The sequence below is a fragment of the Triticum aestivum genome, chromosome 1B, assembly GCF_018294505.1.
Source record: "Triticum aestivum cultivar Chinese Spring chromosome 1B, IWGSC CS RefSeq v2.1, whole genome shotgun sequence".
Classification (NCBI taxonomy): Eukaryota; Viridiplantae; Streptophyta; class Magnoliopsida; order Poales; family Poaceae; genus Triticum; species Triticum aestivum.
In genome coordinates this window covers 147431269-147503357 of record NC_057795.1, presented here as the reverse complement: position 1 = coordinate 147503357, position 72089 = coordinate 147431269, and the positions used below count along the sequence as shown (strand labels likewise).

General features: G+C 45.1%; 2 protein-coding genes across 3 annotated transcripts; one reads left to right on the top strand and one right to left on the bottom strand.

Annotated features, from left to right (window-relative positions):
* Positions 1–39471: 39471 nt before the first annotated feature.
* On the top strand, positions 39472–53261 carry LOC123112731 (ATP-dependent DNA helicase Q-like SIM). 2 transcript variants are annotated; one of them, XM_044533813.1, is made up of 16 exons: positions 39472–39687; positions 39886–40590; positions 40683–40902; positions 40978–41088; positions 41291–41480; positions 41850–42123; positions 42426–42619; positions 42759–42815; positions 46857–46937; positions 47454–47517; positions 48003–48102; positions 48203–48286; positions 48857–48944; positions 50084–50191; positions 50387–50479; positions 52500–53261. In XM_044533813.1, the coding sequence occupies exons 2-16, from the start codon at positions 40032–40034 to the stop codon at positions 52809–52811; spliced, it is 2535 nt and encodes an 844-aa protein (XP_044389748.1). In that variant the 5' UTR covers positions 39472–39687; positions 39886–40031; the 3' UTR covers positions 52812–53261. The 2 variants fall into 2 exon arrangements, with proteins under 2 accessions (XP_044389748.1, XP_044389741.1); XM_044533806.1 differs by having other exon boundaries at positions 50078–50191.
* Positions 45172–46375, bottom strand: LOC123112745 (uncharacterized). Its single transcript, XM_044533824.1, has 2 exons — positions 45880–46375; positions 45172–45700 (listed from the first exon to the last, which is right to left on the bottom strand). The coding sequence occupies exons 1-2, from the start codon at positions 46315–46317 to the stop codon at positions 45350–45352; spliced, it is 789 nt and encodes a 262-aa protein (XP_044389759.1). The 5' UTR covers positions 46318–46375; the 3' UTR covers positions 45172–45349.
* Positions 53262–72089: the final 18828 nt, after the last annotated feature.

Genomic DNA, 72089 nt, shown 5'->3' with positions numbered 1-72089 from the left:
AATAAATTCTAGTTCCAAGTGTATTCATCTTTTCTTTTCCGGAGTTCATATTTCCTCGGTCTTTTCGTCGGTACCTCCATATAATCATCGCAAGGCTCATCTTATTCTTTCATCCTTCATTCTATCTCATCATCCTTTTGTTACCGGAGTTCTTCATGGTGGTTCTTCATGATTTAATTCATTCTTCAAGAGTTCATCGAGATTCTTGTTCAATGAGTTCTGGTATCTTTTGTTCTTGCATCTCGAGGTGCAAGTAAATCTCCGTATTCTTTTGAAGTGGAGTTTTGCATTTTCTTCGTTCCTCTCAAGCTCGTGTTTTATTCCTCCATGTTTTTAGCCGGAGTGCTACCTAAATCCTTTCAGTCTTATCCGCTTGTTTTCTCATTCTAACCACTCCGGTTAGAACGAGTGGTTTCAGAGTCTATCTTGTTTGCGTGAGCTTTCGATTCTCGTCATCCTCGTCGTTCCTCTCTTTTCTCGAGTGCTCTCGATTCTTTGCTTCTTCTCTTGAGTTCTTGTTCCACCTCATTCCTTTTTCCCTACCATCTCGGTCCTAAGATCTCGGGATGAGATCTCTTGTTAGTGGAGGAGTGTTGTAATGCCCCGGATTCGATGCGCCAGGTGTCCGCCAGTTATTCGCCGTCGTTGCCATGTCATTTGCTTGTGTGTTGCACTTTGCCATGTCATCATATGCATTTCATATCATGTCATCATGTGCATTTCATTTTGCATACGTGTTCATCTCATGCATCCGAGCATTTTCCCCGTTGTCCATTTCGCAATCCGGCACTCCTATGTCCTCCGGCGTTCCCCTTTTGTCTCTTGTTGTGAGTGGGTGTCAAACTTTCTCGGAATGGACCGAACCTTGCCAAGTGGCCTTGGTATAGCACCAATAGACCGCATGTCAAGTTTCGTGCCATTTGGAGGTCGTTTGATACTCCAACGGTTAACCGGGTATCCGTAAAAGCCTCTTTTGTGTGGCAGCCCAACACCCCTTCCAAAGTGGCCCAAAACCTAGCAAACTCCCCTCCATGCTCTCGGTCGTTCGATCACGATCGCGTGGCCGAAAACCTCTCCTCATTTGGACTCTCCTAGCTCCCTCTACCTATATAAACACACCCTCCCCCGAAATTCGCGGATGATTTCCACCCTAACCCTAGCCTTCTTCCTCCTCTCGCAGCCAGACATGTCCGTCCAGCCGCCGGACGCGTCCACCGCCGCCGCCCGACGTATCCCAGGGTGCCACGTGGCTCGCGCCGCCGCCCCGCGCCGCCGGCCTGCCGCGGCCCGCAGTGGGCCCTCCCGGCCCATCCGGCCGCGCCGCTGCCTCGCGGCCTCCCGCTCGCCCGCGCCCCGCCTCCGCCGCCGGCGACCCGACCCGCCGGTGCGCCTTGCCGCCCCGCTGCCGCACCTGTTCGCCGCCGCGCCCTCCGGCCCTGTCGCGTCGCGCCGCCTCCCGTGCCCGGCCGCCGGATCCGCTCGGAGCTCGCCGGCCTCTACCCAAGCTCGCCGGCCCCGCCGCCGCCCATCCATTCGCCGCCTCTGGTCGCCGCACCTTGCGCCGGTGCTGGCTGCTCCTCGCCGGAGTTCCCCGCCACCCGAATTTGGTCAGGTGGACCAGATCCACCACTCCCTCGAACCAAACGGTGCCCCGCGCCCCTGGATCCCTCCGTCCCAGATCCCTCCGTCCCGCGTTGACTTTCGCGGAGGTAAAATTCGACTAAGTCCCTGATAATTTTGCATTATCATGCCATGTTCATCATGATGTATCTCTGCATCCGTAGCTCCGTTTCGTGCGTGTAATAATGTCAAATTGTTTGCTTCGACGTGTACTTCATTTCATTTCATTGCATCATTTTCATTTGAGCTCATCTTGATGCCCGAAATGCTGTTGGAAGAGTGCATGTTGATGTTAATCTGCTGAAACTGTTATAACTTGTTGTTTTGTCATTTTTGCCATGATTGATGTGTGCATCCTATGAGGTTGATGTCTACATGTGTTTTGATCTATGCCATGCCGTCTTTCCAGAGGTGCAATCCTTGTATTTTTGTGAGTTGTGTACTGAGTGCATCAAGCTTGTTAAGGAGGGTACTTGCTGTTGCTGTTTTCCTGACAGATTCTGTTATATTTTGTTGCTATGTTAACCTGCTGCTACAAGTCATTTCGTGCATAATCTGGAGATGTTCTATAACATGTTTTGATCTACATGTCTTGCTCTATACATTCATGCCCTTGGTTGCAATTATAGCCTGCTGGAACATGTTCATATCTTGCTCCAAAGTTGCTAAATGATGTTGCTGTCAACCTGTTAACATTAAGTTCAATATTTCCAGGATGGTTTACTAGTGATCCATGCATCCTATGAACTTGTTCTTGCCATTATTAGCTTCATAAACATGCCTTCTTACTGTTGGTTGCCTTGCCATGCCATGTATTGCTCTGTGGTGAGTGGTTCAAGCTCACCAACATGCCTACTTATTGTTGTTCCTGCCATGTTTGAATCTGTAATATAACTTGCCATGTTTACATGGGTGCCATCATATTTTCTATGCCTTTTTTGGCTCATGGTCAGTAAGGGACTGTTGTTCTATGCATTTAGTAGTATCATGCCATGCCTTTGTTTGCCATGATAAGTTTCCTGTAACATGTTGTTTGATAGCTCTAAACATTGCAACCTGATGTTATTTCTGCTAAAGTCTGAAACTGTTATTATTTGCAATCTTTCCATGTCATTTTGAGCATGTTCTAGTTGTTTCTGGAGGTAGCTCAGTGTTCATGTTTTGTATGCTTTACCTGTACTTCATGCTCATGCCTTTTGTTCTTATGTTGGGGCGCTGTAGCATGTTGTTTTGATGCTTGTAAGATGCCTAGTTGCTGTTTTGGACAGATTGTTGTTATAACTTGTATAGAGTGTATGTGTTACACCGTTGCTCCGTTTTGAGTGTGTTCTATATGGAACTTGCTTGATTTTGCATGTAGTTCCATATTATCATGTTGCATCCTTGTTTTGAGGTGTTTGCTTGATGTTTGTATGCATTTTGCATGAATGCCATGCTTAACTTGTTTTGCTCATATCTTCTAGCCCGTAGCTCCGAATCTAATGAACTTTATATGTAACTTGACTAGAATTTCGTGTAGATCATATTGGTGCATCTTAACTTGCTGTTTAACAACTTGAACATAAGGTTTATTCAGATCTGGACCAATTTCGAAATATGCATATGAGGACTTACCGGAATTGTTATATGTTGTTCCCGGCCTCATTTAAACTTGCTTTGATGTGTTGTTCTTGTTTGCATCATCTCTTGCCATGAGTAGCTTCATGTAGCCTTGTCATGCATCATGCTTGTTGTGCATCATGTCTTGTCTATGTGTGGTGTGTTTACCATGTTGTGTGCTTCTTCTCGATAGTTCCCGTTTCGTTGCGATCGTGAGGATGCGTTCGTCTACGCTTGGTTCGTCTTCGTGGCTTCATCTTCTTCATGGACTCGTTCTGCTTCCTTGCGGGATTTCAGGCAAGATGACCGCTACCCTGGATCTCACTACTATCATTGCTATGCTAGTTGTTTCGTTCTATCGCTATGATGCGCTTCCTATCACTTGTTCATGAAGCCTCCCAAATTGCCATGAACCTCTAACCTTTGACACCCTTCCCAGCAAACCGTTGTTTGGCTATGTTACCGCTTTCCTCAGCCCCTCTTATAGCGTTGTTAGTTGCAGGTGAAGTTGAAGATTGCTCCAGGGTGGACAGGATTATGGTTGGGATATCACAATATCTCTTATTTAATTAATGCATCTATATACTTGGTAAAGGGTAGAAGACTCGGCCTTATGCCTGGTGTTTTGTTCCACTCTTGCCGCCCTAGTTTCCATCATACCGGTGTTATGTTCCCGAATTTTGCGTTCCTTACACGGTCGGGTGATTTATGGGACCCCCCTGACAGTTCGCTTTGAATAAAACTCCTCCAGCAAGGCCCAACCTTGGTTTTACCATTTGCCTCACCTAGCCCTTTTTTCCCTTGGGTTTCCAGAGCCCGAGGGTCATCTTTATTTTACCCCCCCCCCCCGGGCCAGTGCTCCTTCGAGTGTTGGTCCAACCTGAGCGATGTCCGGCGCCCCCTGGGCAACCAGGGTCTATGCCAACCATCGTCTTGCTCATCCGGTGTGCCCTGAGAACGAGATATGTGCAGCTCCTATCGGGATTTGTCGGCACATCGGGCGGCTTTGCTGGTCTTGTTTTACCATTGTTGAAATGTCTTGTAAACCGGGATTCCAAGACTGATCGGGTCTTCCTGGGAGAAGGAATATCCTTCGTTGATCGCGAGAGCTTATCATGGGCTAAGTTGGGACACCCCTGCAGGGTATTAAACTTTCGAGAGCCGTGCCCGCGGTTATGTGGCAGATGGGAATTTGTTAATGTCCGGTTGTAGATAACTTGACACCAATCCGAATTAAAACGCATCAACCGTGTGTGTAGCTGTGATGGTCTCTTCTCGGCGGAGTCCGGGAAGTGAACACGGTCTTTGGGTTATGTTTGACGTAAGTAGGAGTTCAGGATCACCTCTTGATCATTACTAGTTGACGACTGTTCCTTTGCTTCTCTTCTCGCTCTCATTTGCGTATGTTAGCCACCCTACTTGCTTAGCCGCTGCTGCAACCTCACCACTTTACCCCTTCCTTTCCCATTAAGCTTTGCTAGTCTTGATACCCATGGTAATGGGATTGCTGTGTCCTCGTGGCTCACAGATTACTACAACAACAGTTGCAGGTACAGGTTATGCGATGATCATGATGTGAGAGCGATGTTTGTTTTGGAGTTCTTCTTCTGCTTCTTCGATCAGGGGATAGGTTCCAGGTCGGTAGCCTGGGCTAGCAGGGTGGATGTCGTTTGAGTTTCTGTTTATGTTTCATCCGTAGTCGGATGTTGTTCTGGTATATGATGTTGATGTATTCTTGGGGCATTTGTGCCTTATGTATGTATCCCTATCTATTATGTAATGTTGATGTAATGATATCCACCTTGCAAAAGCGTCTTCAAGATGCGCTTCTATCCTTGGTGGGACCTTCGAGTTCCTTTAGGATAGGGTCGCATCTTGGGCGTGACATTCACCTAAGCACCGCAACGATATGACCGAGGTGGAATATGGTGGAGGGGGGCACCGCACACGGCTAAGGAACGATCACGAAGATCAACTTGTGTGTCTAGAGGTGCCCCCTGCCCCCGTATATAAAGGAGCCAAGGTGGAGGGGCGGCCAGCCAAGGAGGGCGCGCCAAGGGGGAGTCCTACTCCCACCGGGAGTAGGACTCCCTTCTTTCCTAGTTGGAGAAGGAGAAGGGGGAAGGGGGAGGAAGAGGGGAAGAAAAGGGGGGCACCGACCCCTCTCCTTGTCCTATCCGGACTAGGGAGGGGAGGGGTGCAGCCCACCTCTTGCCTCCTCTCCTCTTCTCCCTTAGGGCCCATGAAGGCCCAATAACCCCGGGAGGGTTCCGGTAACCCCCGGTGCTCCGGTAAAATCCCTATTTCACCCTGAACCATTCCGATATCCAAATATAGGCTTCCAATATATCAATCTTTATGTCTCGACCATTTCGAGACTCTTCGTCATGTCCGTGATCACATCCGGGACTCTGAACAACCTTCGGTACATCAAAACTTATAAACTCATAATAAAACTGTCATCGTAACGTTAAGCGTGCGGACCCTACGGGTTCGAGAACTATGTAGACATGACCTAGAACTATTCTCGGTCAATAACCAATAGCAGAACCTGGATGCTCATATTGGCTCCTACATATTCTACGAAGATCTTTATCAGTCAAACCGCATAACAACATACTTTGTTCCCTTTGTCATCGGTATGTTACTTGTCCGAGATTTGATCGTCGGTATCCAATACCTAGTTCAATCTCGTTACCGGCAAGTCTCTTTACTCGTTACATAATGCATCATTCCGTAACTAACTCATTAGCTACATTGCTTGCAAGGCTTATAGTGATGTGCATTACCGAGAGGGCCCAGAGATACCTCCCCGACAATCGGAGTGACAAAACCTAATCTCAAAATACGCCAACCCAACATGTACCTTCGGAGACACCTGTAGAGCTCCTTTATAATCACCCAGTTACGTTGTGACGTTTGGTAGCACACAAAGTGTTCCTCCGGTAAACGGGAGTTGCATAATCTCATAGTTACAGGAACATGTATAAGTCATGAAAAAAGCAATAGCAACATACTAAATGATCAAGTGCTAGGCTAACGGAATGGGTCATGTCAATCACATCATTCTCCTAATGATGTGATCCCGTTATTCAAATGACAACACATGTCTATGGTTAGGAAACATAACCATCTTTGATTAATGAGCTAGTCAAGTAGAGGCATACTAGTGACGTTATGTTTGTCTATGTATTCACACATGTATCATGTTTCCGGTTAATACAATTCTAGCATGAATAATAAACATTTATCATGATATGAGGAAATAAATAATAACTTTATTATTGCCTCTAGGTCATATTTCCTTCAGTCTCCCACTTGCACTAGAGTCAATAATCTAGATTACACAGTAATGATTTTAACACCCATGGAGTCTTGGTGCTGATCATGTTTTGCTCGTGGAAGAGGCTTAGTCAACGGGTCTGCAACATTCAGATCCGTATGTATCTTGCAAATCTCTATGTCTCCCACCTGGACTTGGTCCCGGATGGAATTGAAGCGTCTCTTGATGTGCTTGGTCCTCTTGTGAAATCTGGATTCCTTTGCCAAGGCAATTGCACCAGTATTGTCACAGAAGATCTTCATTGGTCCCGATGCACTAGGTATGACACCTAGATCGGAAATGAACTCCTTCATCTAGACTCCTTCATTTGCTGCTTCCAAAGCAGCTATGTACTCCGCTTCACATGTAGATCCCGCCACGATGCTTTGTTTAGAACTGCACCAACTTACAGCTCCACCGTTTAATAAAAACACGTATCCGGTTTGCGATTTAGAATCGTCCGGATCAGTGTCAAAGCTTGCATCAACGTAACCATTTACGACTAGCTCTTTGTCACCTCCATATACGAGAAACATATCCTTAGTCCTTTTTAGGTATTTCAGGATGTTCTTGACCATTGTCCAGTGATCCACTCCTGGATTACTTTGGTACCTCCCTGCCAAGCTTATTTCTAAGCATATGTCAGGTCTGGTACACAGCATTGCATACATGATAGAGCCTATGGCTGAAGCATAGGGAACATCTTTCATTTTCTCTCTATCTTCTGCTGTGGTCGGGCATTGAGTCTGACTCAACTTCACACCTTGTAATACAGGCAAGAACCCTTTCTTTGCCTGATCCATTTTGAACTTTTTCAAAACTTTATCAAGGTATGTGCTTTGTGAAAGTCCAATTAAGCGTCTTGATCTATCTCTATAGATCTTGATGCCCAATATGTAAGCAGCTTCACCGAGGTCTTTCATTGAAAAACTTTTATTCAAGTATCCCTTTATGCTATCCAGAAATTCTATATCATTTCCAATTAATAATATGTCATCTACATATAATATCAGAAATGCTACAGAGCTCCCACTCACTTTCTTGTAAATACAGGCTTCTCCAAAAGTCTGTATAAAACCATATGCTTTGATCACACTATCAAAGCGTTTATTCCAACTCCGAGATGCTTGCACCAGTCCATAAATGGATCGCTGGAGCTTGCACACTTTGTTAGCACCTTTTGGATCGACAAAACCTTCTGGTTGCATCATATACAACTCTTCTTCCAGAAATCCATTCAAGAATGCAGTTTTGACATCCATTTGCCAAATTTCATAATCATAAAATGCAGCAATTGCTAACATGATTCGGACAGACTTAAGCATCGCTACGGGTGAGAAAGTCTCATCGTAGTCAACCCCTTGAACTTGTCGAAAACCTTTTGCAACAAGTCGAGCTTTATAGACAGTTACATTACCATCAGCGTCAGTCTTCTTCTTAAAGATCCATTTATTCTCAATGGCTTGCCGATCATCGGGCAAGTCAACCAAAGTCCATACTTTGTTCTCATACATGGATCCCATCTCAGATTTCATGGCTTCTAGCCATTTTGCGGAATCTGGGCTCATCATCGCTTCCTCATAGTTCGTAGGTTCGCCATGGTCAAGTAACATGACTTCCAGAATAGGATTACCGTACCACTCTGGTGCGGATCTTACTCTGGTAGACCTACGAGGTTCAGTAGAAACTTGATCTGAAGTTTCATGATCAATATCATTAGCTTCCTCACTAATTGGTGTAGTTGTCACAGGAACCGGTTCTTGTGATGGACTACTTTCCAATAAGGGAGCAGGTACAGTTACCTCATCAAGTTCTACTTTCCTCCCACTCACTTCTTTCGAGAGAAACTCCTTCTCTAGAAAGGATCCGAATTTAGCAACGAAAATCTTGCCCTCAGATCTGTGATAGAAGGTGTACCCAATAGTCTCTTTTGGGTATCCTATGAAGACACATTTCTCCGATTTGGGTTCGAGCTTATCTGGTTGAAGTTTCTTCACATAAGCATCGCAACCCCAAACTTTAAGAAACGACAACTTTGGTTTCTTGCCAAACCACAGTTCATGAGGCGTCGTCTCAACGGATTTTGATGGTGCCCTATTTAACGTGAATGCGGCCGTCTCTAAAGCATAACCCCAAAACGATAGCGGTAAATCGGTAAGAGACATCATAGATCGCACCATATCTAGTAAAGTACGATTACGACGTTCGGACACACCATTTCGTTGTGGTGTTCCGGGTGGCGTGAGTTGTGAAACTATTCCGCATTATTTCAAATGTAAGCCAAACTCGTAACTCAAATATTCTCCTGCACGATCAAATTGTAGAAATTTTATTTTCTTGTTACGATGATTTTCCACTTCACTCTGAAATTCTTTGAACTTTTCAAATGTTTCAGACTTGTGTTTCATTAAGTAGATATACCCATATCTGCTCAAATCATCTGTGAAGGTGAGAAAATAACGATACCCGCCGCGAGCCTCAATATTCATTGGACCACAAACATCAGTATGTATGATTTCCAACAAATCAGTTGCTCGCTCCATAGTTCCGGAGAACGGCGTTTTAGTCATCTTGCCCATGAGGCACGGTTCGCAAGTACCAAGTGATTCATAATCAAGTGATTCCAAAAGTCCATCAGTATGGAGTTTCTTCATGCGCTTTATACCGATATGACCTAAACGGCAGTGCCACAAATAAGTTGCACTATCATTATCAACTCTGCATCTTTTGGTTTCAACACTATGAATATGTGTATCACTACTATCGAGATTCAATAAAAATAGACCACTCTTCAAGGGTGCATGACCATAAAAGATATTACTCATATAAATAGAACAACCATTATTCTCTGATTTAAATGAATAACCGTCTCGCATCAAACAAGATCCAGATATAATGTTCATGCTCAACGCTGGCACCAAATAACAATTATTTAGGTCTAAAACTAATCCCGATGGTAGATGTAGAGGTAGCGTGCCGACCGCGATCACATCGACTTTGGAACCATTTCCCACGCGCATCGTCACCTCGTCCTTAGCCAATCTTCGCTTAATCCGTAGTCCCTGTTTCGAGTTGCAAATATTAGCAACAGAACCAGTATCAAATACCCAGGTACTACTGCGAGCATTAGTAAGGTACACATCAATAACATGTATATCACATATACCTTTGTTCACTTTGCCATCCTTCTTATCCGCCAAATACTTGGGGCAGTTCCGCTTCCAGTGTCCAGTCTGCTTGCAGTAGAAGCACTCAGTCTCAGGCTTAGGTCCAGACTTGGGTTTCTTCTCTTGAGCAGCAACTTGTTTGCTGTTCTTCTTGAAGTTCCCCTTCTTCTTCCCTTTGCCCTTTTTCTTGAAACTGGTGGTCTTGTTGACCATCAACACTTGATGCTCCTTTCTTGATTTCTACCTCCGCGGCTTTTAGCATTGCGAAGAGCTCGGGAATAGTCTTGTCCATCCCTTGCATATTATAGTTCATCACGAAGCTCTTGTAGCTTGGTGGCAGTGATTGAAGAATTCTGTCAATGACACTATCATCAGGAAGATTAACTCCCAGTTGAATCAAGTGATTATTATACCCAGACATTTTGAGTATGTGTTCACTGACAGAACTATTCTCCTCCATCTTGCAGCTATAGAACTTATTGGAGACTTCATATCTCTCAATCCAGGCATTTGCTTGAAATATTAACTTCAACTCTTGGAACATCTCATATGCTCCATGATGTTCAAAACGTCATTGAAGACCCGGTTCTAAGCCGTAAAGCATGGCACACTGAACTATCGAGTAGTCATCAGCTTTGCTCTGCCAGACGTTCTTAACGTCGTCAGTTGCATCAGCAGCAGGCCTGGCACCCAGCGGTGCTTCCAGGACGTAATTCTTCTGTGCAGCAATGAGGATAATCCTCAGGTTACGGACCCAGTCCGTGTAATTGCTACCATCATCTTTCAACTTTGCTTTCTCACGGAACGCATTAAAATTCAACGGAACAACAGCACGAGCCATCTATCTACAACAAACATAGACAAGCAAAATACTATCAGGTACTAAGTTCATGATAAATTTAAGTTCAATTAATCATATTACTTAAGAACTCCCACTTAGACAGACATCTCTCTAGTCATCTAAGTGATCACGTGATCCAAATCAACTAAACCATGTCCGATCATCACGTGAGATGGAGTAGTTTCAATGGTGAACATCACTATGTTGATCATATCTACTATATGATTCACGTTCGACCTTTCGGTCTCCGTGTTCCGAGGCCATATCTGTTATATGCTAGGCTCGTCAAGTTTAACCTGAGTATTCCGCGTGTGCAACTGTTTTGCACCCGTTGTATTTGAACGTAGATCCTATCACACTCGATCATCACGTGGTGTCTCAACACGAAGAACTTTCACAACGGTGCATACTCAGGGAGAACACTTCTTGATAATTTTTAGTGAGAGATCATCTTAAAATGCTACCGTCAATCAAAGCAAGATAAGATGCATAAAGGATAAACATCACATGCAATCAATATAAGTGATATGATATGGCCATCATCATCTTGTGCTTGTGATCTCCATCTCCGAAGCACCGTTGTGATCACCATCGTCACTGGCTCGACACCTTGATCTCCATCGTAGCATCATTGTCGTTACGCCATCTATTGCTTCTACGACTATCGTTGCCGCTTAGTGATAAAGTAAAGCAATTACAGGGCGTTTGCATTTCATACAATAAAGCGACAACCATATGGCTCCTGCCAATTGCCGATAACTTTGGTTACAAAACATGATCATCTCATACAATAAAATATAGCATCACGTCTTGACCATATCACATCACAACATGCCGTGCAAAAACAAGTTAGACGTCCTCTACTTTGTTGTTGCAAATTTTACGTGGCTGCTACAGGCTGAGCAAGAACCGTTCTTACCTACGCATCAAAACCACAATGATAGTTTGTCAAGTTAGTGCTGTTTTAACCTTCGCAAGGACCAGGCGTAGCCACACTCGGTTCAACTAAAGTTGGAGAAACAGACACCCGCTAGTCACCTGTGTGCAAAGCACGGCGGTAAAACTAGTCTTGCTTAAGCGTACGCGTAATGTCGGTCCAGGCCGCTTCATCCAACAATACCGCTTAACCAAAGTATGACATGCTGGTAAGCAGTATGACTTGTATCGCCCACAACTCACTTGTGTTCTACTCGTGCATATAACATCAACGCATAAAACCTAGGCTCGGATGCTACTGTTGGGGAACGTAGTAATTTCAAAAAAACTCCTATGCACACGCAAGATCATGGTGATGTATAGCAACGAGAGGGGAGAGTGTTGTCCACGTACCCTCATAGACCGTAAGCGGAAGCGTTATGACAACGCGGTTGATGTAGTCGTACGTCTTCACGATCCGACTGATCCAAGCACCGAACGTACGGCACCTCCGAGTTCAGCACACGTTCAGCTCGATGACGATCCCCGGACTCCGATCCAGCAGGGTTTCGGGGAAGAGTTCCGTCAGCACGACGGCGTGGTGACGATGATGATGTTCTACCAACGCAGGGCTTCACGTAAGCACCGCAACGATATGACCGAGGTGGAATATGGTGGAGGGGGGCACTGCACATGGCTAAGGAACGATCATGAAGATCAACTTGTGTGTCTAGAGGTGCCCCCCTGCCCCGTATATAAAGGAGCCAAGGGGGAGGGGGTGGCCGGCCAAGGAGGGCGCGCCAAGGGGGAGTCCTACTCCTACCGGGAGTAGCACTCCCTTCTTTCCTAGTTGGAGAAGGAGAAGGGGAAGGAGGAGGAAGAGGGGAAGGAAAGGGGGGCGCCGCCCCCCTCTCCTTGTCCTATTCGGACTAGGGGGGGAGGGGGCGCAGCCCACCTCTTGCCTCCTCTCCTCTTCTCCCTTAGGGCCCATGAAGGCCCGATAACCCCCGGGAGGGTTCCGGTAACCCCCGGTGCTCCGGTAAAATCCCTATTTCACCTGGAACCATTCCGATATCCAAATATAGGCTTCCAATATATCAATCTTTATGTCTCGGCCATTTCGAGACTCTTCGTCATGTCCGTGATCACATCCGGGATTCCGAACAACCTTCGGTACATCAAAACTTATAAACTCATAATAAAACTGTCATCGTAACGTTAAGCGTGTGGACCCTACGGGTTCGAGAACTATGTAGACATGACCTAGAACTATTCTCGGTCAATAACCAATAGCAGAACCTGGATGCTCATATTGGCTCCTACATATTCTACGAAGATCTTTATCAGTCAAACCGCATAACAACATACTTTGTTCCCTTTGTCATCGGTATGTTACTTGTCTGAGATTTGATCGTCGGTATCCAATACCTAGTTCAATCTTGTTACCGGCAAGTCTCTTTACTCGTTACGTAATGCATCATTCCGTAACTAACTCATTAGCTACATTGCTGCAAGGCTTATAGTGATGTGCATTACTGAGAGGGCCCAGAGATACCTCCCCGACAATCGGAGTGACAAAACCTAATCTCGAAATACGCCAACCCAACATCTACCTTCGGAGACACCTGTAGAGCTCCTTTATAATCACCCAGTTACGTTGTGACGTTTGGTAGCACACAAAGTGTTCCTCCGGTAAACGGGAGTTGCATAATCTCATAGTTACAGGAACATGTATAAGTCATGAAGAAAGCAATAGCAACATACTAAACGATCAAGTGCTAGGCTAACGGAATGGGTCATGTCAATCACATCATTCTCCTAATGATGTGATCCCGTTAATCAAATGACAACACATGTCTATGCTTAGGAAACATAACCATCTTTGATTAATGAGCTAGTCAAGTAGAGGCATACTAGTGACGTTATGTTTGTCTATGTATTCACACATGTATCATGTTTCCGGTTAATACAATTCTAGCATGAATAATAAACATTTATCATGATATGAGGAAATAAATAATAACTTTATTATTGCCTCTAGGGCATATTTCCTTCACCATTGCATATAAATTGGTCGAAAAATCAAATGTGTGTCCTTGGGTGCATGCTTAGGTCCCATGCAAGAAATGGGAATGGATTTCAAACACCAGGGCATCGTTGATTGCCGGAAAAACATTGAGATACCTGGTTTTTAAATTCTAGTAAATCATAAACTCGTCTGAAATTCATGAAACTTGGCATGCTATCATGGAGCGGCATCAAAATTTCGTGGTACAAATTTTGTTCCATTTGGGGCGGGTTTGGGTATATGCTTATCACAAACCAGAGCTTGTCACAACAAGCATGATGGTTTTCGATAGGGAACGTCCCACCTTTGGGGATGAAACGATATCCATTGCCTCTTATTGCTTTCAAATTTTTTCTCGTGTCAACATAGAACAACAGGAGTGTTCTGTGAATTTTTCTGATTTTTCGGGGTTCGTTTGGAATTTTTTATGCATTAACTGTGTTTTCCAGGCATTTTATGTGCATAATTCAAATTTGTACTACATGTACGTGCTCCAGTGCATATAAACTGGTTGAAAAATCAAATCTGTGTCCTTGGGTGCATGCTTAGGTCCCATGCAAGAAATGAGAATGAATTTCAAACACCAGGGCACTGTTGATTGCCAGCAAAACATTGAGATGCCTGGTTTTTAAATTCTAGTAAATCCAAAACACGTCTAAAATTCATGAAACTTGGCTTGCTATCATGGAGCGGCATCAACATGCCATGGTACAAATTTTGTCCCATTTGGGGCGGGTTTGAGTATATGCTTCTCACAAACCGAAGCTTCTCACAACAGGCATGATGGTTTTCGGTAGGGAATGTCCCACCTTTGGGGACGAAATGATATCCATTGCCTCTTATTGCTTTCAAATTTTTTTCTCGTGTCAACATAAAACAACAGGAGTGTTGTGTGAATTTTTGTGATTTTTCGAGGTTCGTTTGGACATTTTTATGCATTAACTGAGTTTTCAATGCATTAATGTGCATAATTCGATTTTGAACTACATGCACATGCTCCATTGCATATAAATTGGTGAAAAAATCAAATATGTGTCCTTGGGTGCATCATTTGGTCCCATGCAAGAAATGGCAATGGATTTCAAACACCAGGGCGCCGTTGATTGCCGGCAAAACATTGAGATGCCTGGTTTTTAAATTCTAGTAAATCAAAAACTCGTCTGAGATTCATGAAACTTGGCATGCTATCATGGAGCGACATCAACATGCCGTGCTACAAATTTTGTTCCATTTGGGGCAGGTTTTGGTATATGCTTCTCACAAACCGGAGCTTCTCACAACAAGCATGATGGTTTTCGATAGGGAACGTCCCACCTTTGGGGACGAAACGATATTCATTACTTTTTATTGCTTTCAATTTTTTTTCTCGTGCCAACATAGAACAATAGGAGTGTTGTGTTAATTTTTGTGATTTTCGGGGTTCATTTGGACATTTTTATGCATTAACTATGTTTTCCAGGCATTTTATGTGCATAATTCAAATTTGTACTACATGCACATGCTCCAGTGCATATAAACTGGTTGAAAAATCAAATATGTGTCCTTGGGTGCATGCTTAGGTCCCTTGCAAGAAATGGGAATGAATTTCAAACACCAGGGCATCGTTGATTGCCGGCAAAACATTGAGATGCCTGGTTTTTAAATTCTAGTAAATCCAAAACTCGTCTGAAATTCATAAAACTTGGCATGCTATCATGGGGTGGCATCAACATGCTGTGGTACAAATTTTGTCCCATTTCGGGCAGGTTTGGGTATATGCTTCTCACAAACCGGAGCTTCTCAAAACAAGCATGATGGTTTTCGGTAGGGAACGTCCCACCTTTGGGGATGAAACGATATCCATTGCCTCTTATTGCTTCCAATTTTTTTCTCGTGTCAACATAGAACAACAGAAGTGTTGTGTGAATTTTTGTGATTTTTTGGGGTTCGTTTGGACATTTTTATGCATTAACTGAGTTTTCATTGCATTTGTGTGCATAATTCAAAATTGAACTACAGGCACATACTCCGGTGCATATAAATTGGTTGAAAAATCTATGTCCTTGGGTGCATGCTTAGGTCCCATGCAATAAATGGGAATGAATTTCAAACACGAGGGCACCGTTGATTGCCGACAAAACATTGAGATGTCTGGTTTTTAAATTCTAGTAAATCCAAAACTCGTCTGAAATTCATGAAACTTGGCATGCTATCATGGAGCGGCATCAACATGTCGTGGTACAAATTTTGTCCCATTTGGGGCAGGTTTGGGTATATGCTTCTCACAAACCGGAGCTTCTCACAACAAGCACGATGGTTTTCGGTAGGGAATGTCCCACCTTTGGGGACGAAATGATATCCATTGCCTCTTATTACTTTCAATTTTTTTTCGTGTCAACATAGAATAACAGGAGTGTTGTGTGAATTTTTGTGATTTTTTGGGGTTCGTTTGGACATTTTTATGCATTAACTGAGTTTTCAATGCATTTATGTGCATAATTCAAATTTGAACTACATGCACATGCTCTAGTGCATATAAATTGGTTGAAAAATCAAATATGTGTCCTTGGGTGCATGCTTAGGTCCCATGCAAGAAATGGGAAAAATTTCAAACACCAGGGCACCATTGATTGCCGGCAAAACATTTAGATGCCTGGTTTTTAAATTCTAGTAAATCCAAAATTCTGTTAACCATTCACGTGACGCCACGTGTCTTGGTTTTAATGGCTGTAGGAGGTGCCGTGCGGACAGCTGCTTGACCTTTCCTGAATGGGAGGCGTGCGAGCATCGTCCGGTGCGCAGGCTCACCGAGAGGCGTGCAAGCTGTCCTCGAGTGCGTAGGCTCACCGGGAAGCATGCGAGCTGTACGCTATGCAGGCTCACTGGGAAGCGAGCCCTTTGACTTCCATGGCCGCCCGCCTTGCTCGCATCCTGTCCATTAATGGCGCCCAAGCTGCAGTTTAATTTGCTTTTTACTATAAAACACTCATCGCAAACGTTTTAGTTAGAACACCCGTATGCAAACCGACAGCTTCCCCATGAAGCCTAGAGAAAATGTGCCGAGCAGGATTTCTGCAGCTCTTGATCGCAAACGTTTTAGATAGAATACTCGTATGCAAAGTGAGAGCATCGCATGATTTGTGCATCCCTTCAACTCAAACGGTTGTTTTGGATGACCCATGTGCAACCACGTACAAACAATTTGGTAAGATTTGTCAATCCTTGTAACACTGCTATTTGTCAAAATATGAACCTAAAAATCACTAGCAGTATCTAATTTTTGCAACTAAAATTCAGTAATTAAGCATAGATTTCATTCATAGATTAAGTAGTCATTCTTAATTTATACAAATAGTTCAACTCGACAGTTGAACCGACCAAACTTTTCCCCTATTGTTGCCAACCACGTACTGAAATAGCTAGTTCAACTATATATACTAGCTAATTTTAAGTACGTTGTACAGTTCCACCACATCTATAGTCAGATGAACTGAATAAAATGGCCCCTAAATACTACTACTACTGCGGAGGGGCTTTGTACTACTTCCGGCTGCCTCTCCTCTGCCGAACATGCTCAGTAAGAGGCGGCGGAGGAGGAGCCTACCGACGAGCTGGGCAACCGCAATGCGGTGCCTATCGATAATGCAGCTTCAGCGATGCTCACCCTGAACGCCCTCTACCGCTCCAGACGACCCATCTCGAAGCGGTGGTTCTCCTCGTAGATCTCCTGATTCCTCGCCTCTGAGGTGGCATTTGTCGTGGCCACGACGGCGGCAAGGCTCTTTGCGTGCTCGACGAGACGCTCCTCGTCCTCCCGCAGGAACTCGGTGTAGCGCACAAGATTGCTGATGTATGTGCGGGCATCCACCTCCGCCTCCCGCCTTCGGGCGGTGGTGGCAGAGCGGGTGATGACCTCGGTGGTCGACGGTGGGCTAGCGACCACGACAGCCAACGACAGGGTGGCGGCCACGACCACAACCTCCCACCATCGGGCCGCTTTGGTGGAGCGGGGTGATGGCCACAGTGGTCGGCTGTGGGGTGGCGGCCACGACGGCCCCCTCCCGCCTTCGGGCCGCGGCGGTGGAGCGGGTGATGGCCCTGGATTTCGATGGTGGTGTGGCGGCAACAGCGGCCGACAACAGCTGCCTACGCGCACTGGCGGCGGAGCGTGTGGTGGGTGTTCCGCGCACACCCAACAGGGACGCCACGCGCACTACACTACGCCGGGACTGCGTCGCCGCCGCGGTGTAGCCTCCCAACTGGAGCTGTCCTCTGATGACGGTGGAGTGGCAAGCGACAACGACGGACCGGTGCCATTGACGATTGTGGGAGAAGCAAACGAGATAAGCTATAGGGATGGAGGGGAAAATGTGACGCAGGACTCACCGGCCGTGAGGGTTTTTATAGCAGGCCGGTAAGCATTGGGATTTTGGGGGATTTCACCGAGTCGGGCGGGAAGCTTGCGCCGGAACCTGCGAGGTTGCGCGGGAACGGGCTCACCGACGATTCATTGGCGCCACCATTTGGCAAAAAAAAAGCCCCCGCGCGCTGCGCAAGCTTGCGATGTAAGCCGTCTGCGGCGGCGGGGTGACAAGACGTGCGAGAGGAGGACGAAAGGCCACGTACACATACGGTTAATAAAAAAACATTTGTGATTTAATTACCTACTGCTAGATCATGGATGGTGCGCGTTGTTGCGCCCGTCTATTTGTACAAATAAATGATAAGAATATTTGTATATTTATTACCAGATGGAACATATTAAATTTACATAACCATAACCATAAATTAGTCCGTGATATGAGGAAATCTCATATACACATGGTAAAAGCAAGGTTCACGTATGAAAACTTGATTGGTATAACAACATATACATTAGTCCATACAACAATTTTGATAGTAAATACAACTAATCAGTACTACCAAGACATAATAAGCAATAAGCCGTACTCCTAAAATAAAAATGTTCAGACCAATAAGTAGATTGTTTACATGGTGCATTACCCGAATCTTCAAACATGTACTAAAGGGCGACCATGTTCGGAAACAAATAAGACTTACGCGGGCCTAATGCACCTAGCTATTTCTCATGGAGTTCATCACATTCATGTGATACGAGTGCTAACAAGGATAATTAGTTAGAATATCAAATAACAATATCCTACATAATACAGATATGTACTAATCATATAGTAATTCAGTTTTGAAGAGAACCCAGGTGTAGGAAAGTGATACACCAGCAATCCCATTCAATAATGAAAAGTCTCACGAAAAACAGCAAAAAGAGAGGGTTGGTGTTCTAAACACCCAGATTGCGGTGGCAAAGGAGATCATCTGGCGTCTGGACGTCGCCGAGGAAGGGCGGCCGCTGTCAGAACCTAAGAGGGTTTTGAGGAGACAACTCAAGGCTTCCTACCTTGGCCTTCTCGCCATCCAGAAGGTCAAGATGAGACAAGCTCGCGTCTTAACTGGATCCGTTTGGGGGATGCCACCACCAAGCTTTTCCATGCCCGAGCCAATGGAAGAAGGCGCAAGAATTTCATTCAGACCATCAGGACCGACGTCGGGCTGGCAATTACAACTGAATACAAGGAGCGGGCCCTCCTCGACCACTTCCAAGAACACCTCGGAAGGCCGACGCGGCGATCCAAACGCCTGGGCTGGGAGAACATCGGTATGCAGCGCCACGACCTACCCCAGCTGGATGCCCCGTTTGATGAAGAAGAGATCAAGGAGGCAGTTTCCTCTATGCCTTCGGTCAAGGCGCCAGGACTGGACGGGTTCATTGGCGCCTTCTTCAAGTCCTATTGGGAGATTATCAAGACCGACGTCGTGGCCGCAATCCTACAACTGGCAGATATACAGGGTGATTGCGCTGGGCTAATTAACTCGGCGAACATAATTCTGCTGCCAAAGAAGGCAGACGCCACCAGGATTGGGGACTACTGCCCAATGCCTCATCCACAACATCTCAAAGATTTTCTCGAAGTTGTTAGCAAACCGGCTCGCCCCTCTGCTCCCCACGCTAGTCTCCAAGAGCCAGAGCGCCTTCGTGAAGAAACAGTGCATCCATGATAACTTCCTACATGTGCAGAACTTGGTAAAGGAGTTGCATCGCACGTCAACGCCTGGCCTCGTCCTCAAGCTGGACATCTCAAAGGCCTTCGACTACGGGAGGTACTCGAGCAACTTGGTTTCAGTCAACGTTGGCGAGACTGGATTTGCATGTCCTTAGCTTCATCTTCTTCGCGGATTCTGCTAAATGGAAACCCGGGCCCCCCTTTTGCTCACGCTTGCGGCCTGCGTCAGGGTGACCCTATGTCCCCCATGCTTTTCATCCTTGCAATTGACCCGCTTCAGCTTATGCTCCGGGCTGCCTCCAACGCCGGGATTCTGCAGCTGATCAAGGCTCGTTCGACTTCCTGTAGAATTTCACTTTACGCTGATGATGCGGGCATCTTTGCAAACCCTGTGAAGGAAGAATTGGACGCCATTGCAGGGATACTTTCCCGTTTTGGGGAGGCATCGGGTCTCATTACCAACGTGACCAAGATGGAGGTGTTCCCTATTCGCTGCCAGCAGATTGACCTTGCCCACATTTTCTCGGGATTCCCTGTGAAGATTGCTGCATTCCCAACTAAGTACTTGGGCCTTCCCCTGCATACCTCAAGGCTCAAGTGGGTTCATCTGCAACCTCTCATAGACAAAGCAATGGGCAAGCTTCACTACTGGAAATAGCTACTTTGCCATCTGCCAACTCTTTGTTGTCTGCTAGCGGACGGCAAAGAAGCTCTTTGCCATCAGCTACACAAAAGCGGACGGCAAAGAACTGGCTGATGGCAAAGTACTTCTTTGCCATCAGCCAGTTCTTTGCCGTCCGCTAGCGGACGGCAAAGAAGCTTTGCCGTCGGCTAGCGGACGGCAAAGAGGGAGGGGGGCCCACTGACGAGCTGGTTTAAAAAACTTAACGGCCCCTCCTATTTGCCGTCCGCTAGCAGACGGCAAAGAGCAAGTGGGGCGGACGATAAAGTGGGGCGGACGGCAAATGTTTAGGTTACTAACGGCGCCCCACCCCGCCCATCTCTCTCTGTTCGATCTGTCCCCCTCTCCTCCCCGACGACCACCGCCACCCGCCGCCGCCCCCGCCGCCCACTGCCGCCCCCTTGCCCCACCTCCCCTCGCCCCGTCGCCCCACCGTCCCAAGCACTCTCCGCCGCCGCCACCACCCGCCACCGCCCCCTGGCCCCACCGCCCCTCGCCCCGTCGCCCCCACCACCCGCCACCGCCCCGGCGTCCCGTCGCCCGCGCCGGAGCCAGGTTTGCCACGGGCCCCCTACGTCCGCCTCGCCCCCCGTCCCGGAGCTAGGCTCACCGCCGCCCCTGCGCCCGCGCCGCCCCCGGAGGCAGGCTCGCCCCTAGGCCTGCGTCTGCCTCGCCCCCCCCCCCGCCAGTGCGTCCACCTCGCGCCCCCCGCCCCGGAGCCAGGCTCGCCGCCGCCCCGGAGCCAGGCTCGCCGCCGCCCCTGCGCCCGCGCCGCCCCCTCCATCCTCCATCGAGAGGAGCCAAGGTGAGCATTTTTTTTGTTTTTTTCTACTGTTTTTCTTTGCTGTTTAGGTTTAATTAGGTTATTGATAGGTTTAGGTTAGTGGTTGGTTTAGGTTAGTGCTAGATATAGGTTTAGATTATTAGAAGAAGAAGAAAGTTGAAAAAAAGAAGAAGTAGAAGAAGAGGAAAAAGGAAACAAAAAGGAAGAAGAATAAGAAGAAAGTTGAAAAATATAACAATATAGAAGAGGAAAAAGGAGAAGAAGAAAGAAGAAGAAGAAGAAGAAGAAGAAGAAGAAGAAGAAGAAGAAGAAGAAGAAGAAGAAGAAGAAGAAGAAGAAGAAGAAGAAGAAGAAGAAGAAGAAGAAGAAGAAGAAGAAGAAGAAGAAGAAGAAGAAGAAGAAAGAAAGAAAGAAGAGGAGGAGGAGGAGGAGGAAGAGGACGAGGGAGAAGCAGAAAGAAAAGAAGAAGAAGAAAGAAGAAGAAAGAATAAGAAGAAGAAGAAGACCCCGACGCGCCACCCCGACACCCCGACCCCGACCCCCGACCCCCGACACACCCACCCCGACCCCCGACACCCCGACCCCGACCCCTGACACCCTGACACCCCGGCCCGACACCCCGACCCCGACTCCGGCCCCCGACACCCCGACCCCAACCCCCGACACCCCGACCCCGACCCCGACACGCCACCCCGACACCCCGGCCTGACACCCCGACCCCCGACCCCCGACCCCCGACACCCCGACCCCGACCCCCGACCCCCGACACCCCGACCCCGACCCCCGACACCCCGACCCCGACACGCCACCCCGACACCCCGGCCCGACACCCCGACCCCGACCCCCGGCCCCCGACACCTTGACACCACGCCCCGACCCCGACACGACACCCCGATACCCCGACACCCGACCCCGACCCCGACACCACACCCCGACAACCTGACCCCCTGGCCCCGACCCCTCGACCCAGGAACAGCATCCCGACCCCGACACGGCACCCCGACACCGACAGGACACCCCGACCACCGACACCTCCCGAAAAGGTGTTTTTTGGCTTCCAGAGGCCGACGGGGTCATATATTTGTGAATTATTAGTTAGGTCATATATTTTTCGATTTTGTTATGAAAAACATCATATATAATTGTGTTGATCATGTAGTTTTAAATGTGCAGTTGTTTCATCGTTGCGAGGTTTGGTGTTCGACGACCTCGCCGTGCGTTTGACGAGCTCTGCCCCTTCGTTCGTGGGTGAGCACAAATGACAAGTCCTCCTCCCCCATTAATTATTTGATCTATTCTGATGAAACTTGATAGCTAGCTATATATGTGTCTTGAATCATCAGTATGCGTAACCAATATGTGTCTCCCGTTCGAAAGTGTCATAGTTATAAATATGCATGCATTTGCATATTTATAACCTTGATTCTTTCGAATTGTCCAGCGCTATCCATGGACAGCCCGAGTATGTGTAGATTGGGTTCGTTTTCCCATATGCTTTGCCCCAGATCCGACGCATAAATTTCGTCAGTGCCTCCCCTGTTGTTCTCCGGGTACACATCCTCTCTGTTTATTGCAGAGATGTGTATCAGGAGAACAGCGGGGAGGTGCTGCCGAAATTTTGCGCCGGATCCGGAGCATAGCATGGGAAAATGAACCCAATCTACACATACACGGGTGGGATTAGGACCTATCATTACCTATTAGAGTGTAGGTTGCATGGACGTAATAAAATTGACAAAATAGATAAACTGATGAACATATACATGGTGAATTACATGTATAATTGTTGTGTGTCCAGTAGCTCTGAAAGTCAAGATGAGTGACCGTGCGTGGATGTATACCGGTCACACTGGTCAGAACAAATGGAGCGCTGAATGGTTCACAAAAACCAAGGGGTTTGTGCAAGCCGCATTTGCAAATGGCCAAAAGAAAACCTGGTGCCCCTGTTTCCGGTGCGGCAATTGGGAAAAGAAGACAGAGGCTGAAATGGGCAAACACCTGCAGAAGAGTGGTTTTACGCCCGATTATACGGTGTGGACATTTCATGGTGAGTCTGCCCAACGTGACCGAGCTGAGGTGGATCATCGTCGCACCGACGAGCATGGTACCGGGATGGAAAACATGGTGCAAGGCTATGATGATGCTCGGGATTCGGACGAGGAGATGGAGGAATCTGCAAAGGCTTTCAATGAAATGTTGGAGTCTTCAAAACGTCCGCTCCACGAGCACACTGAGCTTTGTCAGTTGGATGCCATCTCACAAGTAATGGCTCTGAAGGCTCAGTTCAACTTGGGTAGAGAATGCTATGACGCAATTATGACAGTATTTGGACGCTTTCTACCCAAAGGCCATGTAATGCCTGCAAACCTATACCAGTCGGACAAAATCTTCCGTGCACTGAAGATGCCCTATGAGAAGATACATGCCTGTGAGAAAGGATGTGCCTTATTTAGGCTTGACTATCGGACTTGAACTATTGTCCCATTTGCAAGTCTTCCAGGTATATTGTGGTAGACAACGGTATGGGTGAGAAGACACAGACCAAAATCCCCGTTAGTGTTCTTCGGTATATGCCAATCGTACCAAGACTTCAACGTCTTTTCATGGTCGAAGAGACGGCCAGACAGATGACATGGCACAAAACAGGCAAATGAACCGAACTAGATGCAGATGGGAATCTGATGATGGTACACACATCGGATGGTGTTGCGTGGAAAAAGTTTGATGAATTACATGCTGACAAAGCGGCAGATCCGAGGCATCCTCGAGTCGGCATCAGCAAGGATGGGTTCAGTGTGTTTGGTATGACGACAGCCCAATACAGTTGTTGGCCCGTATTTGTCTTTCCACTCAATCTCCCCCCCCCCCCGGACATATTATGCAAAGAAAGAACATTTTCATGACGTTGATAATTCCAGGACCCAACTATCCGGGCAAAAATATGAATGTGTACATGCAGCCGCTTAAGGACGAATTGCAAGAAGCCTGGGATAATGGGTTCAAGACATACGACGCCTTTAGCAAACGGAACTTCATAATGCGTGTCTGGTACATGTACTCGACGCATGACTTGCCGGCATATGCGCTATTCGTTGGCTGGTGTGTGCATGGAAGGTTCCCGTGCCCCACATGCAAGGGAGCTCTTGAGTTTCGTTGGCTTCAGGCCGGTCGCAAGTTTTCTTGCTTCGACATGCATAGACAGTTCCTGGATCCTCGCCATAAGTTCAGGAAAGACAAGAAGAACTTCATCAGGGTAGAGTTGTCAAAAACTCTGCACCACCTGCATTGACAGGCCAACAGACCCTGGATCAGTTAAACGCTCTCGAGCCAGATCCACAACGTCCAGGGTACTTCAAGGGGTATAATACTAAGCACGCGTGGACTCACAAAACATGCTTATGGGATCTGCCTTACTTCAAAGACCTCCTTTGCCCACACAACATCGACGTGATGCACACTAAGAAGAATATCGCCGAGGCACTTTTTGGTACATTGTTCGGCATAGATGGGAAGTCAAAGGATAATACTAAGGCTAGAGTCGATCTGGAGGCGCTATGTGATAGGCGGTTACAAAACATGAAAGAACCGAAAGGAAAGCAGAATTGGACGAAGCCAAAGGCATGGTTCAATCTTGGAAGGCCAGCTATGAGGGAAATTCTCTTGTGGGTGCAACAGCAGTTGATGTTCCCCGATGGGTATGCAGCGAATCTAAAGATGGGAGCGAATCTTGATAAACTGAAGATATTTGGTCTCAAGAGTCATGATTGGCACATATGGATTGAGCGGGTAATGCCGGTGATGTTGCGTGGCTTCATCCCTGAGGATGAATGGCTAGTACTGGCAGAACTCAGCTATTTCTTCCGTGTTCTTTGTGCGAAAGAACTATCGCCTGGCGTGCTAGAAGAAATGGAAGAGTTGGCGCCGGAGTTGATCTGCAAGTTAGAGAAGATCTTTCCACCGGGCTTCTTTAATCCAATGCAGCATTTGATTTTGCATCTCCCGACCGAGGCAAGATTGGGGGGGCCCGTGCAAAATCGTTGGTGCTACCCAACTGAGAGGATGCAGAAGATGCTTCGAGAAAAATAAACGTAGAATTGAAGCATCGATGGCTGAGGCATTCATCACAGAGGAGGCGGCAAACTTCGTAACAGCGCACTACGAAGCCAAAAATCGTCATTTGCATAATCCGAAGGCTCGGTACAATGCTTACGAGCCTAAAAAGGGTGGATCCAACCTCAGCCTATTCAAAGGGAATCTCGCACCAGCTAGTGTTTCACATCCAGTATCTTTGGATAACGAAGAATGGCGGACCATTTCGTTGTATATCTTCAACAACCTGATAGAAGTGCGGCCGTACATCGAGTAAGTTCTTGGTACATTGTTTTGCAACCTCTATTTCCTTTGAACTACTCTTATTCCTAGATATGTCATACAGTCGATACGTCGCCATATTCTCGTATGGAGCGGAGATCCAAAAGGATTCCGTCGAAGAGTATGAGCTTCTCGCAAAGCAAGGAGGTGGCTATCCTGGTTTCATCTCTTGGTTCGAACAAACGGTAATTTCTATTAGACAATTTCATTACATTCGCTAATTTGTGCATAATGCAACAATCCCCTTTCATATTAAACTTGTAGGCTAATTCAGAGTCTATGGACGCCGAATTGAGACAACTCGCTAATGGTTTTGACTATAAGGTCCGTTCATTTTACAAGTACGACATCAACGGGTATCGCTTTCGTACCTATGGCAAAGAGCTATCTATGGCCGACCGAAAGTCTACAAATTGTTGTGTATCTGCTATCGGCGAAGGAGGTACTGAGTATTATGGGAGAGTTGAAGCAATTTATGAACTTCTGTTCTATGGTGAAAACCCACCGAATGTCGTAGTCTTCAAATGTTATTGGTTTCAGCCGAAGGAGACTAGAAGGACTCATGAACATATAGGGCTAGTTGAAATCAACCAAAGCACTCATTTAGATGTTCCTGATGTCTATATTATGGCTCAACAGGCGACCCAAGTATTCTATCTACCGTGGGCCTGCCAAACTAATCCAAATCTGAAAGGTTGGGATGTCGTTTATGAAGTGCCACCACGTGCTAGACTTTCTCCCCCAAAGGAAGAGGATTATGAACCTCACATTAACCCAGACACATATGAAGGAGAATTCTTCCAAGAGACACGTCTTTCCAAAAAGCGTTTCAAGAACCGCTATACTTCACCCCAAAACATTGAAGTAGACAGCGACAATGAATCCGACATCACCCCAGAGGAGGAACAAGAAGAGCTGGAACAAAAAGAGGTTACTGCTGCGGACGACCTGTCAATGCTTGACCGATTACGTCAAGGTGGCCTTGCACATGTTGATGCCAATGAACCCTATGAGCCCATCATTGATTATAGTGATGATGATGATTATGCATTTATTGATGATACTGATCGAGATTATTAGTAGTGTCAGGTATTCAATTTTTTTATGTTGTACTTGATGATGATACACTTAAGTGATATACATATTATTATTCATGTCGGTACTTTTTTTTATGTTGTACTAATTTAGTTTATTCTTTGTCATGGCAGGTGTTGAAAGATGGTGGGCGCTGGTCGGGAGCGCGCCGAGGCCCCTTCTTCGTCGGCGCATGGTGCGAGGTCTTCCATTCCACACGTACCTCTCCGCTGAGCGCTGCTGGACAGTATGGCGACACCGCCGGGCCCTTCTTCGTCGACCGCGGTGCCCAGCAGGGGACGAGGTAAGAAGAAGAGAGGAGGTGGAGCACGTGGTCGCGGGAGAGGAGGTAGGGTGACTCTTACGGCGCCTTCCTCGCCACCGCCCCCAGCTGTTTCACCCGAGCACGTGACTGCTAGGGTGGACTCGTCTGAGGAGGAGGCTGCACGGACTCCGGTCCACGAGCCTCCGGTCCACGGGTCTTCGGCCCACGAGCCTCGGGTTGACGGGCCTTCGGCCCACGAGACTTGGGCCCACAAGACCCCGGAGGAGCACACATCTGGATGGGGTACCTGGTCGGGTCAGCCTGAGGATGGCGGGGAGCCGAGTGGCCATGCTGATGATGGCGGGGAGACGACTGATGAGGAGGGGGAGGAGGGGGCAACGTCTACCAGTGTGGTGCTACACGGCTCCCGTCCGTGTCGGCGACCCGCGAGCAGAGGTGGTTGATTTTCCCTGATGGGGAGAAGTAAGTGCATTTAATCTTTTTGTACCTTCTGCATTCACGTTTCTTCAAATAACTGATGTGTTGGCCTTGTCATGCTGCAGGGGTTGGGACCACCATGAAAGTGTCCGCCGGCCCAACTCCGTCCTTGGAGTTCTGATTCGGCAAAACTTCCCGGGGTTTGTCACGTTGCCTGGTGAGAGTCGGCTTCCAGAGGTTGGATTGACTTGGGAGCACTACTTGGCTGCCCCGGCCCCGCTGGGTGCGATTATCGACAGTGTCTTGTGCAAGACGAGGGCAGACGTCGTGATCAGAAAGTTCTGGGTAATTGCTCCTTTACGCAATTTAAAATCTTCAACTAGCTAGTTATTAATTGTACTAATCAATATTGTCTCATTTGATTGCAGACATTCTACAGGTGTGAGGAGGGATACGAGGAGGAGGCGGATCATGTTATCCACAAGGAGTGCAAGCGCCTACTTCAGAACTTACGGCATGAGGTTCGGGTGCAGGCTGTTCGAGACTACTACGCCGGGCGTGGTATCAAGAAGCCCAAGCAGGAGTGCCGCAATAAGTTCTTGAGTAAGGAGAAGTACATGAAGGTAATTCTTAAGGCCTTGTACTTACTTCCTTCATTTAGTAATTCATAGCCTTAGCGCTCAAGTTTCTATTTGCTAACTTAGGCCCCTCCGAGATGGTGTGCGGATGGGATGGATTGTTGGGAGGTGTTGGTCAATGCGTGGTGCTCAGAAGAATGGCTGGCCACCCACAAAGAGGCCAAGGACAAACGTGCCCAAATGGAACGTGTGCCACACCACCAAGGCAGCTCCAACTTATTTTAGTACGGGCGGAACTAGGTATGTGGTTTGCTTCATGATTCATGCAATTCATTCATCATGCTAGCTTTAGCCCTTTAATTACTAATTTACTTTGTTTCTCTCTTTCAGGCACGCTACAATAAGGCGGATAAGGTGCCAGAGGTGTACGACCTGTATGCCATGGCCCACACTAGCCCTTACAAGAAAGTCAAGGCATTCTCTGCGTCTGACCTTGATGATCCAAAGAACTTCATCAACATATCCGCCCATGAGAAGCTCGTGCAATATAGAGATCAAGGGAAGGTGAGGAAAGGGGAGGACTTTAACCCGAGCCAGGGTCCCATTGATACAGAGCTGCTGATGATATCTGGTGGCGGGAGGTCCCATGGCTCCATAGCCATGGGAGATGGACTTATCCGTTGTCCTAGCACTCTCGCGGAGATCAAGGCGCGCCAGTCGAGCTCCGCTCCTGAGATAAGGCCTCGTGAACGGCCAGTCCAACTCGCCATCAAGGTTAGTTATACGTACTCAGCTATCTTTCTCCATTACATTGTGTGCGCTTCCATCAATGATTACAAATGGTCATGTGAGTGGTGTTGCAGGCTGCTATACAGAGTGAGAGAGATAGAACGGAGAAACTTTTGGCGGAGGCGGCGGAGTGGCAGCGGGAGTTGGAGGAGAAGACGACGAAGATGTTGGAGGAGGAGAGGGCACGGAATGACATGCAAGCAAGGGCCATGTACGAGCTCCTTGTGGTAAGTTTCTTCTGCAGATTACTTGCTAGTCTTAACATTTGAGTCTCATTACTAACTAGTATGACTCTGTTGTGAAAACCAAATGTGCAGTCTGTGTGCGAGAAGTCCGGTCAGACCGCTCCGCCGATGCCAGTGATTGCTCCTGGGAGCATGGTGAGTTTAATTTTAATGGACATTACTTGCTTGTCTTAACATTTGAGTGTCATAATGCTAACGAGACATTGGAAATGATCTTTGGTGCAGCTTAACTCCAGAAACGCATCGCACGATCCTTCTCCAGCTACCGGCGCGAGCCAGCCCGCTCCTTCTCCAGCTACCGGCGCGAGCCAGCCCGCTCCTACACCTCCGTGATCACGGTAAGTTTCTCTAGTGTTTTGCTTAACAAATGCATAAAGACCTAGACTTAGCTTTATTTCCTCCAATATGCTTACCATAATGACCTAGAGTTAGCTCCTTTTCCTCCAAAATGACTTAATAAGCTTACTGACCTCATAAACCATCCATTCTACCTAAGTTAGCTCCAAAATGACTCATTTTACCTTAGTTAGCTTACAAGTGATCCAATTTATCCAAGTTAGCTCGAAAATGACCCATTTTACGTAGATTAGCTCCTAAATGATCCATTTTACCTACATTAGCTTTAAAATGACCCATTCCACCTAGGTTAGCTCCAAAATGACCCATTTCACCTAGGTTAGCTCCAAAATGACCCATTTCACCTAAGTTAGCTAAAAAACGATCCATTTTACCTCAAAAACATAGCATTTCACCTAGGTTAGCTCATAAATGACCCATTTGACCTATGTTAGCTCATAAATGACCCATTTCACCTAGGTTAGCTCATAAACAACCTATTTCACCTAGGTTAGCTCATAAACGACCCATTTCACCTAGGTTTGCTCATAAACGACTCATTTCACCTAACTTAGCTCATAAACGACCCATTTCACCTAGGTTTGCTCATAAACGACTCATTTCACCTAGGTTTGCTCATAAACGACCCATTTCACCTAGGTTTGCTCATAAACGACCCATTTCACCTAACTTAGCTCCAAAATGATCCATTTCACCTAGGATAGCTCAGAAACTACCCATTTCACCTAGGTTAGCTCATATACGATACATTTCACCTAAGTTAGCTAATATATGGCATATACTTCTTCTTCTAGTCTTCTTCTTCTATTCTTTTTCTTCTAGTCTAATTCTTCTTCTAGTCTTCTTTTTCTAACTTTCTTATTTGTCATTTTGCAGGTTTCATTCACTTCACGGAAGCCAGCTTCCTATGATGGATTGCTTGCTTTTTCCTGTTTTTTCCTTTGATGCACTTGTATTCTGCTGGCTTGCTATGAAGAAACTTTGCATATTGTAATATGTATGGATCGATGGAACTATGTGATGGATATATATGTGATGTGAAATTTTTGATGGATATATATGTGATGGATATATATGTGATGTGATGGAACTATGTGATGGATATTTATGTGATGGATATATATGTGCTGTGAAATTTTTGTTGTGATAATTGTTGGATATAAGAAAAAAAAAAAAAAGAGGCAGTGCAGGCTCTTTGCCGTCCGCGGCAGACGACAAAGACCCCTTTGCCGTCGGTGGCAGACGGCAAAGGGGGCACGTGGTGCCCACCTGTGCTTCCTGGGGTGGACCATTTGGCCAATTTGCCGACAGTGGCGGATGGCAAAGCCTCGCTGACGGCAAAGACTTCGCCTTTGCTGTCCGTCGGGCAGACGGCAAAAAAAAACGGGTGCTGAGGTATTGCTGATGTCACCTGGCGGACGGCAAAGAGGCGCACTAATTTGCCGTCCGCTGGTGGACGGCAAAGGCCTCCGTTAGCCGCCTAACAAAGTGACAATGGTGGACGTGCCACATTTTGCCGTCCCCCCTCTTTGCCGTCCGCCGCTGTAGGCAAAGGACCTGTTTGCCGACCCTATCTTTGCCGTCTGTGTTTGCCGTCCGCGGCAGACGGCAAAGTGCTTTGTCGTCAGCCATCCCTGCCTTTGCCGTCCGCCATGGCAGATGGCAAAGTACTGGATTCCTGCAGTGCTTCCAGGATGGAAGGGAAAGAACCTTGCGAGGCCGGGAAGGGTCTCCTTGGCAAAGTCTGTGCTATGCGCCATGGCCACACATCACCTCACTGCGCTTCCTCTTCCGGCGTGGGCCAACCATAAGCTTAGCAAGATCTCTCGAACTTCATATGGCAAGGCAACAATTCTGAGAATGCGACCGGAGGACACTCCCTGGTAAACTGGAAGACGGTGTGCATGCCAAAGGCCCTAGGTGGGCTGGGAATCACAGACCTAGAGAAATTTGGTCGGGAACTCCCAGTTTTCTGACAGCAGCTCACTGTTTTGGCTCTAGAATCCACATACGACCTCGGATTTTGATGAATTTTATATCAAAATCGTCGAGATGCACAACTTTCATGTTGAACACTTTTTGATCTGAGGCCATCAAGTGGGTGTTTCGGGCCGTTTTCTAAAGTCTGTAGCAGAAAAAGCTGTCCGAACGTCCGGACTTCTACCCGGATTGTCCGGCCTCCACCCGGATCATCCGGGACTGGACCTAGATCATCCGGCTTCATCATAAACCTCTGTTGTTTTCGGTGCTTCAATTTCCCGGATGATCCGAACCCCGGCCCGGATGATCCGGCCAAACACTACTGCAGTGCACGATTTTACCTGTAACTTTTGCATACGACCTCAGATGGGGACAATTCTTATATCAAAATCGTCCATTTCGACGAGATGAATAACTTTGCAGTTTTAACCTTTTCCATCAAAGGCCATCTTGGGGGCGTAATCAGCCGAATATTGTTCTGATTACAAAATCTTAGTACTTCGAACACAACTTCGGCCTTAGAGATGAAATCGGATGGCTATGGCCCAAATATCAAAGTTTCTCCTTTTGACGATATGGTACTTTCTCACTTTGTTCACTTTTCCATTTGAGGCCTTCTAAATTACGTTTTTGACCATGCCAAAATCTGGTGTCAACACATGCCCCCCTGTTTTCGGCAAAACTTGTGTGCCGAAAAATAACTTGCACGAAGTTTGTTCTAAGCGTGATGTCAACACTCCATCGGCCATTTTGTACGTGCTTTGGACGATAAGTATATATCGGACATTTAGATTAGCAACAAAAGTGAAGCTAATCAAACATATAATGATTTGGTAATACCCTTTCATGATGTAATAAATTATATTGCATCCATGAATTAAAATAAGCCCATTGAGGGTAACCAATCATACCTGATGAAGAATTCCATGTCATAGGCATCAACGACATTGTTGAAGAAAATGGATAATGTGTGGACCGGAGATGTTGAAACCTTCGGTTTGGTCCTTCGTAGCTTTCACTCTTTTCCTTCTTCACATTTGCTGCACTCCTTGTAAAGGAAGCTCGCACATAATTCTTATTTTGAATATTTCCTTTGGGAACCCATGCCATGTTTCTCTTTTCAAGTTCTTGTGCACTAAGCTTTTGCAACTTCTTCTTTTGCCAATACGATAAGCCGAGTGGGCACCCCGGCTGCGATTTTGTTTGAAATAATGGCAATTCTTGTTTTACCTTGTGCACTCTCAACTTCTTCCCTTCAAATTTGGCACTTGATTGACTTGCCTCATTACCTTTTGTAGCCAATGTCAACACTTTAATTGGCTCTTTTTCATTTGAGATCATATCTGAAGTGGCACTCTTACGACCATCTCTTTTGACACGGTAGACTTGCTCAACCACCTCCTTATTCTTCCTTGTGCATATTTTTAGAACGGTCTTGAACATATGACTGCTCATTGAACGTTGGTCTTCTTGGAGCTGCATAATACTGGCGAGATGGTTTATAATAATATGGAGAATGTGCCCTTGTATCATACTTGTCCCATGATGGATATGGATTTACGTGAGCATAGGCAGGCATCCACGACATTGGCATTGGCGGCCCAAAATAAGGATATGAACAAGTGGCATTCAAATTCTCTTCTTGCGAATATCGATCCTTGTATTTGCACCAAGGGGGTGGTCTTGATGCTTTTGCATTAGTTGGTCGATAAGCACTATTCTCCTCACTTATCTTCTGATATTTTTCCAATAGTTGCGCGAAAGTGACTTTCAGCTTTTTACCTTTGTGCTTACGTCGGCTTTTGTTCTCTTTGGTTGTGCTTGCACCGATCTTTGGATTTTCTTGTTGCCCCCCAGTACTTGGTGTCTTTTGTGCAACCTCGATGGAATTTTCGCCCTCAAGAATATTATCATTGTGCTCTTGAACAACTTCCTTACTTGAAAGCTGGATCCCATTACCCACGAGCCTTACCTTCTCATGTTTAGATGGATCGGCTTGAAGCAGCCGATACAAAAACCGTTTGCCATCAGGACCAATCAGAATAGACTGGTCATCCCTTGGTGTTTCAACAAGTTTCAATCGTCCTTTTTCAATGGCCGATTTAACTATTTGACGAAACATATTGCAATCCTCAAAACTATGCTCGAACGAATCATGCAACTTACAATACATTCATCCTCGGATAGATTATTTTCATGGTGATCAAGAACTCTAATGTAATTATTTTTCAGCAACAAATCAAATATTTGATCACACATGCTTGAATTGAAGGGATGCTTCTCATTTTCTAGCCGATCTTGGTGAGAGAACGGCTTTCCAGGTAAGCAAAGGAGTGGTTTAGAATACCCCCATTCGGCTATGCATTGTGTTTTGCATTCTATCTCCGATGTCTTTGGATAAGATATTATACTAGCATTAGTTTTCTCAATAGAATTTAACCTTGGCTTTAAAATTCTGAAATGAAAATAGTTAGAACACATATGTCTCAATTGAGACCAAGTGTAATCCAAGTAAGAAACAATCAAAGCTACCCAATTATATATGAACTTTTGATAAAGCAATGGGGAAAACTTTGCCTGCAATAATAAGTCACAATCGGTCTTTATAGATGGCACAATGTGTTGACCGATATGCTTTGCAATGATTTTATTGCTAACAAATAAATCACCCTTCTTCATTGGTCTTTCAAGATTGCTTATGAGAATTTTTCTAATAGAAGCATCAACAATAAAGTTGCGACCAAATCGGAAGATAGGTAAATCACTTGCTAGGAATACCTCTTCGAATATGTTGGGAGAGCATGATGGTTGTGTTACTTGAACGATATCTTGTTCCCCTTTCGAATAGCTCCCCAGCGCCTTGTCATCCTCTTTCTCTAGGATAGACCCGACATACGTAATATTTGATTCGGTCTTTTCAATAACCGAATTAGATTGGTTATCCGAATCACCACTCTTTTTGATAATTCTACCCACACCCAATGCTTTCTCTTTTTGACATAATCTAGCTTGTATTGCAACAGAATTAATAGGCCTTCCCTCTTTTGTTAATTCGTGTAGAACAACATTGCATTCGTCCCAAAAAGACGTAAGATTTTTCTTAATGACCCAATCTGGATAGAATTTCCCCCGACACTTTTAGACTCTTTCGATAACGAGATGTTGCCGAAATTCTGTAATTGTGCAGGGAAAACATTGTATGCTACGGTAGTAGGTGAACACACATGTGATCCTATAAGATTTTCACTTATTCGGCTATCAGCATGAAGGTACGAAGCCAAATTATGAATACCTACAGTTGCATATGGTGTCAAAAAGTTAGTAGCATGAGGTGTAGCATATGGTTCTTGAGGGCAATTGGCCGAATAACTAGTAGTAGTATGGCCAATACCCCCATCCACCAACATGTTTGGATTAACATACTGCAAGTTACTTGTCGATGAATAAAAAGGTGAAACACTTTGTTGTATGCTATTGGAAATTTTAACATGAGGTGTTTCAAATTGATTACCTAAACCCATCATGTTGTTCATCGGCATATGGATTTGTGGAGTTGCCAATGCACGAGAGTTAGGATACATATGTTGTATGTTGCTAAAATCATAAGAATTTGAAGCATGAAGATTATTTTGCATCGGCCCTTGCATGTAATTAGATGCATGATTGATGAAATTAGGGCTAGCCGATACATTATGCTCATTAAATGATCTAGCAACAACATATGCATTATTTGCATCTATATATGTGAATTGGGTATTCATATTACCTTTGTAGATTGCAAACCCTAAATGACGATCTCTTCATAGCAAGAACAGGCTGGAGATCGTTCAAAGCCTCGTCCCCAGTGGAGTCGCCAAAAAGTGTGTTCACACATGAACACGCCACCGTGTACCTCCAACACCAAGGGTGATGCACCGCAGCTCATGTCGAAGGAGACCCGTCCGGAAGCGCTGTACGCAAGACAATCTGGCGGGTGCTTTTGTAGACCTGAAACCCCACACGCCCGGGAGGGACCCCGTCAGGGCGCGTGGCGACTATGGGCTGTCCTAGGTCAGCCTGACCACCCATAGGGCCTCGAGGTTCGCCGCCCTGCAATGAAGAAGAACGAACGAAGAACGAGGAAGAAGAAGAACAAGGGAGAAGGAAAAGTAAAGGTAAAAAGTGTAGATAGATTTGTTCGATTGTGTGTTGTTCAATCGACCATCACCTCTTATCTATATAAGAGGCGTATGGACTTCCCGTACAAGAAAAGGACTTGCCTTGTTGTCAAAATCATCAAAATCTAACCAAACTCGGACGTCTCACGACATCCGGCCCGGATGATCCGGCCTAGCCCAGTTTTCTGACAGCAGCTCACAGTTTTGACTCTAGAATCCACATACGACCTCGCATATTGACGAATTTTATATCAAAATCAACCGTCTCGATGAGACACCCAACTTTCATGTTGAATACTTTTCAATCTGAGGCCATCAAGTGGGTGTTTAGGGCCGTTTTTCTAAAGTCTGTAGCAGAAAAAGTTGTCCGGACGTCCGGACTTCTACCCGGATTGTCCGGACTCCTCCCGGATCATCCGGGTGGACCCAGATCATCCGGCTTCATCATAAACCTTCTGTTGTTTTCGGTTCTTCAATTTCCCGGTTCTTCAAGTTTTGCTTCACGGAATAGCACAACTGTGCTTGTGCTTCCGCAAGAAAGCATGGCAGTGCTTCCAAAAAAAGAAAAAAAAATCACAGTTGTGCTTTTGATTATTTTCTAGGTCTCGTTTTCTTTCTGGTTTTAGTTTTTAAAAATTTTCATCTTTTTGAGGTGTTTTGGAGGAAAGGGTTTGTTTAAACATACTAACATGTGATTTAGTTTATAAAATCTCGACACGAGAAACATAAACATTGGAAACGGTTCGTGATATGGACACATGGTTCAAGAGATAAAATATTTAAAAGAAATGAATGAATGAGAAAACACAAAACTCCCAGATTGTGACAAGTGTCACGCATCCAGCGAGCCACTTAGCTCTACTAATTAATCTCTATCTCTACATATATACTACTTAAAAAACATAAGGTTTCCGTTTCACTCTCTCCTTCGTCCAACCTCTCTCTCTCTCTCATGTTTGGTTTTTTCCTCTCATCTTTGAATTTTCTCCCCTTCCCTTCTCATGTTTGGTTTTTTCCTCTCATCTTTGGTAAGTTAATAAATTCTTACCAAATAAGTGCTTAACAATAAGATGGCATTCCCTCTCCCCTCTTTGATAATTCTCCTAAATAACACAACCTCTGTAAATAAGTCTCTACAACATCTTATGTTTTTTTTACAAAGGGAGTATTTTTTTGATAAGTCAATAAATTCTTATCAAATACTCCCCCTGTTCCATGATGTAGTGCATATAGACTTTTTAAAAAGTCAAAGCTCACAAACTTTGACCAAGTTTGTGGAGAAACCTATTTACATCTAGAATGCCAAATATATATTATTAATTTTTTCATAAGATGTAGTTTCAGATTTTATATTTTTGGTCTTGTAGTTATAAATTGTTTTCTCAATGAACTTGGTTAAAATTTATAAAAGTTTGACTTTAAAAAAAAATCTATACGCGCTATATTATGGAACAGGAGGAGTAAGTGTTTAATAATAGGATGGTAAATCATGGCAACTGCATACAAAAAACTTACGAAGATTTTAGCGGACGAATGTAATACTATCTCTGTATCAAAATATAAGACTTTTTTAGGTTAAACAAACTACAAAAACGTCTTATATCGTCTTTTTTTTTGAGAAAACCTGGTCTTATATTTTGATACGAAGGGAGTAAAAGATGTTCAATCATGGATAGCCTACTAGAATAAATATTTATACTTCCGTTGCAACGCAAAGGCAAATTATCTACATCACCACAAAAGAAGATTAAGAGTGACATTTATAAGGGCACGCTATAGCATGTGACTAAACATGTGAATAGTTTGTAATCCAGATTAAACCCAGCCCAATCCATACAGGTATAAGTCCAACAACCAAACCAGACCAGACTAACTAGCAAATGCTATAATCCAAACCAATCCAAACTGCATGTATTTTCGAGCCAAAACCATCCGAACCATTCCCCACAAACAGTTTCAACCTGAAGTTTCAAACCAAGGGCGTGCCTGTGTCAGATTACTATGGGAAGAGAGGCGTTGGAAGGGTGATTAGCTGCTCCTGCATGTTACTAACCACCACAACATATGTACATAGAACAAGCTATAATGCTAGATACTAACATTGTAGTTGACTAGCTGCACTCCATCCATCACGGATTAAGACGATCTTGTTCGCAGTGTTCGGCCTCGTCGGGCAACTCGCCGGCGCCGTCGAGCGGGAAAAAGGCTATACCTCGTAGGGCGCCATGTAACTGTTGTATATCACACGGTTCAGCAGTAGTTGGGCAACTCCGCCACAACCTGCACCATACACTGTTGAAAATATGAACAAATTACTACGAGATTTAATCCGAATTAACAGAAGATAAATCATGACTACAGTAGAAGAGATTGAACTAATCATGCGAACTAGCATAGTAGATGAACGGATCACATCTAGGGCACATACTAGAAACATGAATTCTACCACGATCTCGAACAGGAAAGATAGAATCACATATGGTGCAGCGGGAGCAGCACCGCCGGCGTTGACGTTGTCGCCCATGTCGTCGAGGATGAGGTTGCCGAGGTCGGGGAAGAAGTCGTCGTTTGCGAAGTCGTCGCTGCCAGCAGTCGCGCGAGTGCGCTCCCCAAAAACCTGATCACCCTTCTCCCGTACAGGATCACGAGAGGCGGGGTTCCGGAGGCCTGCTGTCCCTTCTCCCGGTGCACGCCGAAAGGAGGGATGGAGAAGACTTGCTTGGCGGCGCAATGATCTGGAACGGTGGTGAGAAACCATACGAAGCGGCCGCGGCTAGGGTAGACGTCTGCCTAACTATATAGTGCGGGCCGGGTAGGTTGTGGGAGTAAACCCCACGTCCGAGTCGTCACGATCCAAAAGAATCGGAAACGGTTCAATAATTAACGCGTCCGTTAATTATTAATTAATGACTCATTAATTTTCTCCGAGCAGCAAAAATATAGACAACATGCATAGCTCTGTCCTCGGCTTGGCTCAATCCCGCAACCCGCGGCGCGTCGTGACGAGGCGAGGCGTGGCGTGGCGTGGCGTGGCGAGGCGAGCAAGGAGGAGGAGCGCGCGTGTATGTCTCCTCTTCTCATGTTCATACAAGTGGTAGGAGAGCTCACCTTATAAAGAGGTGCAACTCTCTCTCAACTTATGAGGTGGGACTAAACTTTAGCCTCACTCACTCCACTCACATGTGTGCATGAATGGGCCAAGAGAATTTCAGAAATTTAGTTGGGCTTTGGGCCAAAAGCCCACTAGCAAATTCCAACACACACAGCCCACAGTTCGCCGCCGTGATGTTCCTGGTGCTGTGGTGCACCACCCAAGCCCCCAGATGGTTGTCTTGGCTCCGCCGCCGTCCGTCGAGCTGCGCCGTGTTCGTCGCAGCTGTCCGACGAGCTGCGCTGTGTCCGTCGCCGGCCCCTTGTTCGCACTGTCGTCACGTTGTTGGACATGAACATGAGCTTCCCTGCGCTCGGTTGAACGTGGCAGGTCCATGCCGGTGTCGTTCTGGCCTTCTGGGTGTTGAGAAGGCTGAGTGTGCAGCCCGTATCCGCACCGTCGCGGCCACGCAGAGCGCGCAGTCCTGCCGCGGGATGTCATTGCGTCACTGCGCAAGGCCCCATATCGCCGAGGAGGAGCGGCTGGCCGTGGCCGTAGCGTAGTAGGCGACAGGAAGCATCGTCGGCACCAGCAGTGGAGACGACGGGGAAGACGTTGCAAATGCGTGCTTGCTTTGATCGGGACCCTAACCTAGCCGCTCGAAGGAAGCTGGTCCATGATTTAGTTCTCGGTCCATGGGTTAAAACGGTTTAAGACCATTTGGTCTCTCACCAGACCGAACCAGACCAAACCGCTAATAGGGAAAGCCCAAACGAAATCAGTTTACGTCAGGAGCTTAGCCCATTTAATCCAAACCAACAGAGACCAATAGGAAAACCGATCTGAAACTATGGTCTCAGTCCAAACTATTCTCAGGTTCACATGTGACTTCACACTTTTCTGGGCGTCGGCTGTGCGAGGCCCAGACGTGTCATTTGAGGTCATGTTTTGCAAGCCTGGCCTAAACCCAGCCCGGCCCAGACAATACACAAGTCTTGCGGTTGGTGTTGGGTCGCTTGAGGGTGAGCCTGAAAAGTGCTTCTAATCGGAATCGTGTGTCTCCCTCGCTCGCGCGCCGTCCCGTTGGTCCCAGTCCCACATGCCAGCCACGGCCCTCGAACGAAACTCCAGGCTTCTGCTGCACTCTCTCCCGCGATTCGAAACCAAAACCCTCGCCATCCCATTCCCCTCCCTCTCCGGAGCTGCGAGCAGAGGGCGGCGGCGGCGTGAGGCGGAGGGCGCGGAACGAATTGGGGATCCTGCAGCGAGGAGCCCGATTCCACAGGTAAATCCTCGCCATTTCTTCTCGCCGGTCCCGCCCTGTTCGATCCGACCCTACCCGCTCCACCCAATTCGGTTTTAGTTCGAACCGAGAACCCCGCGTACGGTGACTGCTCTCCCTCGCCCAAGTAAACCGGAATTAGGGGCAGCGCCAAGCAATTGCATGGAAATTAATCGCCGCCGCGTTCTGTTTTATTGACAGGTCAACCCAGGCGTACCGGTGCAGATTTCGGGGCTAGGTATCCACCGTCGTGCAGCTTAACGCCGAGCCCCGACCACAAGGATCTGTTGTTCTTCAGCTAGTGAGCACCGAGCTTGGCTTGCAAGCGCAGCTCACTGGTTCTGATCATGGATGCCAATTCTGTCGGCACTGATGTATCTGCTGATCATGTCATTGCCGAGTTGCTTGAGATGGGGTTTGAGTTCGACAAGATCAGCGAAGCCATTGGGGTTGTCGGTCCATGCCGTGCTGACGTGGTGGAGTTTGTGCTGAATGGTTCTGGTAGTGTACAAAGAAAGTCAGGTGGGGGGTCACAAAGACGCTCTTCTGACAGGAGTGCTAGACTGGCTAATCCCAGGGGGAAATTGAAGCAGTCTAGCATTACTGATCATATCGCGTCAACCACTGGCAGTAAAACCGAGTCTTGTGGCGAGGAGCCAAGTACCTCATATTCTTGTTTAGCGGCCAACATGAACCCTGCATCAACTGCTGCTATCTGTTTAAAACCAAAGCCTGAACATCAGATTTTGGTTGATGATCCTAGAGGCGAGTTTGACCGGACCGACAAAATTAGTGCTATTTTGCAAAAGCATTTTGGATTCTCCTGTGTGAAGAATTTCCAAAAGGAAGCCTTGGATGCTTGGTTTGCTCACAAGGATTGTCTTGTTCTAGCAGCAACTGGATCAGGTAGTTTATTATTATGCATTCTCTATATTGTTATGCAAGGTTTGAGGCACCTGGTAATAAAATGAATGATGTGAAAATGACCATGTTGGCAGGGAAGTCCCTTTGCTTTCAGATTCCAGCTCTTTTGACTACGAAGGTTGTGGTGGTGATCTCACCCTTGATTAGTCTGATGCACGACCAGTGCCTAAAACTTGCAAAACATGGGATATCGGCATGCTTCCTTGGATCAGGGCAACCAGATAATCGTGTTGAGGGCAAAGCGATGGCTGGCATGTATAAGATTATTTATGTTTGCCCCGAGACAGTTTTAAGGTAATCATTCTGCTTTTGATTGCTAAAATTGATTCATCGGTTGCCATGCTTACTCGGCAAGTTCTTTACATGCAGACTGATGGAACCATTGAAGAAACTTGCAGAAAAACCAGGGATTGCACTTTTTGCCATTGACGAGGTTCATTGTGTTTCTAAATGGGGTCACGATTTCCGACCCGACTATAGGTCTGCTCTTGTATTCAGTACCCTATATTGAAGGTGCAAATCAGTATCTAGCACTGTTTTTCATCATTACTTGTTAGTTTGTGACTTGCACATCAGTGAGATAATATTTGGGTTGGTACTTAAGAACCAACCACACTCTTCTATGTTCTTGCAGTGTTTTACAGCTCTAGTACTTAAGTAAACAATTATCTCTCGCCTACAGGAAACTATCTGTGCTTCGACAAAATTTCTGTTCCAGCAAATTGAAGTTCTTGGAACATGATATTCCTTTGATGGCATTGACTGCTACTGCAACTCTCCCGGTACGAGAAGACATTCTTAAGTCCTTGAAAATGTCAGGACATACAGTGGTTGTCTTGACGTCCTTTTTCCGACCAAACCTTCGATTTAATGTGAGTAAATCTTTTTATTTTTTCATGTTCTGTCCAGAGGATTGCATTGTGGTATGGTGTGTCAAGCTGTAGAGTTGGAATCCCCTTGATCTTATTAACCACTAAAATACATGCAAGAGGAGTTGAATGGTTGGGATGTAAAATTGTGTTGGTATATCTAATAACAAATGGTTTGGTGTGCATAGCCATAGATGGACATCTGAATGTGCATTAGCTTAAATGTCTTACTAGGATCCAAATACCTTCATTTCCTGTAATTTAACTATTCTTTCCTTTGGAGTGGTGGATAGTTGGAGCTACACAGGTGAATTGCAGTCTTTTAAAGCTTCCTGCCGATTGTCTCATGCACCCCCCTGTTTCTGGTTGTAGGTAAAGCACAGTAAAACCTCTGCCTCATCATATGGAAAGGACTTTCAAGAACTAATAGGGACTTACAACGCTTCAAGGAATTTCAGGGGGAAAAGCCAGAAAATTCTTCATGAAGTTGAGCCTGAGTCTGAAAGCAGCTCATACGAGTCACTAGACGATAGTGCATCAGATGACGAAGATGCAATTTCTGATAAAACTGAACTTGCCAAGTCTTTCGTAAAAGAAAATGCTGAACATGAGCTGGATCAGTATCCAGGAGTAGATGATTTTGATGGTAATTAACGAGACATCTGTTAACAGTTATAGGACTACTTGTTTTTTAGAGGATGTTGTATTGCTTCATTTACTTAAAGAAAACAAACTGCTGACCTTACTTTTGAACTTAGTTCACATTTTTTGAAGGAGCTGTATAAGAAGTTTTTAAGAACGTAATATCTTCTTTGAAACCCAGCTTCTAACCTCGGTATGATTATTGATGCTTCATAGGATACATGCTAATAGTGTTTTTGAAGATATTTATTCATCTTTGTGTAGTCTAATGTATGCTTCTGACTGACAGTTGAGTTTCTCTTACAGTTTCATGTGGAGAGTTCCTTGAAAGCTCGCGACCTGAGAGCTTTGCATTTCCTGTTCAATCCGTTGAAACTAGCTCATCAGAAAGTTTGGATCAAGGTCCTACAATTGTTTATGTACCCACGAGGAAAGGAACTGTGGAACTGGCTAACTATCTGGGCAAATCAGGCCTCAAAGCTGCAGCGTATAATGCAAAGGTTGGCACCACCTACTGGAACATGCTACTTTTGTATAAGAGAACAGCTTAAATGTTTGCAGACTGCAGACATATTATCTGTTCTCTTAATATATGTAGACCTGTGCCTTTTTTTGAAGCTATCTGACAATTCTTTCCAGATGCCTAGATCACATTTGAGGCAGGTGCACGAGCAGTTCCATAGCAATGCCTTAGAGGTAACCATAAATATCTTCATATTTTTAATTTCATACATGACTGGAATATGCTATGGAAGGTTGCTCTCTTCCATTTATAGATGCAGTTACTCTGTGCCCAACTGCTGTTGTGCATATTTATTTTGAGATAGCATCGTTGATAAGGGGCTTAGGATTTCCCATTTTGTACATCTCAAAGTGATAACGGTTCATACTTCCATAAGTCTGACTTGGTTCCCATTCACATATTGGGACTTATAACTGATATAAGATGCAAAATTTCTAATGTATTGATACTTGATGGCACTTCTTTCTCTACAATTCTCGTTCAGCACAAATGGCCACTTTATAAATCCCAACAAAACTATATATTAGATATATCCCATGTTATTAACATTCTTTAGTGTTATGCCAAGCCCTTGAGAAAATGGCTTCAACTAAAGTGATAAATCTCCTGAATCTTGATATTACATGTCTCATGCTTTACTATACTAGGAACTGGGCATCGAGCAGTTAACTAGTGGGGTGCGGCCGGCACACGCCCAGCCCTCCAGTCCTCCACCCCCGTTCAAGCCTTGGGCTCTGCTTGGTGTGTGCCTCAGTTGTTTCTTGTTAATAACCGTTGGCCTCGTTTTTTTTTCTGTATTATACTTCCTCCGTTCCTAAATATAAGACCTTTTAGAGAATCCACTATGGACTACATACGGAGCAAAATGAGTGAATCTACACTCTAAAATATGTCTATATACATCTGTATGTAGTTCATAATGGAATCTCTAAAAGGTCTTATATGTACGAATGGAGGGATTACTTAATTATTAACTGAAACCTTCTCATGTTATCAATATTTTATCATTTCTTGCACTATCCATATCAGGGATGAATCTGGTCTCCCAATTTTCCAAGTTTTCATAAGTCTGTGTGCAATACATCATCAAATTTCCTATTTAAACTCTAAAACTGTTATGGCGCTGCTAGAAGGAGGGCGCGAGAAGGCTGGCCGGGGGCCTTTTTGCCCACGGCCGGGCAAGAGGGAAGGGATTTCCTTCTTAATTCTTGCTTGATTAGATTGATACATCTCCTCTCTTTATATAGAGAGGTTTACTTGACTCTCAAGCAAGGCTTACTTGACCCCTAAGCAAACGACCCTTATCTCTAATTAACCCTAAGACTAATGGGCCCATTAGGCCCATTACATACTCTAACACTACACCCCACCTGGACATGCAGCTTGTCCTCGAGCTGCAGCCTAACCAACTTATAACCATGACTCGACGCAACACAAACCTAACACCTAAAAACAAGCCTTTTACATCTCGGCTTGTTTTATTATTTTCAACCTGAAATAGACTAGGACGCTTTATTTTGGACGTGCACGTGTACAGCCACCTGGATCCCATGGACACCACCTGGACAAAAGGAGTGCATGTGTATGGCTGTTGGTCTGCACCGCACAGGGAAGAGTGGAGGGCTTGCGATGGAGAATGACGAGGAGGGGTGCGCCCCCCCAACCGCTGATGTCGCGGACTTTGAGGTCACTGCCCGCGGGGAAAACAGCATGTCCGCCGCCCGTGGGGGAAACCGCATTGCCCAAGATCCCTGACGCAGCGGACGAGATTGAGGTCCTTTGCGCAACGAAGGGCAACTTGGAGGAGCGGCAACTGTAGACCACGCATCTCCCGCACACGCCGACGCGCTAGGAGGCCGCGCGCAGCAGCCTGCAGCCTCACCGCCGCCGACACGTGGCGGGTAGCGATCCAAGACAGAAGCGGTGACGGCGACGGCGGGGACTTGATCTGCTGGATGTGGACGCCCTGGGATGGCGGCGGCGCTGATGGGAACGAGGTCGTCGCAGTCCCGTTGTAGGGCATCCCATACTGGGCGGCGGAGCTGACCGGCGGTGGTTGCTGCAGCTGCAGCGGCTGCTGCGGGGTCGCGCCGGGCAGCGGCAGCGGCAGCTGCGGCGGAGCACTGGGTGCGGCGGAGGTCGACAAGAGCGGCGGCTGCCACTGTAGCCAGGGCTGGGTGGTGGTGGCGATGTATGGCAGCTGCAGCGGCCCGGCGAGCGCGGCGAAGGCCGCCTGGTGCGGCGGCTGCCACGGCAGCCACGGCGGCGCGGGGGCGGCGATGGGCGGCGCAGCCGGGTGCGGCCTGTAGGACCCGGCCAAGAACATGTGGATCTCTTGGACCGTCTGGGTTAGGTCCCGCAGCACCCCGGACACCTCTTCCCAGGTGAGGACGGCGGGGGCGGGCGCGATGGAGGATCCCGGCGCGGGCAGGAGCGAGGCGACGGTCGTGGTGGTCGTCGGCTATGTTTTTAAGGCGGTAAGGCGAGGCGAGGCGCTGGGGGGGCGCCCCACCGCCTAAGCACTAAAGCGTAAGGCGAGGCGACGCCTTAGACGTATGCATATATAATATATGACAGCCAATTAGGAGATTTAACAACTAGCATTAACTTAATAAATTGTACATACATATATAATAGATGGCAGTCAATTAGGAGATTTAACAACTAGCATTAACATATAAACTGTTACCAAAGCATAGGCCTCAAATTATCTTGTGTACATGACAGAACGGCGCCTTTGAACTTCAGCTTCATCCTCCTCATCAATATATCGCTCTGTAGCTTTAAACTTTCCACTGTTTAAGGAATTGCGCATCTCTATCCTAACCTCCATGGATGCCTCGGGACACTTATCCGCATCACTGGAACCCCCAGAAAGGTGCTGCTTCAGCCTTTTCACTCCAGCATGGATTATCTTGCCACATAATGTACACTGTAGTAAATCTTTCCTCTCTAAATCTGGCCAAAGCCCATACTTCCAAGCTGGATCGTCAGATCTAGCTCTTCTCCTAGGATTCATCAGAGCAGGGACACCTGACCAGTGGCTACTGCAGCAACACTGAGAGAAGGCCAATCAGTTGTCAAAGAAAAAGAGAGAACCAAAGCATTAGAGCAACCAGATCAAGCACGGGGAAGGAGAGAAGCGGTGGTGTGGCTGCTGGATGGAAGAAAGAGAAGAGACAAGAGCCAGAGGAGGAGGGAGAGGAGCTGCAGCCGGACAGGAGCCAGGAGCCATACCTTGTTCTGGTGCTGGTCTGGTGGAAGAGGGTTGCGCCAGAGGAGAAGAGGGAGGAGCTGCAACTGGAGAGGGGGAGGGGGAGGAGCTGCAGCCGGAGAGGAAGCTGGCGCAGATCTGAGGAGGAAGCCGCCGCCAGAGGAAACAGGAGAGAGACCTCTCGCGTGGAGACTAGGATTTGCACGATTGGTTCGATTCTCTCTCTCTCTCTCTTTCCCCTCCTTGTAACTGTTCGCGCGTGGGCCAATATTTCCCGCGCTTGTGTTCCCGCGTGGGCCAGTTTTTCCCGCTGGAATCTCTGTTTCCCCTGCCTGACAAACCAGAGCGTCTGATTTGGGCCAAGGCGTGCAAGGCGGGGCTAAGGCGGACGATTCAGACGCCCTACAGTCCAAGGCGGACGCCTTACTCAATAAACTAAGGCGAGTACGACGCCTTGTCATCTGGGGGCGCCCTGACGCCAAAGCGTCGCCTAAGCGACGCCTCAGGGACGCCTTAAAAACAGAGGTCGTCGGGGGCGACATGGTGACCGACAGCGGAAGAGACGGACTTGGCGGCGGTGAAGACATGATCGAACCGAAGCTAACTGATACCAAATTGTTATGGCGCTGCTAGAAGGAGGGCGCGAGAGGGCCGGCCGGGGGCCTTTTTGCCCACGGCCGTGCAAGAGGGAAGGGATTTCCTTCTTAATTCTTGCTTGATTAGATTGATACATCTCCTCTCTTTATATAGAGAGGTTTACTTGACTCTCAAGCAAGGCTTACTTGACCCCTAAGCAAACGACCCTTATCTCTAATTAACCCTAAGACTAATGGGCCCATTAGGCCCATTACGTACTCTAACAAAAACCCTATCATGCACTTATGCCAAAAGTGAATGCTGGTTCCCTGCACACCAAATAATTTCCTTCAGTCTCTCAAACTTTGCTGAACCCTTCAGTCCTCTGTGGCCTATTTCTAATGACCTAATCCTCTTTATACAGGTTGTTGTGGCTACTATAGCATTTGGCATGGGAATCGACAAATCAAATGTCAGAAGAATTATTCACTACGGTTTACCGCAGGTTAGTTTGGCCTCCAGTGGTGTAGTACCTTCTGAACACTATTTTGCTGTCGACATGCGTGTATGTCTCTGTGAAAAATGCATGACTTTGTTGTTCTGGACTTCTGATATACACAGAAAAATGTTATCACTAACAAATACCTAGAAGGCTCATATGTCATGCATCCAAAGACCTGCTCTGATAGTGCTTTTTTTTGGCGACAAGCTCTGATAGTGTGGATGTTAGGCAGAACAAGTCATTTAGAGCTTATACGTATTAACATATATGTCGCATGTCGGCATGCCAAGCTTGAAATTTACAACCGCTGATTGGTTAGTGAACCACAACACTGAAAAATCAGTCCCAGGTTGATTACTGACCTAACAATCTAATATCATGCAGAAAGACTAATTTAATTACTCTCTTTCGCTAGTTCAAATACATCCAAGTTGGGTTAACTTTTTTTTTTTCAGAAGTGTTAACTTTTGGTTGTGTTTATTCTTTGTGTCTGAAGTTCTCTTGGCCCTTGTTATCCAGAGTTTGGAAGCGTATTATCAAGAAGCTGGTCGTGCTGGTAGAGATGGAAAGTTGTCAGATTGCAGTGAGTTCTTATACTTCATACTTGCTGTAATGTTGTTTAGCTTGTTTCTGGACGCAATGAAGAAAATGATGAATCATATGCTAACTAGAGAGTATTTATATGTATTGTATATCCTTACTTGCAACCAGTTCTAAAATCCGGGATGGTGAGTGAACTGGACATGAATTGATTCACCAGTTTGGTTGTTCAACTAGTGGTTCAGCCGGTCCGACTGTCGACTGCCAATCCTGATTTTTTATTGGCTTGGATCTTTTTTTTTGTCAAAGCAAAGGATGTTAAATTATTATAAAGCAATATTACTGTCAGTAGATTTTAGTGGGCCTTCACGCGAAAAGTTCATTGTTGTGTATTTGTCTAATATAAAGTACATATTGGACCCCAAAGCTTTTGGTATCAAGCACTATTTTTATCCTTAGTTATGAAGCTTGCTTTATTCCTCTCTGCACAATTTCACTTGTTTCTTTACATTGTTTATTTATTGGCAGCTTTATATTGTAATTCCATGAGAACACCGACACTGCTTCCTAACAAAAGAAGCGACGAACAGACAAGGGCAGCATATAGAATGCTACGGGATTGCTTTCAGTATGTCTCAGAACCATAAATTCAAACCCTGGCGATGGCCTAAAACGTATATTCATTAATTCTCGTGACTTAATCGCTATGTAAATTTTCTATATTGCAGCTATGCTTTGAACACTTCAACATGTAGAGCCAAAATACTAGTAAAGTACTTTGGTGAGGAATTTGGTTCCGACGGATGCGAAATGTACTTTTCTACTTTCTCCATGCATCTTCCCCTTATTTAAATGAAATAAGCACATGCTTCTTCCAGTTTCGTGGGTATTTAGTAGTACTATATGGTATAATTTAGAAATAAAAGATACTACTCCCTTGTTCCTAAAAGACAAGTCATTTAACTTTTGTATGAAGTCAACCTTATTAAATTTGACCATGTTTACAGAAAAGAAACATCAACATCTACAATACCAAATCAATCTATTAAGAATATATGTATTAACATTGTATTTATTTGGTACAGTAGATGTTATTTTTCTGTTAACTTGTTCAAACTTAAGAAAGTTTGACTTTAAACAGAAGTTAAAGCCGTCTGCAGCCTAGATTACTTGTATCAGGCATTCTTCTAATAAAAATAAAGTCCAAGAACTACCACTTTCCTTGACAGGGACATGTGGGGCTCAGGCCTAGATGTCAGTGATTCAACAAGGATCTCTTTAAAACTTACATTTTCGTCTGTGGCATGAATTAAATTCCTCATTTTAACTTTATTTCAACCAGTAGTTATGTGAGTGTCTATCTGACTTGGTTTTCACCTCAGGTGTGACGTCTGTATTAATGGCCCTCCTGAAATGCATGATTTCAAGGAAGAAGCAGTTGTGTTCATGAATGTGCTCCAAGCTCAAGCTGTGAGTACCTAACATATGTCCATATCCTACTCTAGTGCTGAACAGCTGATAAATGCGATGTCTATTACAATTGTATCCACTCTAATATCTCAGTAGCATATAAAGGTTTCTGTTTTCTGTTTTACCATCTTTAGAGGTTTGTGATCATTCTCCCTTGATAGTTCAAACAAGAGATTCTGTTTCAACAGAAAGGTGTGGTCTCACCACCCTCCTGTCTTAAGGAATATGACATACTAATTCAGTAGTTGAGGAAGTGTATTAAGTTGCTTGCTCTAGTGATACATTTTCAATAAAGAAAAGCACAAATGGGATCAAATTATGCATGATTTACCACAGATCTTATAATCCCATTCCATTGTGGTAGTGTCAGGGTCTACTTTTCTGATGCTTTTGACTTACAAACTTAGTGTTAAAGGGATACTAGAGTTATTTTTATTATTAGAACTGGTTTGCATATCAGCGGTGGTGTCATTTTTTATTTCTGTTGGGCAAGGAACTTTCATGGAGGGATTTATTTACATTAGTCTATAGCTAGCCTGGCTAAGCAGTGGATATATAGACATATGTGTGACTCCATGGAATCCTGGACCCAGCCTATAGGTCTTTATTGGTTTCCAAGTCTAGTTGGGTTAATTCAGAATCTGTGTAGATCTTTCCTAGTTTGAGCTGGTTCATATCTTTCCTAAACTACCGCCAAGCTGTGCTATAGCAACAACGACAAAGCCTGTGCTATAAAGCTAGGCAATTAGGGTGTAATCAGCTGTCAACGAAATAAACAGAGAAAAGGGGAGGGTTTACCCCCATAACAGATCTATCACCCAAAGGATCATGGCACCCAAGCCTAAACTTTCTCGCCCTTGCCCTCCTAACACCCACGATCATCCCCTCCATAACCTAGGTCGTGACAACATGTTACAAATGTAAGATGCAAGAATGTCCATATTTTCCCCTGTTTTTCTTTACATAGTTTATCCACAGTACCTTCCCATGGGATGTCCCTGTATAGGAAAATGTATAGGACAAGGAATTGGGATGATTTTGGTCTTTGCAATGTAATTTTGACTTATATTTTGCTAGTACCTTTGAACATTTGATACTGTTGGTACTTTGAGTAATCTTTAACATGCATCCAGGGACAGGCAACTGAAGGCATGGACTACAACAGTACAGACTGTTATACATCTGGAAGGCGAAATATTGGGGCGGTGCCTGATTTCAGAATGGCAGTCAGTTATATAAGAGAGAAGGTTTGTGTTCTAATGCATTTCTTCATCTATTTTTTTTTTCAAACTGGGAGCTCTAAACAAAGACTTCTTGTCTTAAGCTTCACCATGCATGCGCAACACAAGTACTTAAATTATCTTTCACTTTTCACTTCCATTCGTACAAGTTTAAAAATTCCAGTCCTCAAATCTGTTCTCATGACTAATATTTAGTTTTAGATTCCTAGGTTTGCCATGACAGACAAGATATGGTGGCAAGGGCTTGCTCGTATTTTAGAGGACATGGGATACATACAGGAAGCAGCTGAAATTGTAAGCAATTTATTTCAGTAGTTTGATGCAGTAGTAATTTATTACTGGTGTGAATGTTGCAATGCTTACATGATGAGGTTGTCTCCCTACTCCTTCCCTAAAAAACAAATTGATGTTACTCCATTGTGCCTCACTTTTAGATTTGTTGCATTCACGTGATGGGCAAACTAAGATTGAAATAGTAATAGCGAAAAGTTCTTTTTGACATGATGTTGGACACATGTTTGCTTGCGGGCAAGTGATTTACCTGGTCATGTTAAATCAGTTTCTTGATTGTTCAAGTGAAAGTCAGACATATTTCAAGGATGCTACAGTGCTACACACCATCGACATATTTAAGTGTTAACTAAGCTAGTAATATTACTGACAAAAAAAATTATCCTTCATCTCTAGGGAACTACCATCTGCACATTGCATTCAATCACTTTAGATCTAATGAGCTCAGATATTAAAATCCTAAAAAGTAGCCTGTCATTTGTCATTGATTATCACCCAAATTAGCATGTTACCAAATGACCAGTTACTAATTTTAAACCCAAAATATGTTAAATTTCGGAAACAAGAACATGCCAATTTATTTATTTATTTAATCACCAATAGTCGGACCCTTACCCGGACTCTGCGCAAGTGGGAGTTACATGCACCGGGCTGCCCTTTTTATTTAATCACCAATGGAGACCAATTATAGGCTGCTGGCGGATTTCATTGCCAACCAACCACAGTCCACAGTAGAATCTTAAGCTAGCATATCACTTTTATGATATGTCAAGTAACTTCAGTTCACTTGGGTTCATTTACCACCTGAATGCAATACCACCAATAATATTTCATAGTTACTCGCAAAAAAATAAAGTAATATTTCATAGTAAGCCCAGTAAATCTATGATGCAGTAACTTGTCGTTACCTATTTCATGAATCTTAAGGTAATGGAGAATGCATGACATATTCTGATTGTGCATAAACAGAATCTCGATTTGCACTTCTTTTCTGCATTCTTTACAAGACCACCTGGTGGTCTTCCATTCTTTGGATGTTAAAGTTGGGGTGGGTATCTGATATGCCATACCCACAGTACCATATCTATGTTTATCCTTCTGGTAACAAGAAAAGGGTATTTTTAACCTTTCGTGGCACAGTATGCGGATGCTCAGAGATTACTAATATTCGTTTTGTACGTCCTTGTTCACCATAATTAGATCAGGTGCCACTGTCTTGGTTTACCATTTTTATCCGAAAGGCTACAGCTCGAAGCCTCTAATTTGGTTTCTCTTTTGTGTACTTCAGATCTTTTTGCTTACAGATGTAGTGATTCCATTAATTTCAATTATTCATTTCACGACCATAACAAGGAAACATTTTGCTGGTATCTGAGATCAAGTCTGCGCACTGGTATAGCGATAGCAGAACTCTTACTGACAACAGATTCACACTAGTACATTAGCGAGTACATAACTTAACTTCTAGATTCACTGTCATATATCAATACCCCCTCCGTCCCAAAATAAGTGTCTCAACCTTAGTTCAACTTTGTACTAAAGTTAGCACAAAGTTGAAACACTTATTTTGGGACGGAGGGAGTACCACCATACCGTGTAACGCTTGATGCCAGGTGACAGGCTACAGCATATCAGTGATGCTACCTGGTATGTAAAACACTATTGAAGGTGAACTAAAAGGCTAAGAAAATACTCCTGGTACCATTTTCCAGTCATCTCACAAGCTTGTCTGCGCACTTTGTTCTATTATTATTTTTCTTTCAGCCCTTCAGTACGCAATTCAGGATAGAATTATGCTGCATTAATTCTAATCTTGAAAACACGGCAAACCTATGTGATGCAAGGAATATAGTAAATGTTAGTGCCATAATTTATGTCGAATTTGTTATGGTTTAACACTGCATTACTTATTTGTTGGTACTTTATTATGCCACCCTGAGCTGTTGTGGCACAGTCATTCATTAGTTTATTTGCTAGACATCAGTTTGCGTTTATCACAGCTGATTAATGGACCCTCTTGCAGCCTCGTGTTCTAATCCAGCATCCAGAGCTGACAAGAGCTGGATTAAATTTTCTGAGTTTACAACCAGACGAGGAAGGCTTATATGCATACCCTGATGCCGCTACATTACTGGCGATTAGTAACCCAAAGTCCTTCTCTTCCTCCTCGGAGTGGGGCAGGGGTTGGGCAGATCCTGAGATACGCCGCCAGCGTCTTGCAGGCAGAACGGGAAGAAGGAAAAGGAAGAGGGGCTCTCGGAAGCAGCCCACAGGTTTCACCACTGCAAAAGAAAGACTATCAGCAATACTGTCAAAGTCGAAACGCAGAAGGTAACACGAGGGGTGATAAGATCATGAGATGACAAAACTATTCATTGGAGCTTGAGATGAAATAATCACATACAGCGAAGTTCAAGTTCACTTCTGAAGCAGTTTTTTTCCGGCAGCAGGCAGGCACATGCTGCTAAATCTAACAGTCGTTGTTCAGACCGTCATACTTGTTTGGAGATCTGTTGGGTTTTATATTTACTTGGAGATTGCCTACTAATCAGTTGATTTCACAGGTTTACTCTCTAGTGTTAGTTTTAAGTGTTGTAAATTCTGCATGGTTTCTCATTAGGGTAACTATTGTAATACAAATGAATGAGGTTAGAGGTCACTATTTTGGCAGCCCAGGCTCAGTCTGAACGTCGAGACACTGATTTTTTATTTTGACGAGAATTTCTTCATCATCCGTATCATCAACGTGAATGTGAGGATGTACAGATCCAGATATTGCTGCCTACTGTGGATGCTAGTATGCTTCTACTGATTCATCTGAATAGTGGATCGTGTCGTCGGTTCTCACATCAAATCCATAGGGTTTTGTCAAACTATGTTCGTCCATCTCCCAACTGTTTCGTGCAACCCGATCGTTGGGTCGACACGTAAGGGGCAACCGGGAACTTCTTCTCTGCACTCTGGATGGCCACGATGATTCGTACTGTCAGAAAGAAAGAACGTGACTGGACGTGTCTATCAGTCTATGTGTGTACGATGCCGTCGTTGTCCTGTTACCTGAAAAATATCCCTACCTGTCGATGTAAGAGCATTTATGTTCCTAGAAGCTAGAAGTGAGAAAGATTGGATAGCATGGGTGGTAAGGAATATGAGAAGTTACGCTCGGGCCCTCTTTGATTCGCAGGATTTTCAAAACGTAGGAATAGGAAAAGTATAGGGTTGGAGTGGCATGCACACATGAATCCTACAGGATTAGCATGGAGTGTTTGATGGCCCAGGAAAAGCAAAAAAATTGTAAAAACAAAATTGCTTTACACACGACGGTTAGTGCACGACGCTTGCACGATTCTCCCTCCCCAACAGGGCTCCTCCACGCACGGTAGCTGCTGGTGCTTTTTTTAATTGAGAATCGGTCGCTGCTGGTGCTGCCACGTATGAATCGTTCATGCATCGGCCGTGCAGGCATCGTCTGTCTAGCAACGCTCTTGTAAAAAAAGGTTGGAGTAGATGTTAGATTTCCTATGAAATGTAGTACAAAAGATTCCATAGGAAAAATTCCTATGGGATCCAATCCTATGAATCAAAGGACCAACATAGAAAAAATTCTTCAGGGTTTCAATCCTTCAGAAATCCTATAGAATTCCTTTGAATCAAAGGAGCCCTCAGATTAAAAAGCTAAGCTAGTGATGTGGATGCTCTTGGACATAAACTTTAAAAACAAAATGTAAACCCTATCATCTGCATGTGACATCATGCACAATAAGGTTTTTTTGGCTTGTGTCTCGCCTAACCTGTGAGTTTTTTAATAGCTCCAAGGATTTGGCCATTGTCAAGATCATTGCCAAATGCGGCGTTAATGTCCTGTACATTTTCATGTCAATCATTGGCCGAACGTTGGATGGGAACAAGAGAACCACCTCTTTGTGAGATGGATACTCTATATGGTGCTTCTTTTTTACCACCGTACCATCGCACATGCTCATATAAACACACGTGTACACTGAACCATATGAATGTAGACATATACATCTTACCTTTAAAAGCACCTACGAGGTACTGAGCCAGTTCAACATTTTAAGATTGATGAAGTCATCATAGATGTCTCGTAATCAACAGAAACGTCTCCTCCCACGATATGAACATCACCGAAAAGTTTTGGATTTACTCTACTTGGTAGCTATGATGGTAAAACTGATTTTTTTTTTGAAAAAGAGGATGACCCCCGGTCTACATCTAGGAGATGCAGGCAACCATTTTATTAATTATTCACAAAGACCTTACAAAGTAGTACATCAGGTAGTCTGAAGCCACCATCTTAGCAACATCTATCGCTACTCCTATCCACTTGATGAGGGGGTGTCGATAGTCCGAGCCTAATACCGAACAGACATCGCACAAATGCCTACATCTAAAGCCAAAGGCCCCAACCAAGCCACATACTGGGTTTGGAGTCGTCGCCGCCGCCTTTCACTGATCCATCTCCAGAGCAGGTACTAACGCATCAACCATGCAAGGCCTGCCGTTGACGCCCCCACGGCGCCAGGCAACGCCTCCTCCCTGCGCACATCCATCATCACACATCCGTCGCCGAGGCCGTGTCGCGCCACGCCGCCGAGACCCGACGTCGGTGATGCGTCACATGGAAAGCCGCTCCACCGCTGGAACCGTCCAGGCGTCCACTGGTCTCTCAAGCCAATGCACACCTCCAAGAATGATCTCCTCAAGGAGGGAAGGACACAAGTGCGTCGCCGTCATCGGATCGACTGATCTTGGGTTTCCCCCGGCGGTAGCGGAAGGAGTTGGGAGCTTCACCTTGATGATGCCTTCAATAAGGAAACGACGCCAAGGACGACACCATCACCGGCTCCGACCACCAGCCGGAGACCAGGTTTTCACCTGGATCTGTCCCATGAATATCCAACCGACAACATGTGCACTGTTCAGACCACCTTCAAAGCCCCAGATCTGGCCACCCAGATCCAGCAACCATCCACAACAGCACTGCCAGCATGGGAGCCCTGACACACCGTCCACTCCCTGCGGGTGCCACCACTCGAGCCTGGGAGGAGGGCCGCCACCGCACCTTGCCAAACCACGAGAGCCGCCGAGAGGAATCCCCTGCGCTCATCACCGTCGCTGATCCGACCCAATCCGGAGCCAAAGTCACAAAATCGCTGGCGCAGATCCGCCATGGACAGGGACATCGCCATGCCATGCCGTCGTGAGAGGCCTAGACTTCACCTGCCACCACCTTCCAGGGCCGATGCCCCAAGTCGCCACCGCCACAAAGTCCTCCACGCTGCCGCATCACACACGCAGGCACCCCACGCTGGCGAGCTGCCGCGCCGCGACGCCCTGTGTAGACATGCTCTTACTATGAGATATTTGGACTTAAAAGACACAGGATGTCAAAATCTAAGGCCTGACCTCTAGCGAGTCAAGGGCATAATCACACTTGGTACCATCCAACCACTAGTCAAATCTCAAGAGATTCATGCACTCATCGTCAATTTTAACATGTGGTAAGTGTGCTTGCGTGCACGCATATGCACGTTATGATTGTGTGTAGCACGGTTGTCTGCTCCTTGCAGCCGCGAAAAGCCATTGAATAACATTTGTTTGGGTAAGTTTTCTGGTACGACCATGCAAACAAACCTCCCGCAGCATGATTTGAATTGTGAATCCCGTCGCGAACAACTCTGTTCTTTTTTACTCAATTTCACACCGGCCAACTCATTTTAGGATCGACCTTCATTTTCCCTCCGGATGAAATAAATATACTACTAGATGGAGAGGTGAACTTTTTCTTTGTTTTATCAATCACATTGGCAAGGTGGCCGGTTGGAAGACGATGCAACAGGCGACACGGCAGGAGCAAAGACCAAGCCGCATGTGCGCGCGCATGCATCATCAGCCTAATACTGCTGTACGTCTCCCCTCGCCCCGAGGCCGAGGGCCACGCATCATTCATCACCATCTAGTAGTACGAGCGAGAGGAGGAAAAAAAAGGAGGATAAGAAAAGAGGAAAAGCCGGACGCGTCGATGATGTTTTCGGGAAGGCAGGCCTGAAAAAGGGAGCCGGCCCACCGCGTCAGGGGGCCAAAGCGGGAGAAAAGCAGACGGGCGGGGCAGGGGTGACGTCACCGGGGGCGCTCCGGTCATTTGGGCTGCCAAATGATTTGGTCAATCGGATCTGGACAGCCGGGCCCACCTCCCCTATCCTCGCATCATGCACACCCTCTCCTCCCTTTTCTTTTCTTTCTTCTCCCTGTCACTATTTTGTGAAAGTGCGAGCTGGAAAACAAAAAGGAATTCCGTGTGAATTCAAATGCTTCTGCCGAAAAGGCAGACGAGCCCGAGATGTTTTTGTCCGATCCAATGGAAATAAGCCGTTTCGGGTGAGATTCATGTGACAAGGAAAAGAGAAGATTGAGAAAGGAATAAGCCATAAGCATCATGAGACGTGAGGAGATGATGCATGCATTGCGCAGCAGGAGAGGTGAGATGAGATGATACGGAGGTGCAGCGTACCCGAGCAAGCACACAGGCACAGGCACACGCAGGCCTGCTGGCTGCTGGGGCTGGCTTCCCTGTAGCCCTTTTTGCCGGCCAAGGAAATTGGGGGAAGGGGAGGGACCTCCCCATGAAAAGAGTAGATTGCACTGCCACTGCGGCGGCAGCAGCAGGATGTCATCCAACTTCATCATCATCTGTCTATGTGGGGATCTATCTAACAACCGGTTTAGGGATTAGGGTTAGGGAACGCGTCCGAATGATTCAAGCTTTTCTAGGAGCATAATGGAGGTTTTTTGGTGTGTTAGAAAGAAACCCTATGATGATGGCAGCTCTTTCGTGGATGCTTCTTCCTGCATTTTGTTAGGGTTCGACATGGGGAGTTTGAACCAGATGATAGTAAATACAAACATATATTACTCCCTAGAAATACAAGACCTTTTATATCACTATAAGTAGTGATCTAAAAGGTCTGATATTTCTTAACAGAAGGAGTACATGTTACACCGAACCTGTGGAATCATTACACCAAACAAGAAGTGGAATGTTTCACGTAAGTGCTGCTCAGGACATGTGGTTCACATGTAGTACACTTTGTTGGTTTGTTTGGATCTTGACGGAGGCCACATCGTACAAGTTCTACAAAGTTGTGAATTACTTCATAATCGCCTCGTCGTCCTTTTCTCCTCTCCGCCGTCGCCTCGTCCCCGTCGTCCTCCCCACGGCCCGCTGCCTGTGCCCTTACGACCCGCCGTGAGCTCCCCCTCCTCCTCCAGTCTTCCTCGCGCACGCGCTCACGGCCGTGGCCTCGTCCCACGCACACGCGCGCCCACTCCGTCTCGCACGTGCACGCCGCCCGTGCCCCGCGTCATGGTCCCCGCGCCCGCCCGTGCCTTGCCTCCCTCCCATGGAAGTGGCACTGCTTCTGTATCGCGCCCGCCTTCGCCATCCCACGACGTCCACACACCTTGCCGCGCCCCTAGACCGCGGCCCTCCCCCTGCATGTGCGTCTGATCGCCGTGGCTCCGCCCGGCCGCTTCTCCTAGGCGAGGCCATGGTCGCCCACTGCCGCCCCAAGCGCCGCTGCACTGCCTTGCGCCGCCGCTACCCGCTATTGCTCTGGCTCCTGCATCGCCGCTGGCCGCCTGTACCCGCGCCTCGCCCAGCTGCCTCCAGCTTCGCCTCTGCTTGCCGGTGCTGACCGTGTCATCCCCTGCCGCGCCAGGAATCTTCCCTCCCCGCCCTGCCATGTCCCGCTCACCCCGCTCCCCCTTGTTGGCCGCCGCCCAGCCCGCCTACGGCCGCGCCCGCCCCCGCGGCCGCCCCTACACCCGCTTCCTGCGGCTGGCCTAGCAAGCCCCGCCGTGGTCATGTCCATCGCCCCGGCCACGCCCCTCGGGCACGGGCGCCCCGCCCGATAGCCGCGCCCGCCCCGGGTGACCCCTGGGCCACTGACCAGAGGGCCCCAACACCCTGTAAAGAAAAAAGTATAAAAAAGGTATAAAAAAGAATAAATAAATAAATAAATAAATAAATTAAATATTAACTTAATTAATGATGTTTAATTAACCTAATCATTTAGTTAGGTTAATTAATCATGTTTAATTAACCTGAGACAATGACAAACATGACCCGCTCGTCAGTTTGACCCAGTCAACCCCCTGTTGACTGCTGACGTCATGCTAATGCAATAAGTTCATTTTTCAAATTAAAATAGTTTTAGGAAATGAAATAAAACTTTGAAAATGAATATAAAATAATCTGTAGCTCAGATGAAAATACTTTGTACATGAAAGTTGCTCAGAACGACGAGATGAATCCGAATAGCAGTCCGTTCGCCCATCACACATCCCTAGCATAGCAAACGTGCAACATTTCATCTCCGGTTCATTTGTCCGAAAACGCGAAACACCGGGAATACTTTCGTGGATGTTTCCCCCTTCGCCGGTATCACCTACTACCGCGGTAGGGCACACCTAGCACCGTTTGTTGTCTTGTCATGCATCGTCATGCTTATGTTTGCATTATATTTATTGTTTCTTCCGCCTCTTCTCTCTGGTAGACTACGAGACAAACGCCGCTGCTGCCCCGGTCGACTACGGAGTTGACGACCCCTCCTTCTTGCCAGAGCAACCAGGCAAGCCCCCCCTTTGAACACCCCGCATCGTCCATGCCTTCCCTCTACTGCTTGCATTATAGTAGTGTAGAATGTTATTGCTTTCGGTTAATCCTATTCTGCTGCATAGCCTATCATTGTTGCTACAACTGTTGATACCTTACCTACAATCCTAAATGCTTAGTATATGATGCTAGTTTATCACCAGTGGCCCTACATTCTTGTCCATCTGCCATGCTATACTATTGGGCCGTGATCACTCGGGAGGTGATCACGGGTATATATTATACATACTTACATACTATATAGTTGGTGACTAAAGTCGGGTCGGCTCGTAGAGTACCCGCAAGTGATTCGGATATGGGGGCTGAAAGGACAAGTGGCTCCTTCCAGGTAGTGGTGGGCCTGGGTTCCCGACAGCCCCCGAGTGCTACTTTGAGGCGGAGCGATAGGGCACGTTGTGACCACCTAGGAGATAGGTGGGCCTGGTCCTGGTCGGCGTCTGTGGTTACTTCATAATAACACGCTTAACAAGATCTTGGTATTTGATCTGAGTTGGGTCGTTGACCTTATACGCACTAACCACCACGTGGGACAAGATATGGGCAACATGCATCGTGGTATCATACGAAGCCTTCTAGACGTCAGCAACTGAGCGACATGCGCCGGATTGGACTGGAACACATGCTCTTATATTAGGGAGTCTAGGTCTACTTCCGGCCGCCTTCCCAACATGCAGGTGTGCAATGGGCGATGTGCCTAGACCTTTGCGCGCATAGGATTTAGACCGGTGTGCTGACCTCTCTGTTAGGCCTAGGTAGAGCTGCAATGTGTTGATGTCCTGAGGCCGGACATGACCCAGTAAAGTGTGCCCAACCAGAGGGATCGAGCGTGTCGGGTAATGTGGTGCACCCCTGCAGGGAAGTTGATCTATCCGAATAGCTGTGTCCATGGTAACAGGATGACCCGGAATTGTACTTCGACCTTATGACAACTAGAACCAAATACTTAATAAAACACACCCTTTCAAGTGCCAGATACAACCTGGTGATCGCTCTCTCCCAGGGCGATGAGGAGAGGATCGCCGGGTAGGATTATGCTATGCGATGATACTTGGTGAACTTAAGATCTACCCTCTTCTACATGCTACAAGATGGATGCTGCCAGAAGCGTAGTCTTCGAGAGGACTAGCTATCCCCTCTTATTCTGGCATTCTGCAGTTCAGTCCACCAATATTTCCCCTTTGCATAGATACCCATGCATATGTAGTGTAGATCCTTGCTTGTGAGTACTTTGGATGAGTACTCATGGTTGCTTTGCTCCCTCTTTTCCCCTTTCCATTCTTCTCGGATGTGGCAACCAGATGCTGGAGCCCAGGAGCCAGGCGCCACCGTTGACGATGACCCCTACTACACCGAGGGTGCCTACTACTACGTGTAGGCCGCCGACGACCAGGAGTAGTTTAGGAGGATCCCAGGTAGGAGGCCTACGCCTCTTTCGATCTGTATCCTAGTTTGTGTTAGCCATCTTATGGCAACTTGTTTAACTTATCTCTGTACTCAGATATTGTTGCTTCCGCTGACTCATTTATGTTCGAGCACTTGTATTCGAGCCCTCAAGGCCCCTGACTTGTAATATGATGCTTGTATGACTTATTTTACTTTTAGAGTTGTGTTGTGATATCTTCTCGTGAGTCCCTAATCTTGACCGTGCACATTTGTGTGCATGATTAGTGTACGATTGAATCGGGGGCGTCAGATTCTTGTCGTGCCTCCTACTGATCCTTTAGAACAATATTTGCTAGACCATGAAAATAATATGTTTATGAATGAAAGAAGGGAAATAGATGAAGTCTTCTTTAATCAAGGGCCTATTTTGAAACCCAATTTGCCTGTTGAAATCCTCGGGGATCCTCCTCCACCCAAGGGTGATCCCGTGTTTGAGCTTAAACAATTACCTGATACTCTGAAATATGCTTATCTTGATGAAAAGAAGATATATCCTATTATTATTAGTGCTAACCTTTCAGAGCATGAAGAAAAGAAATTATTGAAAACTCCGAAGAAGCACCGTGCCGCTATTGGATATACTCTTGATGATCTTAAGGGCATTAGTCCCACTCTATGTCAGCACAAAATAAAATTGGAGAAAGATGCTAAAGCAGTTGTTGATCATCAATGACGGTTGAATCCTAAGATGAAAGAAGTGGTAAAAAATGAAATACTAAAGCTTTTGGAGGAAGTATAATTTATCCTATTGCTAATAGTCAATGGGTAAGCCATGTTCATTGTGTCCCTAAGAAGGGAGGTATTACTGTTGTTCCTAATGATAAGAATGAATTGATTCCACGAAGAATTGTTACAAGTTATAGAATGGTAATTGATTTTCACAAATTAAATAATGCTACTAGAAAAGATCATTACCTTCTACCTTTTATTGATCAAATGCTAGAAAGGTTATCCAAGCATACACATTTTGCTTTCTAGATGGTTATTCTGGTTTCTCTAAAATACCCGTGTCAAAAGATGATCAAGAGAAAACCACCTTTACTTGCCTGTTCAGTACCTTTGCTTATAGACGTATGCCTTTTGGTTTATGCAATGCACCTGCTACCTTTCAAAGATGTGTGACTGCTATATTCTCTGATTTTTGTGAAAAGATTGTTGAGGTTTTCATGGATGATTTCTCCATTTACATAACTTCTTTTGATGATTGCTTAAGCTACCTTGATCGAGTTTTGCAGCGATGTGAAGAAACTAATCTTGTCTTGAATTGAGAAAAGTGCCACTTTATGGTTAATGAAGGCATTGTCCTGGGGCATAAAATTTCTGAAAGAGATATTGAAGTTGATAAAGCTAAAGTAGATGCTATTGAAAAGATGTTGCATCCTAAAGATATCAAAGGTATAAGAAGTTTCCTTGGTGATGCTGGTTTCTATAGGAGGTTTATTAAAGATTTCTCTAAAATTTCTAAGCCTCTCACCAATCTCTTACAAAAAGATGTTCCTTTTGTTTTTGATGATGATTGCGTAGAACCATTTGAAATACTTAAGAAAGCATTGATTTCTGCACCTATTGTTTAACCGCCTAATTGGAATTTACCCTTTAAAATTATGTGATGCTAGCGATTATGCTGTTGGTGCTGTCCTAGGGCAAAGAATTGATAAGAAATTGAATGTTATCCAATATGCTAGTAAAACTCTAGACAGTGCCTAGAGAAATTATGCTACTACTGAAAAATAATTTTTAGCAGTTGTTTTTTCTTGTGATAAGTTCAAATCTTATATGTCAATTCCAAAGTAACTATTCACACTGATCATGATGCTATTAAATATCTTATGGAATAGAAAGATGCTAAACCTAGACTTATTAGATGGGTTCTCTTGCTACAAGAATTTGATTTGCATATTGTTGATAGAAAGGGAGCTAGGAACCCCGTTGCACACAACTTGTCTAGGTTGGAAAATGTTCTTGATGACCGGCTGCCTATTGATGATAGCTTTCCTGATGAACAATTAGCTGTCATAAATGCTTCTCGTAATACTCCGTGGTATATTGATTATGCTAATTATATCGTTGCTAAATTTATACCACCTAGTTTCACATACCAGCAAAAGAAAAAGTTTTTCTATGATTTAAGACATTACTTTTGGGATGACCCACACCTTTATAAAGAAGGAGTAGATGGTGTTATTAGACGTTGTGTACCTGAGCCTGAACAGGAACAGATCCTACGCAAGTGCCACTCCGAGGCTTACGGAGGACACCATGCTGGAGATAGAACTGCACATAAGGTATTGCAATCCGGTTTTTATTGGCCTACTCTCTTCAAAAATGCTCATTAGTTTGTCTTATCTTGTGATGAATGATAGAGAATTGGTAATATTAGTAGATGTCAGGAAATGCCTATGAACTATTCACTTGTTATTGAACCATTTGATGTTTGGGCTTTGATTATATGGGACCTTTTCCTTCCTCTAATGGGTATACACATATTTTAGTTGCTGTTGATTACGTTACTAAGTGGGTAGAAGCTATCCGAACTAGTAGTGCTGACCATAACACTTCTATTAAGATGCTTAAAGAAGTTATTTTTCCGAGGTTTGGAGTCCCTAGATATTTAATGACTAATGGTGGTTCACATTTTATTCATGGTGCTTTCCGTAAAATGCTTGCGAAATATGATGTCAACCATAGAATTGCATCTCCATATTATCCTCAGTCTAGTGGTCAAGTAGAATTGAGCAATAGAGAGATTAAATTGATTTTGCAAAAGACTGTTAATAGATCTAGAAAAAATTGGTCTAAGAAACTTGATGATGCATTATGGGCTTATAGAACTGCTTATAAGAATCCTATGGGTATGTCTCCGCATAAAATGGTTTATGGAAAAATGTGTCACTTGCCTCTCGAACTAGAACATAAGTCATATTGGGCTATTAAAGAGCTCAATTATGATTTCAAACTTGCCGGTGAGAAGAGTTTATTTGACATTAGCTCACTTGATGAATGGAGAACCCAAGCCTATGAGAATGCCAAGTTGTTTAAATAAAAGGTTAAAAGATGGCATGACAAAAGGATACAAAAGCGCGAGTTTAATGTAGGTGATCATGTTTTGCTATACAACTCTCGTTTAAGATTTTTTTGCAGGAAAGCTTCTCTCTAAATGGGAAGGTCCTTACATTATCGAGGAGGTCTACCGTTCTGGTGCCATAAAAATCAACAACGCCGAAGGCACACATCCGAAGGTGGTAAACGGTCAAAGAATCACACATTATATCTCAGGCAATCCCATAAATGTTGGGACCAATATAATTAATAACGTAACACTGGAGGAGTACATAAGGGCACTTTCCAGATCTTTTTAGACTCTGAAAAAGAAATAGGTATGTGGTACGATAAGTAAACTGAATCCAAAACATTTCCAATGATAATTTTTCTCCGTTTTGGAATATGTAAAAAATTAGGAAAATTAAAAGTAGTCCGAAAGAAACACGAGGCGACCACAAGGGTGGAGGGTGCACCCTACCCCCCTGGGCGCGCCCCCCGTCCTTGTGGCCACCTCGTGTGCCCTTCGGACTCCGTTTTCTTGCACGATACTTCTTATGGCCGGTAAAAATTCATGTTATAATCTCCCGAAGGTTTTGACACCCGTACCACGACAAAATTCTCTATTTTTGTTTTGAGCTGTTTCTGCAGCAGATTTAAAGCAATATGTCGTCCTAGGATTCGGAGGGAGAAAGCTATGTGGCTGATTACGCTGCAGACCCGAAAGTCTACGGGGATTTGGAGCATTGTGGTTGGACCACGGAGGAAGAAGAAGACTATGATCCTAAGGGAAAGGAGGAGACAACCTCAGATGAAGATGAAGTCCCACTACCTCAACCTAGGGACATGCACGTGGACTTCAAAAAGTCGAGTCTCCCTAACAAAGCAAAGAAACATAAGATCGAGTTTATCCCTTTACGTCTCTTGCAGGAAAACAAACAGGAACCATTTACAAAGATACTAGTCTTGAGCAGGAGATCGATGACTTAAGGGAGGAAAATTCTATCCTCAAGCGCAAGCTAAGGAACAAGCCTACTTCATCAACAACTCCATCATCACCATCTCCGAAGAAAGCGACATAAATACAGGCGTATGGGCACTCCCCTTGGTAACTGCCAAGCTTGGGGAGGTGCCCCGGTATCGTATCACCATCACACCTTCATCTTTATCTTTTTTTCTTAGTTCGATCATTTTGGTTATATCTTGATCTAGTAGAATAAAGTTTTTAGTATGATCTAGCTTTGAGGTTTGTCTTGATCTCTATCTATGTAATCGAGTCCGTGAGTTATATATAATAAAGAGTAGTTTTGAGTTGACGACTTTGCTTTCTTGCTATGATATTGAGGGAATTAAAGAAAGAACAAAAAGAAATAAAAAGATCATAGATTGATCTTATGGAGAGTAATGACTTCACATATAAAGAGTATGATGAATAAAATTTGTCGAGAGTTGACAAACATAGTTTTGGTCATTCTTGCAATTAATAGGAAGTAATAAAGAGAGAGAGGTTTTACATAAATATACTATCTTGGACATCTTTTGTAATTGTGAGCACTCATTAAAATATGACATGCTAAAAAGTTGATATTGGACAAAGAAGACAACTAATAATGGGTTATGTTTTCTTATATATGAATAGCAATTATATTTTCATGGATCATCCAACATGTTGAGCTTGCCTTTCCCTCTCATGATAGCCAAATTCTTTGCACCAAGTAGCGATACTATTTGCTTCCAAACATCCCTAAACCCAGTTTTGCCATGAGAGTCCACTATACCTACCTATGGATTGAGTAAGATCCTTCAAGTAAGTTGTCATCGGTGCAAGCAATAAAAATTGCTCTCTAAATATGTATGATCTATTTGTGTGAAGAAAATAAGCTTTGTACGAACTTGTGATTTGGAAGAAATAAAAGCGACGAACTGCATAATAAAGGTCCTTATCACAAGCGGCAATATAAAGTGATGTTCTTTTGCATTAAGATTTTATGCATCCAACCATAAAAGCGCATGACAACCTCTGCTTCCCTCTGCAAAGGGCCTATCTTTTACTCTTATCTTGTACCCTTATACAAGAGTCATGGTGATCATCACCTTTCCTTTTTACACTTTTTCCTTTGGCAAGCACTATGTGTTGGAGAGATCCATATATATATATATCCACTCGGATGTAGGTCTTCATAAATTATTATTGTTGACATTACCCTTGAGGTAAAAGGTTGGGAGGCGAAACTATAATCCCCTATCTTTCTCTGTATCCGATTGAAACTTTGTACCCTATCACGTGAGTGTTAGCAATTATGAAAGACTAAATGATAGTTGAGTATGTGGACTTGCTAAAAAGCTCTGATATTGACCCTTTCCGATGTTATGACAAATTGCAATTGCTTCAATGACCGAGATCATAGTTTGTTAGTTTTCAATGAAGTTTCTAATTCATACTTCACCTTGTGAATGAATTGTTAATTTAGCATAAGAAATTATATGACAATATATGTTGCTATTCTAAAGATGATCATGATGCCCTTATGTCCATATTTTATTTTATCGACATCTCTATCTCTAAACATGTGGACATATTTTTCGATATCGGCTTTCGCTTGAGGACAAGCGAGGTCTAAGCTTGGGGCAGTTGATACGTCCATTTTGCATCATGCTTTTACATTGATATTTGTTCATCAGTGTCATTCCTGGATCAGTAATGCTGACACGCACAATACTCGAAGGATTTATAACAGAGTGGCAATCACACACTTATTACATCAAATGTCTCAAAAGAGAGCTTATTACAATAAATATGGCTTAAGGCCATCTAATAACGATAATAGTGGAGGGCTTGGAAGATAAGTGAGTCCATCAACTCCAACGGCATCACTGAGTATAGAACCACAATCCTAAGGCATCTTACTCGTCGTCTAAAAAGTCTGCAACATGAACGTTGCAGCCCGAAAACGGGTCAGTACATGGAATATGCTGGCAATGTAACACATAGAGAGTAATGAAAGAGTAAAGCTATACTATATGCATATATGGCTGGTGGAAAGCTCTATGGTTACAGTTTTGCGTAAAGCCAATTTTTCCCTACTACAAAGGAATAAATTTTATTTAACTATCATGGTGGTTGTTAAACATTGAGAATGGTTGACAACATTCTCAATCCCAATTAAATATCATCATTAAAAAAAACCAACAACATTAATTAAAGTAACATGATGAGATTCACATGATAATCCAAGTACTAGATACTCAAGATGTCCATAACCGGGGACACGTCTAACCATGATTAGTTTATACACTCTGCAGAGGTTTGTGCACTTTTCCCCACAAGACTCGATCTCCTCCATTGGTTTTCTCGCACTACATGGTGTTTGATAAACGAATGACCGAGACATAGTCTTTCAGAAGCGCTAGCACCTTACGATGGGTAGACCTGTACACCTACTTTCCCCTACATCTGCTAGTCTACCACTATAAGAGTTCGCACAACTTAATCAACTATGCTAGAGCCCATAATAGCATGTGGCTGCACACGAAAGTTTCTAGCATGAATAATCTTATGATCCCTTTGAGCCTGGGTGGCGGTCCAAAAACAAACAGGCAATCCTGGAATACCCAAGTGCCTCAATCCACGCAAATGTGTATGAAAGTTGCCACCTTAAATAAACCATTAAGTTAACAATCTCACATTTGTCATGGAAATTCACTCACCCAATCCACGTCTACTAGCATAGCATGTCATAATAAGCAAACGTAGAAGTAACTCCCAAGGGTTTGATAATAAAACAGGTAATAGGTAATACCTCATCTACTTCCCAGAACCCACATATTATTCAGATCCTAATCATGCAATTGTTTGAGGATTGATCTAATGCATAAAAACTGGGTAGTAAAGAGGTATGATCAAAGTGTTACTTGCCTTGCTGATGATCCGTGAAACCTAGGGATTTGAAGTAGCAAGCGGGGCAATCCGGGTACTCTATCGCAAGCAAACAAACAAACAAGCATACAATAAGTACTCATCTAATTCACAGGTAAAACTCAAGTAAGAGATCTAACCAGAAATTTCAACTTAAGAACTCCGGTTGGCAAAAGAAATCAAATCGAACAAAGCAACAAAAATCAAACTACGAAAGAAACAAGCTTCGTTTACTAATCTGGACCGAAGTCAAAATTTTACAGAAGCAAAAACTTGTTTGAGTTGATTAAGCGGAAAGAGGGTTTCGAGATGAAACTCTAGGCGCTTGAATCTCCTGATTTCGATAAACGAGTGAAAAGATAAACTAAAACGAAAATCAGATCAGAAATCGCGATCAGAATAATCGTGGAATAATCCAATAAAAAGAAAAACTGACAAACAAATTAACGATCGGACGTTCGTTAACTGAAACTAAACGGCGAAGAACGTTCACTAAAACGAACGAATGGGCGAACACTCGCTAAATAAAATAAACCCTAAAAAAATAAAACCAATCTAAAATAACGAGTCTAGGGTTTTCTTAAAAAAACAAAGTGATTTTTTTTTTCAAAAAAAACTGGTCCGGCGGCGGCGGCGGCTCGGGCAGTACCTCGGCGAGGCACTCCGGCGCGGCGGGGCGGCTCCGGGTGGGTGGCGAGGGGCGGCGGCGACTCGGCGGCGGGGTGGGGCAGCTCAAGCGGCGGCTCCGGCAGCGGCGGCGCAAGGCGGCGGGGCTGGCGGCTGCGGCGGCGGGGTTCGGCGGTGGTGGCTTGGGGCTCCAGGGGGCGGCGGCGGCGATTTATATAGGGGGGGCGGCTTGCTTGGGCGAGGGGGCGCCCGGGGAGGAGTCCGGCTCGGACTCTCCTCGGCGTCCGTGCCGCGCAGGGCGGCACGCGCGAGGGGAGGCGGCGGCGCGGGGTTGGGCCAGCCTGGCCTGGCTGGGCTTCGGCCGAGTCGGGTGCGGGCGCGTTTTTTTAAACAATTTCGCCGAACAGAAAATAAATTCTAGAAAAAGAAATAAAAATCTAAAAATACCAAAATAAATTTTCATCATCCAAATAAAATATTTAGAACAAGATGAACATTTTCTTGGCCCTGAAATGCAGTTTTGAAAAACGTGCAATTTTTCCTAAATTCAAATAAAATAATGAAAACACCAAAATAAACCTTATTTGATTTTTTGTTAAATCCTCAATATTTCTTTAGTTTGGGAAAGTCATTTTATTCCCTCTCTCATATTTTTATAATCGAAATAATTGAAGATAAAATAAATAAAATCAAATGATCCTATTTTCAAAATTCGAGAAAACTCAAATATGAAAATAACGAAATCCCTAACTCTCTCTGAGGGTCCTTGAGTTGCGTAGAATTTCTAGGATCGAGCCAAAATGCAATAAAATATGATATGCAATGATGATCTAATATATAAAATTCCAAATTGAAAATTTGGGATGTTACAAACCTACCCCCCTTAAGATGAATCTCGCCCTCGAGATTCGGGTTGGCTAGAAAATAGGTGAGGGTGGTCCTTCAACAAATCTTCCTCTCTCTCCCAGGTGGCTTCATCCTCGGTGTGGTGGCTCCACTGAACTTTGCAAAATTTGATAACCTTGCTGCGGGTGACTCGGCTGGCATACTCAAGAATCTTAACTGGTTTCTCCTCATAGGTGAAATCATTGTCCAACTGAATCGCCTCTAGTGGCACTGTATCTCTCAGCGGTATATCAGCCATCTCTGCGTGGCACTTCTTCAACTGGGACACGTGGAATACATCTTGAACTACTGACAAACCTTCGGGCAATTCCAACTTTTAGGCAACTTCTCCCATACGCTCCAGAACTTTGTAAGGTCCCGCAAAACGTGGCGCTAATTTTCCCTTGACACCAAAACGCTTAACTCCTCGAAGTGGAGATACTCGAAGATAAACTCTGTCCCCGACTTCATAAACTATCTCCTTGCGTTTTGAATCTGCATAGCTTTTCTGCCTGGACTGGGCTACTTTTAGCCTATCACGAATCAATTTCACCTTCCGTTCAGACTCCTTGATCAAATCTGGTCCAAACAACTGGCGGTCTCCGACTTCATCCCATGACAACGGGGTCCTGCACCTCCTTCCGTACAGGGCTTCGAAAGGGGCCATCTTCAAACTGGATTGATAATTGTTGTTGTAAGAAAACTTTGCATATGGAAGATTGTGATCCCAACTTGATCCATAATCTAGCGCACAGGCTCTCAGCATATCCTCCAAAATCTGATGACTCTCTCTGTCTGTCCATCTATCTGCGGATGAAAAGCTGTACTGAACTCTAGCCTGGTACCCAAAGTTTCGTGCAACTGATTCTAGAACTTTGAGGTAAACTGGGTTCCTCTATCTGATATAATGCTCCTCGGAACTCCATGCAGACATACGATCCTGGTCATGTATATTTTGGCCAACTTAGCACTGGTGTAAGTGGTCTTCACTGGGATGAAATGAGCTACCTTCGTCAAATGATTGACTATAACCCAAATCGAGTCATAGCCTGAACGAGTCCTAGGCAATCTTGTAATGAAATCCATGCCTAGTTTATCCCACTTCCATTCGGGTATTGTCAATGGTTGTAGCAATCCTGCTGGCTTTTGATGCTCTGCCTTTACTCTCTGACATACATCACAAACTGCTACATACTCTGCAATATCCTTCTTCATTCCGGTCCACCAAAAAGTGTCCTTCAAATCCAAACACATCTTGGTATTTCCTAGGTGAATCGAATATGGTGAATCATGGGCCTCTTGCAGAATCAAATTCCTGATCTGCAGGTCATTAGGCACATAAACACGGTCTTCAAACCATAGGGTATCGTGCTCATCCTCACAAAATCCTTTAGCTTTTCCTTTGCTCATCCTTTCCTTTATGGTGGCTATTTCCTTGTCAGTCTTCTGAGCTTCTCTAATCTTATCCATCAAAGTTGACTGAATCTCCAATGCTACTACATAGCCTCTCAAAACTATCTCCAAACATAGTTCATGAAGGTCCTCGGCTAACTCCTTCGGTAACTCTCCGGTTATGAGTGTATTGACATGGGTCTTACGGCTCAATGCGTTGGCTACTACGTTAGCCTTTCCCGGGTGGTAATGCAACCTCATATCATAATCTCTGATGAGTTCCAACCATCTCCTTTGCCTGAGATTCAACTCCTTCTGCGTGAAAATGTACTTCAAACTCTTGTGATCCGTGTACACCTCACAATGGTGTTCCGATAAGAAAATGTCTCCAAGTCTTCAATGCATGCACTACAGCTGCTAACTCCAAATCATGTGTGGCCTAATTTAACTCATGAGGTTTTAGCTGTCGTGAAGCATACGAAACAACTCTTCCCTCCTGCATAAGCATTGCTCCAAGTCCTCGACATGAAGCGTCACAATACACCTCGTAATCCTTGCTCTGATCTGGCAGAATCAACACCGGCGAGGTAACCAAACGTTCCTTCAACTCCTGGAAACTGGCCTCACACTCCTTAGTCCAAATGAACTTGGTATCCTTCTTCAACAATCCCGTCATGGGCTTCGCAATCTTCGAGAAATTCTCAATGAATCTCCGGTAGTATCCTGCGAGTCCAAGTAAACTCCGAATCTCTCCAACTGTTGTTGGTGCTACCCAATTTGTCACAGTGACAACTTTGGTGGGGTCTACTACTATACCTTCTCCGGATATGACATGTCCAAGGAATCCAACTTCCTTTAACCAAAATTCACATTTGCTGAACTTGGCATATAACTGCTGTTCTCTGAGCTTCTCCAGTACCAAACGCAAGTGCTCCTTATGCTCCTCTTTGTTCTTCGAGTAGACCAAAATATCATCAATGAACACCACGACGAACTTATCCAAAAACTCCATAAACACCTTGTTCATCATGTTCATGAAATAGGCAGGTGCGTTAGTCAGACCAAATGACATAACGATATACTCATACAACACATACCTGGTGGTAAAAGCTGTCTTAGGTATATCCTGCTCTCCAATCTTCAACTGATGGTATCCTGATCGCAAATCGATCTTGGAAAATACCTTAGCTCCTTGCAATTGATCAAACAGATCATTGATCATCGGTAGTGGGTACTTGTTCTTGATTGTTACTGCATTCAATCTGCGATAGTCAACAACCATCCTCAATGATCCATCCTTCTTCTCTACTAGAAGTACTGGCGATCCCTAAGGCGAAGAACTTGGGCGAATATATCCTTTATCCAATAACTCTTTAATCTGCTTCTTAATTTCCTCCAAATCCTTAGCGGGCATCCGATACGGTCTCTTAGATATCGGCCCTGTGCCTGGCAAAAGCTCAATCAAAAACTCGATGTCTCTATCCGGTGGCATCCCTGGCAACTCTTCTAGAAACACATCAGGAAAATCCTTCACCACTGGTACTTCCTCCTGCACAACTCCTGATAAGGAATTTACGTGCATCCTCTTCGGCTCATGTCTTGATACATACTTGATC

Bases quoted from the DNA above. Each gene is read 5' to 3' on its own strand.
- LOC123112731 (XM_044533806.1), top strand. From the start codon at position 40,032: ATGGATGCCAATTCTGTCGGCACTGATGTATCTGCTGATCATGTCATT. The intron at 40,903-40,977 runs GTAATCATTCTG...CTTTACATGCAG, and splicing joins TGCCCCGAGACAGTTTTAAG to ACTGATGGAACCATTGAAGA. The intron at 50,192-50,386 runs GTTTGTGTTCTA...ATTTAGTTTTAG, and splicing joins TCAGTTATATAAGAGAGAAG to ATTCCTAGGTTTGCCATGAC.
- LOC123112745 (XM_044533824.1), bottom strand. From the start codon at position 46,317: ATGACAAGGCGTCGTACTCGCCTTAGTTTATTGAGTAAGGCGTCCGCC. The intron at 45,701-45,879 runs GTATGGCTCCTG...GCCTTCTCTCAG, and splicing joins CAGACCAGCACCAGAACAAG to TGTTGCTGCAGTAGCCACTG.